This window comes from Erithacus rubecula (assembly GCF_903797595.1).
Source record: "Erithacus rubecula genome assembly, chromosome: 18".
Classification (NCBI taxonomy): Eukaryota; Metazoa; Chordata; class Aves; order Passeriformes; family Muscicapidae; genus Erithacus; species Erithacus rubecula.
This window is the reverse complement of record NC_136670.1, coordinates 4704495-4776583: the sequence shown is the minus strand read 5'-3', so window position 1 is coordinate 4776583 and position 72089 is coordinate 4704495.

Here is a 72089-nt window from a genome sequence, read left to right as displayed (position 1 = left end):
TTGTTCTTGCAGGTATCTGATTTGTATCATGGATGAGCTGGCTTGATTGCTGTTTTGCCATAGAGTAATAGTTCCCTGGTTCCCACTGACATGCTCAGTCTCCCTTGATCACTCAGGTGATCAGTCAACACACGAGTTAATTATGGGTGAAGGGGTGTCTGAAGCCCAAAGATCAAAAGATACACACAAGGTCTTCTCCAAGTCATTATTCACCTTCTTAAGCATCAGGCAGTCAGTTCAGATTCCTGCCTCCTGCACTGTCCTTAAATAAAGTGATATAACAGTAGGAAACCTGAATTAGAGCCTCTATAACACACAGAATGAAATATTCAATTTCTCTAAAAGAAGAGAAAAAAAAATCCACAAGACAGCCTAATGGGGGAAGTCAGGGGTACTCTCATTTAGTCACCCTTAAAAAAAAATCATTGAAGTGATCAGTGGTAGGTGTTTAGAGGTAGAAAATCCAAAAGTTTTTCAAAAGGTTCTCATCAGCATCCCCAGTAAAATTTCTGTTGTTTTTTTTTTTTTTTGCTGGAATTTCAAGGAGATGATCTCAGAAATTATCGTCATCTTTACATCCACGCACAAAGAATAGAACTATTGGCAGAAGTTAGGAGCTACTGGACAAAAACATTAGAAGCCCTGTTAAAATGTAAAGGAAAAACAGTTCTCAAAACTATTTTGTCTGTTTCAAAACTCAAATGCATGCATTAATGTTTCCAGAAGCTAGTTATAATTCTGGTGCTGGATCACCTCTGTGAGATTCACCCCTGAGGGCCATGTCCTGTATTTCTGTGGGGAATGGGCACCACAGCACTGCAATCTCCCTCTTGTTTTACCACCCTGAGAGCCAAATCCCCTTGTTGGACAAGTGTGCTGAGCAGATGAGAGCTGCAGCAGCAAAGAGCTCGTGGTGCTGTGCTGTACCACAGGGCTGTTTGTGTGGGTAGAAAGAACAATCTCCCCAATCTGCCCAATCTGGGTACCAGCTCAACACCTGCACCACTGAGCTACACCTGCACTTGTCCACCAAGACTGGTTTATCCACTTCTGGGGCTTTCATATTACTCTATTAAAGGGAAGGCAACTGAGCAGTACACCTCAAAAGGTTTATTTCTTAAAATAATATCATGATTCCTCCACAAAGTCACCCTGCCTTTATTTTTGAGGCAAAAGCAACCAAATTGCTGAGTTGCAGGTTTGAAGAGATATTTTGTAAGGTCAAACACTCCGAGGGCTTCAGTGCAAGTGTAACTCAGTGCACACAATCCCACATATGATTTATCCCATATGCAAATAAATGCTATGGATGCACAGCCCACTTGCACGTATCTGCACATGCCAAAGGGATTTACACATGTTCATACTTGGAAAGCAAAGTGAGAATGTATAGAAAATGGCATGCACAAAGTGCATCCATCCATGTGCAGATCCCTCTGGAGGCAGCACTACTTGGATGTGTTTCTGAGCAGAAAAACAGTTAAAAATTGATATGTCACCCTCTCTCCAAAATTTAATGACTACAGCCTGTTAATTACACTGCTGGAACTTCCAGCAAATAAATTGTGGACCTGATCTATTATTTATAATACCAACAGAAACTGCAAATAATGTTTTAAAGTCTCACATATGCAGAGCAGTAGCAGAAGCCAACTATGCCATGTTGTCCCTAACCTGTCACTTCCCCAAGCAGGTACCATATATTCTGACAAAGCTGCTATAATAACCTTTTCTAAATTTTACTTTCTGCAGATGGAGAGAAAGCAGTGGGAGAATGTAAAGACTCACATAAAGGAAAAGAACACTTAAAAACTGTTTAAAATATCATGTACAATTAGTCCCAGAGTAGCTCTGCAGTGCTGTAGCCACATCTTGCCATTGCTTTGAGCCAAGATTCTCACAGCCTGGGGTTCACTTGTTGCTTTTGGATGCCCAGGGGCTGCTGGGGAGAGTCACCTTAGCACAGCTATGCCTTGAGTTTAGGCTTTATTTGTGGAATCTCTTCTCCCAGTTCTCTCATGCTTTTTAAGGCACTTGAACACTGGTACAAATACAGAGGGGCTGATGTCCTCTGCCTTGCACAGAGCTCTGAACCACAGCCCCATTTCCCACCACCTCCTGCTCTCTGCAGCATTACCTGGCATTGCCACTGCTGTGCTTTCTCCAATGGAACAATTCAGCCTTGAAGAAAATAATTCATATTTTTTCTCCAACAGCTGGCCCAGCAAACAGTGTAAGGTTTGAAAGTCAGGCTGTATCCCCTCTTCCTTGGCTTCCTCAAACCAGTAACATCTCCCCAGAGCAAATGGCAATTGTCTGGTGTAAACTGGAGCAGAATTGTCACCTTCTGCTGTGTAACAGGAACAAGAGCTCTGCACTCATTATTATTTCTCTGAGACTTGGGCATTAGTTAGCTGGCCTTGTTATACAACTCTAGCCAGCCCACTTATCCACCAGAAAGAAAAGAACCACTCAGGCTGAAGTTTATGAAACTTCTGGGATTCACAAATGTGTTTCATGGATTTCTGGCAGTTGTCTGAATGTTCACAAATAATGTGATGCCAGTAATCACAGCAAGTCAAAGCTTGACACTTCTATTCATAAATCAGGAGATGTTTTATTTTTACTGCTTGAACATTTCTGTTCCCAAGCACGATTGGATTTGAACCATCAAGCTGGAGGTGAAAGGATCTCTATTTAATGTATTTGTTTAGGTTTATATGAAATATTAAAAAAGTGTCTATGCAGGACTCTAGCCACCTTTACCATATATTTAAAAAAAACCAGGCCAACTCACACAGATAAAAATAAACTTTGTAAGTTTAAAAAAAAAATTTAAAAGGCACAATAAAGTCTCTTGGGCAGAGACCTCAAATCTTTCTATATAAACCAAAAACTTTTTCAGACACTGTTTCTCTCATCTCCAGAGCCTGGGACATAAAGAGATGTGTCCCTCAGGTCAGCAGAATTGGGACTCTCCCAGGCCAGGGTGGAAAGAGCATTCAGTCCTGCTGCTGCTGAGCAGATCTATCCAGTATTCCTTCCTTTAAACCAGGAGGACTTCAGCCAAAATGCCTCTGTGGCTTGCAGCTGCAGCAGTATCACTAGGGAGACAGAGCAATCTATTAAGCAAAGAGGTTCCAAGATCCAAGACTTGATGCCAAGAATCTGTTTCAGCCTCCCCCACAAGCCTGCAGACACAGGGCAGGTCCTGCAGCACCAGTGGAGACTGCTGGGGGTGGAAACTCCCCCTCATCACCCCCTGGGCTCAGAGAGCATCCACCCTGCCCAGTGCTCACACTGCACCTGCCCCCAGCCCCACCTAGCACAGGGATTTCTCCCACTCACACCTTGTGAAGTCATTTCATCCAACCTGTTCCTCTTTTCATGGTCAGAAAATAGTAAAATTATCACTCAAAGAGTAGAATGTGGAAAAGAAAAGCAACCTATTGGCTTTGAAGCCTAAATTAAAATGAATCTATTAGGATTTTCTACTGCAAGGTAAATGGTCCCTGCAGAACAGGTTGTGTCCTTCTGCTGCTGGCATCAGCCAAGAGCATCATCCACTGTCCCACTCAGCATCCTCTTTCCTTTCAGTCTCCTCTTGGAGTGGGGACAGGTATGTGTGGGAAGGCAGGGACAGAGGAGTGAGACAAATCTTTGTGAAAATGGCTTTTCTCCTCATGCAGCCAGAATTCACAAATCTTTCAGTGACACCTTGACCTCTTCAGAGAAGTCCCAGTTCTCCTAGAGGAACATCCCTTCCAAAGTAAACACAGAAGTGACAGAGGATGAGCTCTTTGCTCTTTAGAATGCTGCAGAAAGGAAGTGCCCAAAAGGTTGCAAACAGCTGTCACTCTGACATGCTGTAGGTGATATTTTTCAAATCCTCTATGCAAAACCAAAACACCACATCCATGGTTTTCACACAAAACTGGCAACTTTTGGAAAGGTTTCTGTTCAGTACACTGAGCTGAGGTTTCTCTCAGACAGGAATTGCCAGTAGGGGATGGTTGAAGGAAGACCAACAAGCCTGTCCCTTCCATCCATCCTGCCTCTCAGCAAGAGCTGCATCCCATCAGCAACTGCCTGGGGTGAGGGGAGGCTGCATGCAGGAAAAAGAACTCTACCCCTGAGGCTCTGCTCTGGCCAGAGTAGATTTGGATAAAGATCAGGGTCAGGATCCAGTGCAGCAAGGCATGTAGAGCACAGTAAGACTTCCTCCCCTCCAAGCATCTAAAAACCCACCTGACCAGATTTTCTCCTGGACAGCTCAGCATTGGAATGGGCCAGTTAATCAAAAGTTCCTCCCAGCTGCAATGACATCCTGCTGCCTTCTGACACTGCCACTTCCATAGCACCATTTACAGTTCCACTGTTGTAACAGGAAGCCCTGAGGAGGAACTGGCTCCTACAACATGTTGCCATCACATTTTAGCCAAGATTGAATGTAGATGGAAACCTCTCTACAAAATACAGTGGAGATCTATTAAATGCATAATTTCCCTGGCACCAAAATGTTATTCTTTTAGCAGGTCTGCTTCTTCCCTGGGATTCTGATGAAGTATGCTGTATTATGAAATACATTATGTTTGGGTGTGATACACAGAAAATATCTTTGTTTAGCACAGTTTATCTTTTATCATGTCACTTTTCTATTGGATTTTTTTTCTGTGCACTGGAAACACGTTCTTGTGACAGTTGCACTCCTTTACTGGGAGGCTTTGCTGTGTGACCTGCAGTGCCACAGGCAAGACCAGATCCTACCCAAAAGCACAGGCTGGGCAGCTTGATACTACAGAAGGGAATATGGAACAAATAATGAACCAGGAAAAGAATACAACACTCCTATCCAAGTGGGCATTTTCCAGCCTAAAACACAGATCTGTAAAAAATCAAAAAACCAAAACAAACAACAACAAAAAACCCCCTAAACTGCTATTTCCTGTATGATGCTCATTATTCCCTTTCTACACACTTACCAGAGTTAGCATGAGAGCTCAAGAAATCCGGGAATACCACCAGCACATCCATTTTGCTAGGAAGAGGCAATGTGGTAACACAGCACAAACCAACCCTGCCAATCTGGAGTACATCCCTCTCACAACTGTCACTCTTGTAATTCCTTCCAGATCCTTCAGAAACTGCAAAGAGGAACACATGGTAAATAAAACTGCTTGGAGGAGGAGGATTCATTTTTCTGCTTCGTTGTGACCTTCTGCAAACACCTGGCAGGATGAAGTCCCACGAGATGTTTGCTCTGATAACTCCCCACTGCTGCACTGAGCGTGGTGAGCTGGCTCAGCAGAGCTCCACCAAGAGCTGGCTGCCACAGAGAGACTTCTCTCTTGGCAGGAGGGAACTGTCAGAGCAGCTCAGCCACTCTGCACAGCCTGCCCTGTGGCTGCCTGCATTGGAACAGGCAATGCTCCCAATCCCCAACCCTTTATGCTTCCTTGTTTCCATCAGCAGTGAGCAGCTCAGCATCTGGGCATGTCCCCACTTGAGCTGGGCTGCACACCAAGCTCAGCCCAGCTCTGCTTGGACTCCACAAAGCTCGTGTTCATCTCCCTCAGTGCTTTGCAGGAGATGCAGGTGAGCACCAAGCACTCCCAGGTGGGCTGTGCTGCTCCCAGAGCCCACTGCTGCAGCCCCTCTGAGGCCAAACCACAGAATTGCCACTGCTGCTTCACTGAATATACCAGCAGCTCCTGTACTCCCACAGAAATTCTACTTCTCAACCAGAGGGCTTCAAATTAATATTTCCCAAATCCCAGAATGATGGTGGAATTCCCTGCCTGCTCTTCACCTCTCCTCCTGCCAAAGCCTTGCTGTTTTCAAAGGAAAGGTTCAATTTTCAATGACTGAATGGTCAGTGGAATCACCATGATCTTCTTTCACCTCATGATGATGATGCACACTCAGGGATTCTTGCTACTGCCTTATTTTCTCTAAATAATATAATGTGAAAGATGGGATCCATTCATAAGGAAAAGAATGTCACAACTTATGTACCTTTCTGCTTGGAGAAAAGACAGGTTACCCTGAACTTCTTTGGCAACATCACAAACCTCCAAAAGCAAGGCTGGACTAAAGCTCCTTCTAGGTCAGCTTAGGAAAGCTGAACATTTTTTTTCCTGGATTTTTCCTCCAAGTTCTTTGTACTGAAATTGAGCAACCTGAGTTCCTGATTGAGGTCCCAAACCCTGGATAAAGTTAGGGCAAAGTATTGTTCACCCTTGACACTTTCAGTATCTGCTCGTGTTTTCTGGGCTAGTGGCTTAAACCAGTCATGTGTTTTCCCCATGTGGATGCTCAGGAGGGAACCAGCATCTGACAAGCACATTCACAGCCCAGAGGCCAAACCAACAATTTGATAGCACAAAAATTGGGTTCAAACCAAAATCAGAGCCCAGATTCATTCAACACTGGGTGAATTTTTTACTTCCCCCTGTACCTCACGCCCTCCTAAGCACAGAGTAGATCCTACTTTCAGAACTGCTTTATGGAAAAGTTCCATTAAAGGTAATTCAGGTGTTTCTGGTGAAGACCAGGCAAGCAGCTGAGGCAGGTGTGTTACAAACTTCCTTCCCACACCCCTCAGCACCAGGGACTTCCCTTGGATTGTTGGATTTCAGATTCATTAAAGCCAGGCAGGAAGAGATGGCTCATATGCACACAGTGCTTTTCCTGCTGATCAATAAGCTTCCTTCCTGCCTGATAACTAAACCACTCATAATATTAACAGTGTCATTTAAGACCTGTAGAAACTCTGATTCAAACAAACCAGAAATATCTTGACCTAGATACTGGGAACAAAACAATATTGAGCAAACTTCAGGATTGCCTGTTCATCTATCATTGCACTTGACATTTTATTGAGGAATTGGAGCAAAGCTATTTTACCTCAAATGTTCTTACACCAGTGTACTTATTCAGAGAGAAAAATCTTCTGGACACTTTTCCCCTCTCAATTTAGATTAAAAAGTGTGCATTTTAATAAGGGACACAAAGTGCCCTTTCAACAACTGCAGATTGCAAACACTATTATATCAGAAAACATAAATGAGGCTCAGCTCTGTGTCCTTCTGAGGATAAAAGGAGCATGAAGAAAGAAAGAACACAAAGAGTATTTCCACCAGGTAACAAGTACACAGGCTCAAGAAAGTGACCAGCACTGTAAGAGATGGTCACTGATGCACAATGGTTCAATAAATGTTTTCAGAAGCACCATCAGGCTGTTGTTTCTTTGGGCTTTAAGAAATGCTGGGCATATTTTGCAGCACCTTTGCAAATCAAACCTTGCTTTCCTCAGGGTCTGTACCAAAATTCATAGGTTCCCACAAGAAGGCACAGCTTGTCTAACTCTTCCACCTGCAAAGCTCAGGGTGACTTGAGCTCCCAACCTGCTGTCCAGAGCTGGAGACTCACTGGGCCTCACAGTCTAATCTATTTTATTTCTGCTTATTCCTCTTATCCATGCAAATTTTGGTGCTTACCTGTACATATTTTGGTAGATGGAGCATTTTAAGTGTTTACCTACCTGGAAGACAGTCTGCTTAAAAGGTAGCAGAGGAAAAGAAGGACTTTCAGAAAAGATCAAATACATCATAAGCTTGGCAGACACTGTAGCCCTGAAACAGCAGTTTGAAACTTGCACCATAACAAATCTTCTCCTATACATTATCTCACAGGAAACAACACATGATAAATTCTTAGCACAATGTGATTCCCCTCCTTCCTCCTCCTCCCCACTTCAGAAAGATTTAACATCTAATTCAGCTTTTGACGAGCTGCTTCATCACTGCGGGAATGCTGTTGATCTCTGTCGGAACCCTGCGGCCTTGGACAGAACAAACTGAAAGGGGAAAAAAAAAAAATTTGGCCGTCTGTAATGATAAATAAATACATTACAGGATACAACTCTGGGGAACGGAGGCTGACACTGACTGAGCACCATGACCTCCACACAACTGCCAAGTCTCCACCGCTTAACAAAAGTCAACTTTTGTTTGTCTTCTCCCCCCTCAATGACAATTTCTTAAAGAGCAAATGCAGGATGGAAAAGGAAAAATAAAAAACCAACAATAAAAGATAGAGAGCTCCAAACCCTCCTCATCTGCTGCCCAGAGGCACTTTGGTTTTGACAGAACAGTATTTTATTTCTTTGGTCTCCTGGAAATTGGGGGAAACCAGTCCATGCTGCATCAGCAGCAGCAGGACAAGGAAGCTGTGCCACAGGGAATGCTCAAATCCCTTTAAAATTTTTTTTACATTAGGATGTGCCTGCCCTCAGGCTAGTTCTTCGCTCCAATTTGATTTTCTGTCTACTTAAGTCCCACTCACAAAATCAAATATGTATTTCAGCTGTTGGGTCTTCACATTGATGGCAACAATAATTAAGTAGAGAGGAAGCAATTGGTTATCCCATCAGATAAGCCACCTCCTCATCCCTGGAAGCCTTACCCACTCGTGTCAACGTGTTTCCTAGACTCTCCTTTTCCATATCTCTCCAATCATGCAGAAAGGTGATACCTGCTGCCACCTCTCCTCATTTTGCAGATGCACAAAGCAATAAATAAAGTGTCACAACAAAGTCAGTCAAGTCAAAAGCCAGGTACAGACTGCAAGCATTAACTCTTGTGCCTATACTTAATATAAGGTATTATCCATTAACTCCACGTGCTTTATGGGAACCACACAGGACTCAGCCTGAGCACAGTTTATGGTCAAGCCCTCAAGACCCATCAACACCTTGCAGCAAAGGACAGCACAAAGCCCCTCACTACCTCTGCCAAAGCTCACTGCAGCCAGGAAGGAAGAGCCTCCCCAGCCTGTGCTAATCAGCCCCATGGCTCACTGGCCATCCATCCTGGCACAAAGCTGGTGTGGCTCCCCACTCCTGCAGCCCAGACCAGCACTGCTCCCCACAGCTCCACTGCACAGTGCAGGCCCCAGCTCACCCCAGCTGTCTCAGGGATACAGGCACAGCTTGTTCCAGGACTCTTTTCTGCTGCCCTCCCTCCCCTTGGAGATGTCTCCTGCCAGCTCACCTCATCTCACTGCTGCCCACACTGGTCTCTGTCTTTGCTGCTATGGGCTTGCAGATCATTTAACTCAGCTATTCACCAAAGCACCTATTCAATCCACTCTGCTCACAGTTGCTACTATTAAAATACTTCATATTTTCAAATGTCCTGTGACTACTTATGCTTCATAATGTCCTTCCTATTTCCCCCGTCGCCTGTGCTTTGTATACACAGCAAAGTGGATAAGGGAGAGATGATTACACTCACCCAAACAGTGGAAGACTCATGATTCAATCCCTTTATCTTTTGTCTCTGGTTGACATTTTTAATTTCTCAATCTATCCTGTTTCATCCTCCTTAGGTTTAGAGGATTTGAATGGTTCACTTTCAGCTAAGAGTAGGATCTTTCTAATGTGTCTTTGTATATTTGAATACTCTCCTGAACATTTTCCATTGCTTTGAAATTCCCTCTGAGAGTAACTAGAGAAAAGTAGTTTTCTTCAGCTTCATCAATTCCCTAAGACTGTTCTGCCAGAGAATACTTCTTTCACATTAATTATACCTTTGGTTGTCCTTGTAGTTGTTTCCTGCAAGTGTAAATTGAGTGCATTACAGTCTCTGTTAGCAAAGGGCTGCTTGGTGCTCAGCTCCACTTACCCAATAGATTTCCACAAAATCAGGCAGCAGATCTAAGTGCTGCACAAGCATTCCCCAAACCACCACTGAGCTCATGCCTTGACCTGCCCATCAGAACAAATTGACATTTTCTAGGAGAGAGTGGATAAGGAGAAAAAAATATCAGAAATACGTATGAAATCCATTTTCAAAGCTGTACATCCCAAACCTTTCACTTGAGTCAAGTACATGAAAAACCAAGAAGCAGGACAAAGCAGAAACCAACCCAAGCACAGAGAAGCTCTGCCTCTGATGCAGGTACAACAGAAACATTCCTGCATGTCTCAAGCAACAATTCTGAATGTGAATTCCTCCCTTCAGAAACCAAAGAAGCCTTTGCTGTACTCAACTCATCCACCACAGGCAGCAGCAGCAGAGGGGATTGCTGTGGCCTGAGTCTGTAGCTGAGGGGAAATGCAAAGCTTCTGCACAAGTCCAAGTGGGTGGAAATCAGCTGTGGACACCTGGGTGGACATTCTCTGCCAGGGCAGTCCTGCCTGCTGGCCTGGCTCTCCCTGGCTGCTGTGCACGCTCTGCCTGTGTGTTTAAACAAGAAGGCTGATAAGGAGTGCTTGTCTGTCAGCAGTATCTGAAGCCCACGGCTCTTCCAGAGCTTTTGGGTTTACTTGGCGGGTCATGCTGACTCCTTGTGAGCCATTTATCATGACAAAAAACTCCAGAGATTGGCACCACGCCAGTGTCTTCCCTTCTCTGCCTTCCCCCACCCCTTTCTCCCCTCCTGGGTATTGATGCTACATCAAAACAAACCTCCAGTTCACATAGCAACAGAACATTTTTATATAACTCCTGCATGGGAACGCTGCACAAACCATTGGACAATCCCTTGCAAGCACGTTAGGTAATTCCAGGATATTTTGCTGGTTTTTGTCAAAAACACCCCTGACTAAATGAACTATAAAAAGGGAAGAGGATATTTTGCACATGGGCCAGATTTGAAACACAACTTGGCACCAAAGACATCAGGGGATTAGGGCACCTATTGGTTCCATGTTCTACATTTTGCATTTTCTATCTCACTTGGAATCAAACTGGGGAGTCCAAAGCATTTAAGCCAGTTTGTGTATAATATAATTGAAAGCAAAGCAATGCTGAAGTGATCTGCTGAGTCAGGGCTTTAATAAAACAAAGACTGAAATTTAGATTTTGGTGGACACTGAAAACTCCCATTGCCATCCAAAGCAAGGCTATCTGTACAGACTGTGTACTTACACAGCTATAAACCAGCCAGGTCATCTTCACTTCTCTCATCCTATCACAAAAGGTCAATATTTTCAATCAGGACATAATAAATATGCTGCTTTAAATCTTTTTATAGCATGCCCACCTCATTTTAACTTTGGGTTAATCCCATCTTTCAAGTCTTCCACTGCTTGGCTGCGAAGATCACAAAGGAGAGAAAACTATGAGGATTTTTACTGTTTTCTCCTGATCCCTAGCTAGAACAGGACACCAAGACAGGCAAATCAGGACCTACAATAACATTAGAGCCACTGTTTACTCGTTCATATATTTTACCTGTGTGCACTGAGCTCAGTTTATCACAAGATCTTGGATTGAGGACAGAGCTTTCCTCCAAGCCCTACTGATAACAATCACTCAAGATATTTTACTTGCACTACCAGCATCCCATGATTTCCTGAGAATTTCAGCTGTTACTTGCAGTTCCCAGACTTTAGGACACTGCTGATGACTTTGACTTCTCCTGCTCTTTTCCTCAGTACAGCCTTTTGATCTTTTAAATCATATCTTAAGTAAGTCACTGGAAACATTTTGTGGTGAATAGGTGGTATGGGAAATACATTCTCTGGACCTTTCCAGACTAAACATCTACAGTCTGATTGCTTCAGTTGTGGTGTAATGCACCGGTCCAATGCTCCTGCACCATTTGGAAAAGATAATAGTTAAGGTGTATCTATCTATCTAGGTTATTATACAGTGCACATCATTAAAGGATAATTCATGCAGCAGCTAGAATACAGGTAATATATGACAGAAATTATGGACTAAATTTGGTAGCTCTAGAGAAACTCTTCTATGCACCATTTTCTTGACTGCAATGATAGAAGTGGAAAGATGTCTTAATTAAGACATTCTGTCCCCCATTGTCTCTTAATTCCTTTGGATCATTCCCATATTCACTGTACCCCTTCTTCTCTCTACATCAGGGAAAATGAGCAGGTCACTTCTCAGCAAAGCTCATACACAATGTGCTGGGCTTTCATGTACAAGATCCTTTAGAGATGTGTCTCAAAAAAAATTATCTGAAAGCCTCCAGGAACACTCATGACTTCCTATGGGCTTCAGCTTTCCCGAGTCCTTACTCTAACACCTTTCAGGTTCAGCAAAGCAGAGCCATGCAGGATTGTTAGGAAGTGTTAATGGGCTGCAGTGGCTCTGTAATCCAGCACTGGCTGGCAAATTACCACACCCCATTGTCACTTCATCAGCTGGCAGCTGATGGAACAACTGGAACAGCACAGGTGCCTCTGTGCTCAAGGCTGCTCACGTTGATGAAGAGCCCAGGAGGGCACCCAGGGCAGCTGCCCACCCTCAGGATAAACACTAGAGTCCTCAATATGCTCTGTAATCTTTGGCTTTCCAGAGAGGAGCTGTGATTTTTCCCCAGAAACTTGCTCAGTAGTAATCTCATCAACTACTCTGTCAAATTTGCCACCACGTGTATCTTGTCTCAAGCTTTCAAGAAATTCCTGTGACTTTGTTTCTGGGAACAAACTTGGGAGCCTTTTGGGGAACACTTGATTCCTTGTTTGATAGAGATAAAGCAGAGCACAGCCAGCATATCTAAAAGGCTCACCACATCATCTATTTTAGGTACATAACACAAGAGATATTCAGAGAGAAATATCCAGGAGGAAATTCAAGGCCCTAAGAACAGGTTCTGTGAATCAGCATGAACAGCTCTCTAAAATGTAAAAATAAAGGAAACCAAATGTATGCAGCCAACTTGGTGAAGCTCCATTGGCAACCAATTATGCCCCAAGCCTTATTTTCAGAAGTGTGTGCATGTAATGGTGTGTGCAAAAATGAACAATCAATAGTGTCCTTCATTTATATGACTTGCCATGATTGCATCCTGCAGCCATGGTAACTGTGCCCCCACCTGAGGGGCTGCAGGAACAGATATGCAGATTTCCTGGTGAGTTCCCATCCCAGCTGCTGACAGCACCTCATTTTAAGAAACCTCAAACCCCAAAGTCACATTTGACAGAAGAGCCTCCATGGCAGCAAAGGGGTTTGTGTGTGTTACATGGATATAAATGCACACATGAGAGTATTTACATGTAAACAAAACAATGGGATTGACTTCTTCTGTTCCATTAGTGACAGGAAGGAAGAAGCATCAGCTGAATATTTTGCACGTGCTGCTGTTGCTGCTCCCAGTCAGCAAGGACCCCTCTGTGCAAATTTACCTCTCCCCATGTGCAGAACTATGAGCAGGACAAAGGGGGGACTCCAGCTATGCTCCAGACAAGGGGACAAGCAAGGCAGTGCCTGACTTCACTGGGGAATTCAGGGAGTGCTGGCAAGGCCAAACAAGCAGGTGCACAACTCTTCCACAAAGCACTAGAACCCATCTGGTCCCATTAAATAGCGACTTTTAAAGAGTAAAGAAACCTCTTACTTCATCTTATGTTAAAACAAGTGTAAAAAACATCCAGAAACCAGATGCTTGGCCCTGTCTTTTTTTAGAAAAAGTCCTGCTCACATTCCCTACAAGGAGGAAAGGTTGTCCTGTCACAGCCAGTGCAGTTTTTGGAATCCCAAATTTCTAGCTAGAGGAGCCCAAGGTATGATGGTGAGGTGAAATTGCCAAGTGATGCAGACACAGCTGAGTTGACCTTTTCTTTCCTTTTCCTCTGGAACAGGCCAGGAAAAAAGCAAGAAGGAGAAGAAAAATATTTACTGAGTCTACAAATGCTCCCTTTCTCCATGCAATAGAAACCTTTCATGTCACAATCAGTGAAGAGAGAAGAGAAAACCCTGCAGAGCTATTTCAAGCCACAGCATCTCTGCTCTGGTGTCAACAGTTTTGGGGAGGAACCTGCACACTGGGGGAGTCCAAAGAGAGAGACAGGCACTGGGTGGGTGTCAGGAGCATCAGAAGTGGTGAAAATGGATTGGAAATTGCTGCTGCCTCCCTCACAGTGTAGATTTTGCAGCCTGCTCTACCCCAGAGTTTCTGTCCTGTGCCCTGCAAACACACACTTGGCTGGTCTTGACACTGCCCAGGTCACTCTGCTCCTCCTGGGTTTTGTTTATTGCTGGTATTTTTGAGGACAGTGAATGGCATCTTTTGTGAAAGAAGCCCTAACAAGGAAAACAAGGCTTGTTTATCCAGTTTAACCACTGGATAAAGTCTAAACACATTGGATAAAGCATTCTACAGCCTTTACATTCATTACCAATTAATTATTAAAAGGGTGTCTATTGAGTGTTTTTAATATGCATAAAAGTAAAGACAATTCCAGTTGCCATGCAACTGGCTGAGGATCATGTAAACAAAAATGCAGTACTTTCATTTTCATGAATAATCTTATGTATCTGGAGAGAAGGGCTCAGCAGAGCCACCACAGACCCCAGCAGAGGAGCAGCATTAAGGTGCAGGGGAATTAACCACTTGGTACCTGTGAGCCTCCCTTTCAGGTATTAATTTTACTATCAGTGCAGCAAAAAAGGCCAGGACCTTGTATCCATGGACTGAGGTACAATTGTTTGGCCCCTGGAATTGCATCCTGAGAGACTGACATGGAATATTTATACACCATGCAATCAAGACAGGTCTTACTGACAATCAGCCATAGCTCAGCATGCAGCTTGATAAGAGTTGTAATTATACAGATGAAAAAAGAAATGACAAAAGATGTATGTGAGGATTCCAGCTGATCTCTACTGCTTCACACAGACACCATCAATCTCTGCTTAGTTTGGTTTAAAGTACACATGGGTCCATAAGCAGCAGTGATTCCTGTACATATCCAGAATAACATTGCATAGTTTCTCTCTCCAAAAATGTACTAGAGGTGAACATTAGAAACAGAAATCTTAATGAATTCAGGCAAAATGTAGGTATTATTGTTGTAAATAAGAAAATTGTAAATTAAAAAGGGGTTTTTTTTATACGATACAAATAAACAATACATTTTTCTTTCAGAAAAACGAAATTTAAAGTTGACAATTCTACTTTTTTTTTTTTTACATTCTCTTTGCATTTTTCTTTCCATTTCCCCTGGGAAAAACTTTACTTCTTGACATGGTTACAATAAAGAAAAAAAAAATTATTTGCCAACTGTAAAGACTGAAAAAAAATAAAACCAGCAGAAACATCTCCCACATTTAGAAGCAGCAAGTAAACATATAGTTTCAATTCTATTCCATCTCTTTCTCCAAAACCCTTTCTCCTGCAGTCTAAACAATCTGATTTAGTCCTCAGTAAGCCCAAGTTCTGCTTTTAAAGTTAATTTACAAAGTCCTGAGGTTGTTTATTTTCCCTGCTCTACTCTAGCAAAGGCTGCAGGGTGCCTTATTCCCATGAAGACCTGCATCCTTCAGGTGATGTAGATGTTATTCTCTTCACCTGTTTCACAAAATTTTTTCTTCCACCTCTCTTTTCCCTTTGCTCCTGACACATCTGCTGTAATTTAAATTACAGGACTGAGAACCTGAACCACATTTGTGTAAGTGACTGATAGATTTAACTGACATAATTTTTTCTTAGGGTTTTGTTTGTTGCTGGGGTTTTTTTGGGATTTTTTGGGGTTTTTTTTTTTGTTGGTTTTTTTTTACCTGCATATAATTTATTAGAGCAGGCAGTATGGTCTTAAACACAGCTAATATTACTCCTTAATACACTCAAAAGAAATGTTTGGCATTTAACTTGATAATAAAAGGTATCAATTAGGAACTGTCAATGTTTTCAGTAGTGATATCTAATTACTGTAACTTGCTATAGGCTATCTTGTTAAATTCTAGTTGAATGACTAAGTATTCCTGACAAGTTTAATGCATTATTAAAGGTGTAATTACTTGGTTATTGCTCATGTAATTCTGAGTTAATTACATGACATCTAAATTCATCATTTTTATGTTTATTGAACTTTGGTAAATTCACTTTTAGCTATTGCTTGGTATTTACATCATGACTCTCTTCCACTCATTTTGGACTTAAATGAGATTGGAGCTGCATTTTCCCAGTTCAGCAGGAGAAACCAGGAAGGGGAAAGGATCTACAGACACAAGTCTAATTTTCCTATCAGTTTTTCATTTTCCTATGCTTTCCTTGCCTGCTGCCATTTAGCCACATTGTGATTTGCTCAGTTTTCAACAGAAGAAAATGAGACTACAAGTTTTCCAATGTTGTGAAATGCTGATCCTGCTGAAATCAGTGGCAAAGATCTCACCCAGAATAGTGACAGGAGTTTACCTTTGTGAGCCTTTGTTCTGGGGGCAGAGAATGAGCCACCCCAAGGGCACTGGGATGCAGGATTCCTCAGAGCTGGCATCAGCAGTCAGGAGCCAAAGGGGTGTCTCCAAGAGTCAGTCATTGTAACTTCCCACAGCATCTAGGGTAAATATATAAATAAATAATGCATTTGAAATCCCCTCCTACTGTTATGCTTCCTCCCTGCACAGTGCTTTATTTCCCACCCTGGATTTGCAAACACAGCCTCCTGCTTCACCCAGCTCATACCTCAGCCCTTTGCTCACAGGGTGCTCACTGTGCTGACCCACTGTAGGTGGAAAGGTAAATCCTGTCCATGCCACAGCCACCAAACAGAAACCTTGACAAGCTCAAGTGCCATCATTATACAGTCAGTGAATCCAAGGTTATAAATCTTGCTTCGTTCCCATTTGGAAGAAAGATCTTCAATTAAGCAGAAATTGATTTTCTAATGATATTTTTTTTTTCCTGCTCATGATTGGTAGATTGTTTGAAACTGTTCCAGCCCAACAACATAGAGACAGAACAATTATACATGTGTCGCAGCTGACAGCAGGACTGATTTTAAGTCAGTGAATTGAATTTAGACCTTTGATTTTTTGGCAAGAAGTGCACCTTGCAACAATTACAAAGGAAAAAAAAAAATATTATCCTAGCTAACCTTTGATACTCTCAAGGCAGTCAGAAAGCAAGGAGGAAATGCAATGGGGCTTGGGAAATTATTCCTGATCTTATGGAATCCCTCACTACTCTGCAGTGTGTGTAATACTGAAGTTAGTGCAGGTTCCAATTAAATAAATTACTTAAGTAGCTTGTGATGACTGAGACATAAGTGGAGCTCTGAATAAGTTATTTGGCAGATCAGATGCCACATTACCATTGTTGATAATGATACTTAGGAAATTAGGGACCCACAACCACAGTTTTCAAAGCATATCTGAATTTTAGTGTTGATGGAAAAGACTCAAAATGGATCAATTCAAAGCTCATTACACTTACTTGGAGTTTTCCCATTAATTTCAAAGCTTTCTACACCAAAATTTAAGGCACAGTCCTCCTATAAAATAATAGTTTCTGTGCACAATCAGAATAGGATTAAAATCCCATTAGATGTGAATTAAGCATATAATTTAAACCTTACTCTGTAATGATACGTTGACAGGCACTGGTTTACCTTCTAAACTCTCTAGATGTAGTTCTGATCCTACTAATTTTGTTAATAAGGTATAATTAAAAATGAGATCCTTCCATCCACAAGACAATACAGAATGCAATTATCCATGTTGTGTTAATAATTAGTGGAGCTCACCATCCCTGGAGGGATTTAGAGGTGGTGAGGATGTGCTGGTACCTGGGGCCACACTGCAGTGGTGACTTGGCACTGCTGGGTTGGACTTGGTGATCTCAAAGGTCTTTCCCAACCTGAACAATTCTATGATTTCATGACACAGGGAAGACACAACCACAAGACAAAAAGGAGAAGTTAAAATGTCACTGTCAAAGCAACAGACAGTAGACTCAGAAAAATGGAGAATGCAAAGAAGCTCAGAGGCAACACTATTTATCAAGAAAGACAAATCAGTAGCTCACCAGCAACTTAATCCTCGTTGTAACTTTGTGGGGCATCCCAGACTTGAGCAAAACCACAGAAACACAGAGCAGTGCCAAGCCAGTCTGTCCCACAATCACAGTCATTTCAAAGCTGGATCATGGTGTGTCTCCAGTTTAATCTTTTTCATCAGCAGGTGTTGTTGGCCAGGAGAATCTAAACCCTGCAAGAATGAGTCAATAAAAGTAGGTGCCACATTTCCTTGAGGCAATCAAAGTAAATCCCATTTTCTATCAGTCTAATAAGGAAAGTTTGAAGATTTTCAGCTTGCATTTCCTAGTATGTTAATTTCATCTTTGCCCACATATTATTCTGCTTGATCTGACCTGAATCTGACTTATTGCATTTCCCAAACTACTTTTCACTCAGCGGTTAATTAAAAGATTTGGTCCCTGACACAGTGCTTACAGCCCTTATTGGCACCCATTAGCCCAGCTAGACTAATTCTCCTGAAAAGCAAACCTCCTTATATTCCCAGGGTCAAAAGTTCACAGACAATTCCCTAAATCTTTAACATTCACTATTAGTTCATTATTTGAACCTACTCTGCTGTAAGAGGCTGTATTCAAATGTAGGCATAAAAAGTCATTCAAAAAAGACAGTTTCTCACACAAATTCATCACTTTCCAGTTCACTCCATCTCTGTCTGTACAACAATAGGATTGTACAGTGCAAGAAATATGAACCTCCTTAAACTTTCCTTTGAGTACTTTTGTGCCTAATATACAACCAACAAAGAAAATGCATGTTCTAATTTACACTAAGCAATTAGCACATGTATTGTGCCTCAAAATTACCCCAGCAGTTTGTTTTCCTGAGCATGGCAGTGTCTTCCAGGCACACACAGGACTAAAATCCACGTGTGCACACCAATATACACTGAAAGCAACAACACTTGTGCTCTGATAGTCCCATTCAAATGGAGTCAAAATTCAAGAGCAGATCTCAGCTGAGGCTGTGAATAAACACACACACACACACACAGAGAACACCACATTCTCTCACACACATATATGTGCACGCTTATAGACACATTGAAATTCATCTCATTTTAGAGATAAAAGATAAACCAGAAAATTGAGATTTGGATCTGGGTGGTGGAGCCCCCAAAGCCCTGAATCTCTGAGAAATCTGGCTCCTGGATTTTGGTTTGAGTCCATCCTTGCTGTACTGACATGAAGCTAGAAACAAAGTCACTTAGGCAGGTGTGTGGGAAGGGAAAAAGGCGAAGTTTAATAATTAAACTCTGTGGCTGTGCAAGCATCCTACTTAAGTTTAGAGGAGTTGTCATTAAACTCAACCTTTCCCCCTTGAACCTGGTGTCTGGAATAGCTCAGACACCAATGATGACCTTATGTATTTCTTTTAATTACTCTGAAGTAACCTCCTCCAGCTCACTACAAGCCCTCAGCTACTTCAAGCAAAGACATTCTAATGATTTCGATTAAATCTTGGCCTCTCCCCAGCAGAGCACAAATTAAAAGCATTACTAGGAGGATACAAGCTTCAGAGCTTGGAAGTGTTATATAAAGAATGGGGAAAGCTGCCAAGAGCTTGTTGTCATTTCATATGGAGAGGGGGATGATTAACCCTTTGGTGGCTTTTCATACCCTGCCAAGATCACACATCTCACTGCTGGGGGGGCTGCTCCTCGTGACTGTCCCCCACATTACACTTTACACCCTTTTCAGCCTGATACTTGGTAATTATTCTCCCAGTGAAGCACTGTAATATTTAGGCTATGAAATGAACTGTTATACTGACAGAATTTGGATTAGAGTTCTATCTGGGATCTAAAAATCCCATTCCAGAGGTCCTCTAATATTCCCCATCCATGGCTGAATTTCTACAAAAAAATTATCAAAGGTAAACCATAATGCATGCCTGAAATAAATGCACAAAAATTTTAAGTAAAACAATTGTCTCAAAGTAACTGTGAAGAATGGGTGCTGGGCAAATTTAGTTTAGTTTAGATCCTGCTTATAAGCAACAGGCTTATATGTTTATCCTCTTCCAACTTTCTTTCCCATTTCCTATATTGTTAAAATGCAAATAATGAATCTAAATGATTGAAAAGTACTATCAGAAAATTTTATTTAAAAAAATAAAAGATAATGCAAGATCAAACTGCTGCTAGAAGGGAATAATTGTTACATCACTAAAAGCTGCATTACCCAGGCTCCTATATGCAAAAACAACATCAGCCTACAAATTCTGAATCTTCTCCTTCACACGTGGCCACCATCACTCAGGCAAATGAAAAAAAAAAGCTAAGAAACAGTAACCATCCATCCATCCATCCATCCATCCATCCATCCATCCATCCATCCATCCATCCACCCACTTTGCACAGCACCATTTGAGCACTGTTTTGCCTTCTGAGATGCTAAAACCCCCAATATTCAGACATGCCACAGGCTCTCCTGTGCAATGCAAATCAGAATTACTTTCCAGTAAAGATATAGTGGGAGGAAAGATTGCTATGTTCAAGCTTTTGGTCCAGTATTAAACAATCAGAGAGCTAAAGCAGACCAGCACAAACTTATAGGATTAATTTAGAGAATATATTTTGAAAGGTGGGTGAGTGAGGCTGCTCAGGGAGGTGACGTGGGGGAGCTGACACAGCCTTGCAATGTCTCATCCTCCAGATTTATACAAACGAAATCAAGGAAGCACTAAACCAGCAGGGGATTATTATCTCTAGAGATAACTACAGACAGTTTCATTTTAAAAACAATCAGCGTCATCATCACTGTGTTTTCCATTTATTGAAACACAGGAATGTGATGGAATATCCAGCTCCTTCCAGAAGTCAGAGCAACATCCTCCCTAAAGAAAAAATTCCATGAAAAGAATTAACTCACTTCATTTGTTCTTTTTTTTTTTCCCCCCCTAAATGCTATGCTAAGCCTGTGCTTGCCCCCTGCCTGCAATCCTGACAGTTCTAGTCCTCATTGGTATTCCTGTTTCTACCCAACAGTAGAATACATTGGCTGCACCTTGGTGTGGTCCAGAGGATGCCATGAAGATGCTCCAAGGGCTGGAATGCCACATCTATGGAGACAGAGAGTTAGGGATGTTCAGCCTGGAGAAGAGAGAGCTTCAGGGAGCCTTAGAGCACTTTCCAGTGCCTAAAAGGGCTTCAAGAGACCAGGAGAGGAACTTTAAACAAAGGGCTGGAGTGACAGGAGAGGGGTGAACAGCTTAAAACTGACAGTCTCTAGACTAGATATTAGAAAGGAACTGTTCCCAGTGAGGGTGGGCAGGGCTGGCACAGGGTGCCCAGAGCAGCTGTGGCTGCCCCTGGATCCCTGGCAGTGCCCAAGGCCAGGCTGGACAGGACTGGGAGCACCTGGGACAGTGGAAGGTGTCCCTGCCCATGGCAGGGGTTGGAATGAAACATCCTCTGAGGTCCCTTCCAAACCAAATCAGTCCATGATTCCGTGATCTTAATTTCAAGGACAAGGATGTAATTGCCCAGATCACATAGTTTAAACCTGCAGTAATGCTACAACACCAGATTTCTCTCAGCTGAACTCAGGATCTTTCCTTCACTACCAAAGAGCTTCTCCAGTGTCCCTCCTCTCTCTTCCTTTATCAACCATTTGTTATTTGGCATTGAAAAGGGACAGGAAAATCTGAAATTCAAAACATTACTCCAGTTTTGTAGTGAAAACATGCAGATTGTCAACTTTTTACATGAATATGCTTCATATCTTTCAACTGTCACTACTTAAGAATCATTTTAAAAGTCCCACTATCTCTCAACAGAAGCTCTGAAGCCACTTCAGAAAGCAGAAGCACAAGGTTGAAGGTAACAAGAGGAGAGGACAAAAAGATTATTAACCATGTGTAATAATCACAGCACAGAAATTTATACTTACATATGTCTCCTTTCTGTTTGATCCTACATTTTTATCCTCCTGTTGCAATGCACCAATGCTGTTCCACCGAGCAATTCAGGATGAATACTCCTTAATATAATAAGAAATCCCCAATCAATTAGCATGTCAAATCAGGAAATAATTCCCTACACTACATCAAAAAGACCCACTCCTACCTATTGTCAGTCAGTGGATTGAAATAAAGAGATAGCTGCACACAAAGCAAGCTGTCATGTCAAACAATACATCCTTCACTCATTCAAGATATAAACACATTAAAACGTGGCAAGAGAAAAAGAGTCAGCTGAACTTGTTTGATGGAATTGGCTAATTGGATTAATTACACTTTGGTAATGATGATAATCATTGAGGAGACATCCTGTCCCATAGCTCTGCTGTTCAGAACTTTGCTTGTTACTTCCCCTTCTCACTTGATTCCTTGTGGTAGAAAATGCAGTGTAAAACACCCAAAGGACCCAGCTCTGCTTGACTGAAGGGTTCATGCACAGCCCTTTATGTAACCCAGGATTCTGGAGCTGTAAGAACTCAGTAATTTGGGATTGTAGTCTCAGTAAGCAAACACATGATGGGAAACTGAAAAATTACTTGATCTGAATACACATCATGCACACAAAATTCCTTCCATGAATTCATATTGGAGAACATGTAGGCTGGAATAAATAATATTAACCAGCCTGCCATTAGCATATGGCAGGCACACACTTTGAGAAAACTTGACACTAAGTAAATGTTTAATAATTAGTGTAACTATCCATTAATAGAATTGATATATACATTTAATAATCAGTGTAATTATCCATTTATGAAATTGAAATATTTGGTTCTAAAATAACATTTTTAATAAAGCATTTTTTACTAAATAATCTCTCTTCCTGATACAAGCCAAGTAGAAATTTAACAAATACATGATACAAACTCTATCTTTTTCAGCATTCTGCTAATTCACATTCATTAACACTGCACAGAAAGCAGTGCAGCATGAATGGGGTTGATTTCCAACTCAGAAAAGATTCTTGAGCCCCAAGTATGAAGAGCAAGAGCATTTGGAGGCATGATTCTCTCCATTTCACACTCCATTCCCCAGGGTGCAGTCAGCACAGGCAACACCCACCCTCTCCTGCCCAGCATCCCCTCACCCTGCACTGGTACACTGCCAGGCCAAGTTTAAAATAACAAAATTCCATGTATTTATTTGCTTTTTACAACAGAAGTCCAAGCAAAACAGCCACCAGGGGAAACATAAAATGAAACTGCAGCTTAGGGTCTGGAGGCAAGGAAAAATGCTGACCTGGTTGGAAATGAACAGATTCCACTGACTTTCTGCTCATATTCCTCATGCCCCAACCATCCAAAATGACTCTCAATCACAGCCTCATTCAGAACCAGACATCTCCAAATTGTACACAGAGTAAAATGTTATGAGGAGCAATGTGAATCCTGTCATGGGTCATTGGATTTTTTGTGATTATTAAGATAAACTCTGAGAGACAAAAGCCTTCTGCAGAAAAGAGAAAGGCCATGTGATAATTGATTTAAGATGAAAATTGATCAAGTAGTTTTTACAAGGCATAAAAAGATGGTATTTTCAAAGAGTAATAAAAATTAAAAATATTCATTTCTTATATCCCCTTAAGACACATGAGGAGTAGTCAGCCAAGATCTCCTTATCAGATGGTTGGCACCATCCAACAGAAGCAGGCTTCATTTGCAATTTGATTTGTACAGCACAGGGTTGAAATGAAGGCCAGGGAATTTCTGAACTACTACATTATATGCACCCAGCCTGGAAATCCATTTATCAGAATGTATTTTGTGGTCTAAAATATCTTTTAGTCACACAATATTTGACTAAAAAGTGAATGGTTTTAATGATGTTTACTGCTATTACTTGACAATAGTAAAGGGGAAGCTGGTTCATCGGTTAATTCAGCCAATTTTATTTTTCTTGTGATTTTGGAAACGTGTAGAAGCTCATGCTTGGCAAGTTTCATGGTCTGGCAGTTCTGCAAGATGCAATCTTTTAAAATCAGAACTTGGGAGCACAGAAGTTAATGTTTAGAGGGATCTATGTTATTTGGCTCCTCAAGATGCAACCAATATCTTGCCTTTCCTCTTCCAGCATCAAAAGAACCTTACACCAGTGTGTAAGAGCAGATGAACAAGATGAAGAACTTACACATAACACTGTGCTTTAAGGAGTGTTAATGAAAAAGCAGTTGAACAAACAAAGCCTAAATTAAAAACATGATGCTGTTCTAAAGTAAAGTGGTTTGTCTTCCTTTCCCTCCTTATTCACAGGTGATTTGCTGCTGCAGTGTCTGAGCAGCACCACTGAGAATAAACTATCAGAGCAAACTCTTGTTCCTTCCTCTGGCCAGAGGAGACTTTGCTCCTCTTCCAGCCAGGCTAAAGTGAAGTCTGTTCCTGTTTTCTCAGTTATTCCCCAAAAAACATCTCTCAAGTGACTCTTTTTTATTTTTTTTTTTTCTGCACTTGGGTATTTTTTTTTTTATTCCATCTTCAAAAAGGTAAAACAAATTAGTGATCAGGCAAGTCATACTTTGAAATGCCTAGAGGTGGAAGGAGGAAACAGGCAAGGGAAGAGTAGGAAAAGAGAAGGATTTAACTGAACAAAATAAACTCTTCTAAGAGGTTTGGGATTTCACTTCCATTGAAAGGGTTTTGCACATGTAAAAAATTCCTGGGATGATTTTCCTTTAGGTTCTCAGTGGACAAGTAATATTCCAAGGAAAGACAGGCTGCCTTACTGATATCCTCAGCCTCTCTCCCATCCCCTCCTGACAGGAGGTGTTTGCAGGGTGCTTTGGAGAAACATAAACACTAATCCAAAAAAACAGTTGGGGAGTGGGAGTGGAAAATTCCTAAATTCTTACCCGTGCAACATGCAGTGTATCAACAGCTTTTGAAAACATCAACAAGCCATGCAGCTCCCAGCACTTTGCAAAACAAATGTACTCAGATATTAGAGGCCACAGAGGTGACTTTGTCAAGCAGCAGAAAACATGACAACAGCAAAGCAGGGAATGTGGGGGGAAGTTGTTTGGAATTTTTATTATTGTCAACTACGGAGATGAAAACACAGACAGAGCGTGGCATCTACTCCCACAGGAAAATTGCATTCAGCCTGGAAGTCTACTTGAAAAGTAAAACAACAAATAACAGAAATGAGTAGGAATAAACAAAGGCTTTCCAGCCAATTTCTCCATTCCCTATTTGGCACAAGTCTGCAAGGAGGAAAGAAAAAGTGAAGTTTAAGGCATCTTTTCACCTTGTGTGCTCACCACCAGATCAGCTAAGAACAATTTAGCAACTTGAGCTAATCCTCCCCAGTGTGGTTTAACCCAGACCCCAAAAAGGGAGGTCCCACTTCCCTGTAAGTTGTGAGGGGATCTGAATGAACTGCAGAACCCCTTCAATCAGCACTTCAGGGAGCAAAATCAATATGAAAATAAGCTTAATAAAGTATTTTCCTGCCTGAATTGCCTCTACTCAGGATTCCAGTGGAGGAAGTGGGAGCTTCCCAAAGGAAGGGCAGCAAGCTGCTGTGTCTGCTGGGTGGCAATGCCATGGGTACCCTACTCCCTGTGACAGTGACACTTCCTGGGGGTGCCAGAGCTCCCTGCCATGCCCCCAGAGATACTCATCATCACCCAGGAACACACACACTGTTCAAACACCAGCCTGGTTAACAGCTGGTTTATGACTCCAAATAAGTCACAAAATACTGCAGCTGTAATTTGAGGGTTGATTCTGGTTCCAGCACCAGCACTGTTCACACTCACCTTCCCTCCCATCCACACTTGGATTGCTAAGAAATCACTACGAAATGATGTCACACATAAATAAACTTCATAAAATGTAAAGAGGTGAGTGGAATGCAGATATTGGACATGGTCATCTCAAATACCTAACTGAGGGATCAGATCCACCAATCACTGGCAGCTCAACCAGGGTGAGGAAAGAGAATTATTCAGGTGTTAGTGAGAATGAGGTCCTGGGGGACAAAACTTCCTAAACCATCTTCTCTAGGAGCACCAGAACAGCTACCCTGGAGCAGTTTAAGATGGGCCTTTTACACCTCCCAAAACCCTTCAGTGTCTGTGCCATTAAGAGGACTCATAAGCCAGTCTTTTCCTTAACCCCATTTTCCTCAGTGCTTAAAATGCAGGAAGGCCCAGGAATGAAACAAAGTGGAAACTCTTTACACACATACTGCTTTAAAGTGGTGGGGAGAAACCTAAAAGGAATTTCAGTTCTTTGGGGCTAATAATGTTCAAAGACAAGAGCAGCTTTTGGTATCAGGCTTCCATCTGGGCTGTACCCAGGATTCCCATCTTGAAGTCAATGAACCTTGCAATGTTTTATCTCATAGCCCTCAAAGGCAGTAGCACGTTGAGTATAATCCATTTTGTAAAAGTACAAAACAAAGGAATATATTTTCCATATGTTTGTCACATGTTTCATTCATGTCCCATTGCCAGCTCTTAGCACAGCTGATGTGCAGGGGATTTGTAGGGCCTGACCTTGAGAGAGTTTAGTCTTAGCTGTGCATTTCTGTTTAATTTAGGCACAGCCACTGCAATTGTTTGTAAGCACTGAGTAACTGTGCCTGAAAATATCTAATAAGTGAAATCCCATCATATAGGATATGCTGTACAACACAGCTATGAAAGTTTGTTAATTCTCTTTTATTCTTTTTAAAGAACACATGAACATTGAGTAAGGAGTACAGAAACTACCTACAGGGAAAGCAGTACAACATTAGATACACACACACTACTCATGAATGCAGCAACGTGGGTTTTATCACTGCAGGGTTTGAACTTTCTCCAATTAAACAGTTCCTTCCTTCTACAAATATAAAAGAAATAAATCTTATTAGTTTACATGGATTTATATAGTGCGTGGTAACAAATTCATGTTTTCACTTTTATATTACTGAGTTTTGTTGTCTTCTGGCTGTAAGTATCTTTTCTAAAACCAAAACTTGGTGCTTTTTACATAAATTATTTATCTGATGAATTACAGCATATTCAAACAAAAAGTAGAACCTTGTTCCATACAATTCTTTTTTTTTCTAGGAAAATTTAACAATTTTTTTTTACCTTCAGCCTAAGAAGAGAAATTAAAATTCATCTTGGGTGAAAGGCAAAGCAGAGACATTTTCTACTTGGTTTTCATGGTTACCTTCCCAATAAGAGCCTGCCCTGGTGTGAATGCCATTTCTAATGTGTCTCCACTGCACAAAGAGAACAAAACAACTCCCAGTCACCAGGAACCCATGTACAGAATTCTTCATTCTCAATCTGGAAAAAATAGAGCAGAACCAGTAGAGAAATCAATTGCACTCTTTTGGGGAAGGAACAGATTAATCCATTGCAATCTCTTTTGCACCAGGCTCCAGCACTCAGTTCTGGATCTGCCACCAATGCTCTCCAAGGTCTTAAGCAAGTCACATCAGCTGCCATTTCCCCAAACATATTCCAGTTTGGGGTTTGATTTTCTGTTTAGATTGGAGGTTTTCCAAGTCAGGAAGTGAATGTCATGACAAACCAGTTTACCACTGCCAAGGGGCAGCTCTCCACCATGGCTCCACTTGTTGGGACAAGGATGGCACCACACAAACATCCCACTGCCTTCTTACCTGGATACAGAGAGGCCAGACCCCCTTCTACCTTTCCAAATAATTACCTTTAACACGTGATGAGTGGGCACAGACCAAATCATTTAATGGTCCTGAAGATGGTTTAATGATCCTAAAAGGCCCATGGACATCTGAGAATGCAAAATTATCTTGGGCAGCCAAAGAAGCAAGTCACTGGGCTTTTCTCCATCTAAGAGTGATGGGGAACAGGAAATAAGTTTCTGATCATACACATTCATATACCTTCAGAACTAGGGGCATTTCAGTTTGGGTTACTTTGGGGAAAAATTACAAAAATTTATGGCAAAAAAATAAACCCCAAGCCCCCTTGTGCAGCCCAAGGCTCTCACTCACACGCAGCTGAGCTGGTTGCTCAGGGGTTAAAGGCAGTCATGCAGCAAACTCCTGGCTGCAGTGGGTGTTTTCAAGCCTGTGTCCCTTCACAACATCCAAAAACAAATGCCTTGCCACAATTCTCTGAAGACTCTTCCATTCACATCAACTTTCCTGTTACTTACTCCCTGTTCTTACTTTGAGTGTAAATTCCCTATACAATAGAAGAGTGCACAGCTACTAACCTCACTAAAATTCTCTTACTGGTGAAAATGGATATTGTCTTGCTGGTAAAAACCTGGATTCTGCCCCAATCAAACCAGAATACTCCATGAGCCAGGGAAGGATGAGTTGTTTCAGGCCCTGTTCCAAAGGGTTAAGAACTTTAAAGGCCCTACAGGCAACTGCTGCTGAAGCACATCCTGTCTCTACTGATGCACTTCTGGTAAAGTACCAGAATAACACAGCTCCCTTGTTAATCAGGCATTTCTCTTTCATTTCCATATGCTTCAAGCTGCTCTGGATGCCAGTGTCAGTACTACAGCTGCATACACAATCCTCCACTACACCTCTGCACCCAATTTTTGCAACAAATCCTCGTTATCCAGCACGAAAGTGGACACTCCACCTTGTACTACAAGATCCCTGTGCAAGTTATTAATGATTAAAAGCAATTTCCTACCTTTATGTTCACATTTCCATTGCCCATGCACTTTGAAAAACAGAATCTAATACAAATGACATGGCTTTCAAAAGTTTCTGCTTTACCCCTGGGCAAAAAAACAATAAACACCTTGATGGAGCTTTTATCAATCAATTTTCATTTAGTTTCTTTCTATTAAAAAGTCTTAAGATGCTATACTGAACACAGGGAGCAACAGCAATGTACTTCAAGGTAAAACAACAGTATTACTCAAAACAATGTGAATGGTATGTTCTGCAATTTGTGGAGGTAGATCCCATTGATCAACTTTATTGCAAAGCACAGCCTATCATGGGATTAATTTGTTTTTTCAAATATAAAGCAGAGGACATTACTCTGACTCGAAAGGATTTTATTTTGTATTAAATTGGTGAAGTAGCAAATGCTATTTGATATACATTTACCAAGTAAGAGCAGCTATAGATATTGGGCAGCACACAATGTCACAAAATTATGGTTTAATTTCCTGAGGGAGTAGCTATGAAGGTGCAGATGTCCTACTCCTAATAAAATTCCAATTATTACATAAATAGTCAGTGAAAATCAAAATCTGGTTCCTGAATTAATTTAAAAGCTTGACCTAGTCTGAGCCAGTGGTGTAAATCCAGAGAAGTTCCTATGAAGTTCCTCTGGTTTTACATCAATCTGTTTGAAATCAGAAACTTGGCCCAAAATGCTAAAAAGCACAGAACAGCTGCCTATTGATGTCTGCATAGATTTGAAAACTTGATGCAACAACATTAGCATATTGATTCTTTCCCCCCTAGGAATTTGTGAGGAAAAGAAATAAAAATTCAGTGTTTGATCCCAAATCGGAACAAAATTCAGAGCTTGCTTACAGTTTGGTACAGAAAAACAAAGCAAGGGAGATAAGAATGTTCAGATTTCAGCTTGCAGCAGGCAGTTACAAATGGGCTGCACTGACCACAAAGAAGACAAGAGGCTCTTTTAAGTTAAAAGAAGAAAAGAAACACGGGTTGGAAATTATTTTCTTAGAGTGAAACATCTTGCAATGAAGTAACTGAATACTGAGGAATCCAATTACTATTGTGGGGAAAGAAGCCTTTACAAATGGGCTGTTTAAACACAAAAGCAATCTTATGAAAGATTTCTTCATCAAACCTAAGGTCTCATTGGAATTACAGATCACTTAGGCACCAGTGTGACAGGCATCTAATATGGGGCTGACCCAACTTCTACCCAAGTAAACTGAAAAAGACCCACTAATCTCAAAAAGCAGGGCCTGAAACAATCAAATCTGGTTAAAAAAAAATTAATTTGATTTACAATTAATCCAGCTGCTGGTGTTGGGAATCCATTGGTTATAACTGAGGATGAATTCCAAACTGGAGCAATACAATGGAAACCAGTTTGCCTACCTCCCTTTGAGTAAAAACAAGTTTCTATTCAAACTCCAGGGATCTTCCAAAACTAACTAGCATGTTCACCTGCTCACTCAAAATCTTGGCCATTCTTTGGGCTAATCACCCAGAACTGAGGGGGCTGATTTCCCATATATCAGAACTGGCAGTGGGGTAATTCTCAGATTCTGCACTGAAAATGATGCCATGATGCAAGAACAATTTGGAATCCCAGTATTTTTCCTTCACCTTCTCCAGCTCAGCACATATTCAACTCTCCATAGAAGAATTCAAATTTGTCTTTTTTTGCTTTAGGCATTTATTCCTCCATCCTGCCTTTATCACCCCAGTAAATTGCTGATAATTGGTTATTTATTTGAATAAAAATTAGAACACTTAGCATCATGTCCTTAAAACCAAACCAGCCTGGTGTGTACCTGAATAAACACAAAGCTGGTACCATGTAATAACCACAACCATGTAATTTCAAAGCTTTCTCCCATCACATACCCTGACTCTGTGATGGGAAGATCACTTAAGCTCCATCACTGCCCATGGGAAGTGGACCAGCAGCTATTTGCTGACATGAACAGTGTGATTAAAAATATTTTCCTGCTCAGTACTTAAATCTTGGCTACTTCTTAAGTCTACCCATCAGTACATGGAGTGCCAGCTCTGAGCATGATCCACTATTTCCAGGCATGGCTGAGGTTTGCAGCTCAAGCAGCTCATTCTGGGAGCCCTTTACATGCTGATACAGGCTGTGGTGAGGAATCCTGTGAGGTTCAAGAGCAGGTTAAGCTGTGTATGTGGACACAGCAGAATGAAATCCTCATCTTCAGTGGGGAAATTAAGTATTTCCTCAATAAGTATAATAAATAACAGAGACAGCAACTGTGTGCCAGCTCCTCATTCTGGTACTGACACAGGTGTGGAACTGTGCTTGCACCTGAGTTTTCTGTGAGCTAGTCAATATTTCCACTGGACTTTTCATAAAAATAAAATCAAATCATCAGACAACTCTTCTAGCATAACTGCACTTTCCAGCCCAGCTTCCAAAGCTGGAAACATGGGTCAACACTGGAAATATTTCACATGGCACCTAACCAGTGTGGAAACAAATGCCAAGCATGATCTAGTGTCATCCAGATTAGCTCCTGCTGGTGCTTGGATTCAAATTAATGGGTTACCCTCCCAGCAAATGTCACAGGGAAACCTTGCCAGGAAACAGCTTACAAAAAAAAAAAAAAAAAAGTCCTATTTCATCTTGAATGAGGGATTCCATTTCACTGAAGGTTCCTTCCCATAGCCTCTCTCTGAGCACAGCTTGGGAAATACTTTGGGAAATGAGATCAAACAGCATAAACACCAACTTACACAAGGAACCAAAAAGGCACCTGAGAGTATCAAGAAAAGTCCTTCCCCCTGAGCTGATTCCTGCTCTTTAATATTTCTGATTACTTTCAAATATTGAAAGCCATTACACACCTTACAGAAAGGACAAAGTTACCACCAAGAACCTTTGAAAGACTTAGCCTTTTTCCTGTTCTGCAGGAGGTTTGAACTCTGACAAATATCTAGGATGGGAGGATACTTCACACAGTGTCTAAAAATGAAGAATTTCCTGAAAATCTTACTGATCAGAGGGAAAGGACTGTTAGTTTTTCTCACTAAAACAATGTTTTCACTTTCAAGCAGACAACATTTCCATTTTAATTAGTTTTGTATACCTTAAGGTAGATAAATTTCCTCTTTTGGATCCAAAGGGCTGAAATGGTAGGGAATTGGTGTTTTCCCTACAACATTCCTCAGCCAATTTACCTCCTTGGCTTGGTTTCTGTCTCTCAGAAATTCCACTGTACACCAAAAATGGGGCAAGGGAGGGCAGGTGGATAGGGATAGCAGGGCTGACTCCTTTGGTTGGAGCTGGGGATTAGAATATCACTCTCATAACCTGAGCTGACCCCACCTTGTTCCCTTACAGCCCAAACTCAGCTGGGTTTGAAGTAATTCTGGAGAAGTGATAACCTCAGCACAGTCATTTGTAGACTAGAGCTTTCCAAAGCTGCCACAGCAAGAAGCAATACTTGTCTGGTATAATTTCATGGACATGATGGAGCTCCTTTCTCCACCATAAAATAGGGGAACTTCAGCTTATTAATTTATTTTATTGGGAAGCCTGTACGATGAAATGTTCTGGGTTTCCTCTATAGACAGAAAAACTAGAAGCTCCCTTTCTCTTCTGAGTGAAATTTCTTGCAAAATGAAATTAAGTAAAAGGAAAATCATTAAATAATGCAGTACTCAATTAAATGGTATGAGCTCCAACAGTGGACCTTGACTAAACAGATTTGGATTACTTTAATAGAGTTCTGATTCTATGAAATCAAATGTACCACTAATCAAGCATAACTGAAATTTTTTAAAGACTTTTTGATGAAATGCTGAACCTTTCTAGATACTTTGAGATACTATTTCTCTGAAACAACACCAGGAATTCAAGCAAGTGGGTCTGTAACCCTTCTGCTAAACTCTCATCAGCAAAACCAGGAGAGAAACAAGTTTGGATAAATGTGATTTCCCTCCCTGTAGTGAAATTCTGTGCTTAGTGTTATGAAACAACACCAGTGAAATGCTGCAGGGTGACCAATGGACATTCTTCAGTAAAATTAGTATAACTTCTCCAACTAACCCCCAAAATTTGTGCCCAGAGCTGCCTGCACAAGTCCTTGGTATTCAGGGCTACCCAGCTGCATCAGCATCAGTTCAGAGGCCTGACAGTAACCATGGAAGGGCTGAGCTCACCCATTTCCTCACTGAGCTGGGAGAAAACATGTGCACAGCCTTCTGAACAAAAACAGGACTCTCCTTCCTGCAAGGTGGAAAAGTTAAATTTATGTTTCACTTAATATAAAATGTGATATAAAATTAATCTGTTTCAGGAATCGAAATTCCTTGGCTCTTCTAGTATTTAGACTGGTGGAAAAATAGTTAAAAAAACCAGTTTACTTTTTATCTTTTCTGCTGTTTGTTTACTCCTGTGTGCCAGATGGCTTGGACAGTGAAAACAGATCCATGAGATGACACATAATCCTGCAAATATTCAGTGCCTGGACCTCCAATGGAGCTCACTAGAAGTCCCATGCACGTGGTGCCTGAATGACTATTTCATTTCTGTTTATAATCAGCTTCACTTTCTCATTCTCACAAATTAACAAAGTATTGCCACATTCAGGCTGCAGATAAAGAATGAACATCCCACACATAGCTGTTCTATAAATTGTCTCAAATAGGATCAGAGATCTCTGCTTATGTTATGGGTCCCCACTGCCCACTTTGCCTATCAAGCCTCTGGATTTTTTCCTTTTTAATACTTGCCAAATTGTTTCTAGAGGTGACTTCCCCTTCCTGGTTTATCTGATTTTCTGCTGTGAATTAACAAGGATGTTGAACTTTTGGCATCACAGTGATTTTCATTGCATGGAATCATTTAGGTTGGAAATGATTGCTGCTTTTGATTGCTGTCAAAATAGGCAAAAAGATGGGAGCAGCAGATCCCCCAGACCTGCCAGACACCCCTTAGCACACCCCAGCACCAGCAATAAATGAGTCTCCCTCTTCCCCTGGCCATGGGCTCTTCCCACCTTCAGGCATCACCTCAGCAGGGCTCTCCTGCTGCTCTCAGTGTGTGTGCTCACACACAGCCACTGCCTCAGTGGGAGCTACTGCTCTGCCTTCCCTCCTTCAGCTGCCTCTTCCCAGAGCAGCACCTGGGCAGGTCCCTCCTGCCTGTCCTCCTGTGAAAGCCACACCTGCAGCAGGAGCAGCTGAGCTGGAACAGCATCCCTGACCTGTGAGGGGCTCAGAAACCCAAAGGTTGTGACATCCCTGCGCATGTGTTCTCCAGCTTCCCCTCCAGATGGGGTGAGGCTCTCCCAAACACCTGCAGCACTTCTCCACACCCCTGCTCTCCTGGATCCGCCCAAGTAAAGCTTTGAGACTCTCAGGCTACTTCAAAAAAAAAACATAAATAGTCTGTACATAAATTCATGCTCCCACAAAAGACTCAAGGAAAGGGGGATTTTCAAAGGGATGAGGTACAATTAAGCACCCAGAGCTCTGTGGTCTCTTAAGCCACAGTGGTATTTAATTAATCCTGTCTGTGCAAATGAACAAATACAGAAGTTTTCCTGGAAGCTGCCTTCCAGGATTTCCCTGTGGGGGAATCCCCTCTCCTTGTCTGCCCACCTGCCATTGGCACTAAACTGATTCCAGAAGTGTCAAACAGTGCCAGGACTAGTGCATGTTCAGTGCTGTATAGGCAGAGGCAGGCATCACCTCTGTCCATGGAATATTGCCTTCTTCATTTCCTGAAAAACATTGAATTGTCAGCTGAGGATGTTTGGTAACACCAAAAAGAGAGTGCATGTGTATCCATCATACACTCAGATTTCCTTGCAACTGCTGTGAAGGTCTACAACTGTCAAAAGCAAGAGAAAATAACAGGACAGGGAAAAGGAAAAAAACAACCAAAAAACTCAACTAGAGAGCAGGAAAAAGATGCTGAGAGTAATTCTATGATGTTTGGTAGGTGTAAATCTGTAAATCACACTTAATAACATATTAAAATGATATGCCAGCTGCATCTATCCAAATGTATCAATGTCTAATGAAGTCAAGGCAACTAGAGTAAAATAACACCATTTTGTAAGGTAAAACTTTTCCTTTCCATTACTTTATCTGCATTTAACCTCCTAGAGGCTTCACCCCAGCACAAGCCCACAGAATTAAATTCATTATTATTCATTATTCAAACACCATCCCTTTGTTTTCTGGAATAGCTTTGTAGCCTGGAGTCAAATGAGCTAAAGTAAAATTATGTGACTTGGCATTGAAAATATATTACCTCAGCTGCCAGAACGGATTTAGCAGAATATGTGTGCAGTTCGTCACTTCTTCCACAACTGCCTTCATGCACACAAAGGGGTATGACAGCCCCTGAGTTATGAGAGGCCATTCTAGGGGCTGTGATGGATTAGATTGTTTCATGCACTGACTTAAGATCTCATTTCCTGCAACATTCACAAGTGCTTTCTCCACGGCTGAATAGAAACCTGTTCTGTCCTATGTATATTGCCTTCCCTTGTTAGCCAGGGAAACTGTGTGGGGAATTCACACCAGAAGAGCTCCCACTTGCTCAGGGATTCAGGCACAGCCTCCAAACAGGCTGAGACATTTAAGAAGTGACAAGCAGGTTCTGCCCGTGCTTTTTATTGAGTCCTCATCGATTTACTCTAGAATAAGGGGAACAGTGAGCTGCTTGCAGTGAGAACAGAGTGGAAAGAAAATTCTAATCACAGCTTTGACAGGTCTCACTTTGCAAATCTTAAACTACAGAACTCCAGCTATTAACAGGGGGACAAGGGGATGAACTCTTCATCTGGGGCTTTCTGCATACTGCTAAACCCACTCTCAACACATGCTGCAGTCTGAGGAGGTGTAAATGTAGTTTTAGGACCAAATCAGGAGTGCCCAGACACAAAACTAACTTAGCTGGGCATCTGTATGGCATAGAATCAGGGGGCTGGAATGGTTTGTGTTGGAAAGCTCCTTCAAGATAACCTAGTTCCAGACTGAGCTGTGGGCAGGGACACCATGGCCAGGTTACCAGTGTGATGTGGCCTCACTGTACAGGTCCAAAATCACACAGTCCCTCCTGGAGCCTGCAGGATGGGAGGAAAAGAGGAGCTTCCACCCCTCAGTCTGATGAACTTGTCAAGGGGAAGAGCACTCCCTCTGCATATCACACTGCAGTCTGTGCCCTGGGTGATGGGCAGTGTGTGACTGATGGGGCAGTGCCAGAGCTGAGCCACACTGCACAGAGCCATGTGAAACACAGCTAACAGCTGCCCTCATCCCACCACCGAGATCCATTTCACCCACTAAAGCATGAGCAATTGAAACACTACTAACCTGACAAATATTGCCACCAATATTTGTTTAAGTCCTAGAAACTCCCCAACTGCATCAAAATAAATACAGATGGGAAAGTGTAACCACTCAGAAGTTCTTGCATCACACAATGACAACCAACCAAAGACCACAAGCACAGGCTAACACATAATCACAGGCTAATCAGCTGGATTTTCCCCCTGCTCCCTTTGCTTGAGCTATATCATAATAGAATCTATGAACTGCAAGGTACATGGTAATTAATCTTTGAACTACTTGTTAACTAAGAGTGTGAGTGGAATATTAAGTCAAATATGTTTGCAATCACTGTTTTTAATAAAGATGTGTGGAAAAATTACCAACAGAATGGGGAAAGAAAAAAAAAGAACCAAAATAAAACACAGGGCATCATCCTCTCCCAGCCTAAATAGGGGGTAAGGGGAGTTATGTAAAGTCAGCAGTAAACATAGTCTCTTGAGAAGTTCTAGGCTTAATTTAACCCAGTGCATTGTTAGCTAGAGGTGCCCTCCAGTAATACAGTTACAAGAAGGCCCCAAAATAAGCTTTCCCTCAGGAGGATTCACTGCCTGCTCACTGCAAACCTGGCACATGAAGGAAGGAAGTTTTTAAAAGTGTCTTCTTCCCCCAGCTCTGAGTTAGCTGAGGAAAGGAGGAAGGGTGAACACAAACACATAGACACTTCTCTCTCCTTCATGCATTTTCTAGTGCAGAGATGGCAACAACAATATTAACAAAAATTAATGCAGGCAGGCATGGGGAAAATATAATACACTGGTAAAGAGATGCTCAGGGAAGCCAGGCTAGTTTTTAAAGAGGAATCTGGAAGGCTGAGCAAAAAGAGACCTTGATAACTATTTTCATGGAACATGAAAAGTTTGAAGACTTTTTTTATTTCCCCCAGTTCTGAGCAATGCTGCAAACCAGAATGCCAAGCTAGTGTTTACTATCATCAATATGTCTTTCATATGTTTCTAGTCCATCACTGCACTGTGCATGTGCCACAAGACAGACTCTGAAACATGTTTGTAATTTGCATTAACAAGAGCTCCATTCCATACATATTCAATAGCCCAAAAGACACCACATAATCCAGGCTAATTTTAACCCACCTGTTTCCCACCCTCCCTCTTTGCCTTTCCATCACATTTTTAGTGTTTAGCTCAGGGCTCATTGGATTCAATGGAAAGTTTTCTACACAGTTCAATGAAGAGTAGGTCCAACCATAAGACAAAAGTTAATCAGCTTATTTCTAGTTAGCATGCACTTAATAGTGAACACATGTGCGACAGATTTGCTGAAAAGATAGATTTAAGCATGGGCTTAAAGGCCTCCTCAAACTACAGCCTAAGAAAAATAAAATCCAAAAATACTGCACAACTACCAAAATATTCAACTGTATCAACAGGCTATTTGACACATACTTACTTGCTAATTTTGAAAAATACATTGTGGAGTTATTCGGTTTTATAATTAAACATTCATCAGTATACAGTTATGGTACAGAATCATGACAAAAATATATTATCCAAACACATTTTATACATCTTGGCAGCAGAATATAAAGTTCTGGAGTTGGGACTATCAGATCAAATTTGTGGAACAATCAGATATTCTGTGGGACCTGTTAATGAAATGACTCATTTATTGGTCACAACCAAAAATCAGAGACTGGAGTGCACAAATGCAGAAATATTGTGTTTACACACAGCTAGAAGCACAGTTCCAATAAGGATTGATGGGGTTGGCTGACTCTTTTTCCAACAAGTGTTCCCACATTTCTGTTCTAATTGTTCCCCTCATTTTCCATAGTCCTCTTTCTTTCTATAGAGTCTGACAAAAGTGTCCCACCACTCACTAAATACATGAACAGAAGGTAGAGCTTTGCTCTGTGACACCTCTGCTTTGGATTTTACTTGGGGTGATGACCTGGGGACACTGGGTATCACAGGACACACAGAGTGCAAAGTGCCAGTACAAATTGTTTCCTCTGCAAAAGGATAACATCTGGGGGGGGGTTGGAGTTTTTTGGTTCTCTTCCTTCAGGAAAATGAGAGCTGAGCTAAAGCCTCCTCATTTTTCAGATGATTTATATATATATATATACATATATATATAGCATGTATTATACAAACTTTGGTATATTGCCATGAATATGTTATTTATAATATCCTATATTACTATAATTACATTACTATAGTATCTTATTAAATGCAAAGAGATATGCCTAGTTGCAATGTAGTTATTAGATGTTCAATTCCAATTGATTGTCAAGAACACAGTCATTAAGATTAAACATCTGTTTAATAGGTATATCTTATTACATAGTTGTACTTAAGTCCACAGGCAAAATCTGATTTAACATGAGACATAGTTTAAATAAACTAATTATGCGAGCATGATCTAAAACCAAGCTAAACATGGACCTTTGAAAATGACACATGAATTTAATCAAAGCCAGGGACTCAAAGTGAGCAGAACTTAACCACTGGCCTGACTCATGCATGTGTTTTGATTTCACAGCTGAAACCAGTAAAGCCAGCACCCTCTGGGGGCTTCCTGACTCAACAGTGCCTCCCCCACCCACGGATTACAAAGCAGCGAGTTGTCTCTTTGGTTCGAATTACAGGAAACATCTCTGGGCTTTGTTTGGGAAAGTGCAAGCCATCACCTCTCCAGCAGCACTGCAGTCTCCAGAGGTTTGCTCTGAAGGCTCAGGGTTGGCTCAGTTTGGGGCTTGCCCCAAGCACAGACAGGTGTTCTCACAAAGCAGCCCCCAGCCCAAGAGCCCACCCAACAGGAGATACCAGACCCATCCCAGACCCTGTCCTGTGCAGATTTATCATCTGTCCAAACTAAACCCACCCAACAGGAGATACCAGACCCATCCCAGACCTTGTCCTGTGCAGCTTTATCATCTGTCCAAACTAAACCCACCCAACAGGAGATACCAGACCCATCCCAGACCCTGTCCTGTGCAGCTTTATCATCTGTCCAGAACACCAACTTAATGCTCCCACCTGAGAGAAGAAGCCCTGCTGACAGAGGGTGGGCAAACCTGGCTTTCTGCAAAGGCATGGCAAGGAAGATGCAATCTGGGTGATCAACAAACCAATCCCTGTCCCTACAGCCCAAAATCAAGTCCAGCAACATAACATACAGGAGTTCCTCACCCAAGTGAGGGAAGCCCAGTTTGGTTCATTCTCTGCTAAATTTAGGATTTAAGGGGAATAAATCACATATTTGGATCCAAGAAAACTAGGAAGTGTTTCCACAAACTCAAAGCAGGTCTTGGACAAACCTCACTAATATTTTTTCCTGTTTTATTAATGGCCACACTGTCAGAAGGCTCGATTCTGAGTCTCCAGGGAAATAATCCTACATGCCTTATTGACAGTGGGAGACTGGCTGAGCCTTTTGATACACCCAGTCCTCAGTTCTTTCAATCCTTGATGATTTTCTCAAGAACTCTAGCTTATTGCCACAGGAGAAATAGAGCTGGTCAGGAAACCAGATATCAATTATTTAAGTTTCAGAAATTTTTCCATCTGGATTCAGAAATCAGCTTCATGTCATGGAAGTGAAATTCAACTTTAATATTGAAATATGTCATTTCCAGAATGAATTACAACCCCTCAGATGTCCAAATACCTTCCTAGAGGATTACAGCAAGTCAAACAGCCTTGGTCTCTACAATCCAAGCCTGACCAAAATTTTTGTTGGCTTCAGCATCTCCCATCCCTGCCAAGCAAGGGTGAAATAGCATCTCAGTAATTTTGCCATTACCACTCCATGTTGAAGAGTGTCACACTCATTTTCAAATCTGTCCCAGCCATTTGGCAATTAAAGACCCCTGAGATCCAAAGGCCTGTGAGAACCAGGGCGCTGGCAACAGGTTAAAATCCTGGATATTGTGGAATGGTTTGGGTTGGAAGAGACCTCAAAAACCAACTGATTCCAACCCCCTTCCATGGCAGGGATACCTTCCACTAGACCAGGTTGATCTCATCCTCATCCAACCTGGCTTTGAGCATTTCCAGGGATAGAGAATGCAGAACCTGCTGGTTCCTTTCCACCCTTATACTAAAGAGTTTTTTCCTAATATCTAATAAACATTCCCTCCTTCCTCCTTCAGACCTTTTCCCATCACTACATGCCTGGGTCTCCAGAGGAAATGGGAGCCCAGAAACAGCATTCCCCAGCCCCAGGGCCTTACTTCAGTGTGATATTCCCAAATTCACTTGTTCCTCTCCAGTCCACCAGAACTGGCCAGGCTCAGGGATGAAGTGGCTATGGGCAACTGTGACTACTGGATTGCACCAACTCTTTGCTCAGGTTCACAAACAATTGAAGCAAAATTTGATGGAACCTCAGAAAAACAAACTTTCTACCAAGACTTGTTTGTTTCCCATGGGAAGTCCTCAAAATTTAATAATTTCTATAAAATCTTAATGTGTATCAAGTCAGTGACTTCTAATGGATGAAATTAAGAGTTTCCATGATTTTTTTTTTCATTTGACTTCAATTTTTTTCCCAAGAAGCTTCATCTCTTTCAGGAATGTACATCCAGTACTATGGCAATGCTGAAAACCTCAAAAACAAAAGCGGGTGCACCCTCCTGATACAAAGGCCAGAAAAATGTCAAATTTTTGTTCTGATGGTTTTTATTTGCTTAGAGATGGCAGTGCTGGCAACTGATGCTATGGAATGCTACTTCTTTTCCCACATCTCAGTAATTGTTCTAATGATCTCCTTGCAACATATTGGTGGAAATGTCAGGAGATTTCATGACAGATATAAAATTCATGTGATTGCCAGTAAAGCAGTATAAAGACTCCAAAAAATATCCCACAAATATTTCCCCACATTTTTTAATACAGCCATGTCAGGACTATTCATAAGCTTTTGTATTTGTTGCATGAATTGGGTGCCCACATCCCATCAAAAGACATTTCAAAGGGTTTCCAGAAGTCAATAGATACTTTTGTATAGCTTTATGAAACAACTATGAAGCTCTCATTTGCCAAAACTCTGCCTTTTAGAGTGTAACATATAATAAACACTGAAAGAAAACATATTATCAGAACTAATAATATAAATAATACCTGTGTCTCCAAAAAAGTTTCCAGTGTTATCTACCTAAACCATTAAACTCACTAAAGATACCTCTTCTTACTGCATTCTGAGCTGCTACACCAACAGGGTGAGCAGAAATCATGATTAACAGATCCAAACTGCACCCCATGATGTTCCCTCAGCTGTGCAGGGGGGATATCTATGCATTTCTTAGTTGCAAGTGAAATAAGCTATTCATAACAGGTACACTGCAGAGATCAATTGCTAAATTAATGCTTATGTGGCTCCATACACTATAAAACTACCTCAGGCTCAAGCCTGACAATGTGGTTGAAATCACACGTTTTCTAGCTGGTTTAGGGTTTTGTTCTATTTTGATTCTCCTCATCAGATACTGAAATAAAGAGCCAATAATTCTCCTCAGACTGGTTCAGAACTCTTTTTATCCAAGACTCCATCTCTCTACTACCCTTTCTCTTCCCAGGCATCTCTACTCTAAAATAATTACTAAAAAATAGAAATCAAATCCCTCTCTACATCACAAATCGACTGTTTCCTGCAGTAGAAAAGCCTGTGTTCCCTGTGCCATCCCACTTCAGTGCCAGAAGTGCTGTGCATTACCTGCTGCACTTCTCTGCTCCAGCTCCAGCTCTAAGGAACTTTAGGCACAGCTGCACAAAACACCCCAGCTCAGTCACTGCATCTCCTGACTGATTCCAGCAGCAAGCAGTGAGTTTTGGCAGCCCCTCAGATAAATAAAGATGGGTTATATCCAAAGGTTGAAGCAGTAATTTATTTAAATTGGTGCTTCTTGCATCGCATTCTTTGGAATTTTTCAGAGATGGTAGAACCATGCAAGCTCTCCCCAGGAGTAACTGAAAATTACACTGAAAATAAGTGCAATGTCCAGATAAACATTGAAGAACAAGATTAACCTGAGTCCCTCAACTGGTTCCACTCAGGCCCTGTCCCTGTGCAGAACTGCCAAAGCCAATTGAATTTATATAAATTAATAAGAATTCTAATCCAATATAAGGAAAAATCCAAACCAAACAAACCCCCAAACCAGTATGGTTTTTCCAACATTTTATAAACATTATTTTACCTTCTTCCCAGTATAAGTGGAATTAGCAGCAAAGTCCAAATCTGAAAGTGTTTGAAAGCCCATCCCAGTCCTGGGCCATTTCTTACTTGCTTCTTTCATGCTCTGGGCCAAAGTCTATATTATGCCAGCACGATTTTCCCAGATTTGAAGTTCCTCTGACCTTCAGAGGAGAGCTTTCCACACCTGCATCTGGATCTGATTGCTGAGAACCTGGCTCACCTCTGTTAAAGATGTACTAAGGTCTTGGATTCACATCCTGCATTCCTCTGCAACCCAGAGAGCCTGCCATGATTAATGTGCTCTGAATGAAAACCATAAGAACCAAAAATTATTTGCAACTGATTCATTAAAATAGCATTCATCATGATAATTGTTGGCTAATTAATTATGGCCGTAATGCAGACGTCATCTCTATTTCCATAGGAATTCTTTGGTAGTTTCTGAATTCATTCATTAAAGCCTGGCTAGTTCATAGTGCTACATCTTCTCCTGAGAAAGTGAATCCAAAGAACTCTGCTCTCTAAAAAAGACAGTATCTTCTAGTGTTGTGACAGAATTCCTTCAGCACACCACCTCAACCTCTTCTCATGACTAATGCTGGATCCAGGCTGATCCAGGGCAGCACAGGAGCCACAGCCTCCTCTCACCCTACACCTGCTCTGTCCACACAGCACTCACAGAGTATCTCTGGAAATCCAGCTAGTAAGGAGGGTGACAGCACCCACAGCACTGCAGCACACAGGAAATGGAAAGAAATCTTCCTGTGAAAAATGCCAAGGGATTTTTCTGGCAATGTGCATCAAACCTCAGCACATTTTTGGGCTCCCATTTGAAAGAGGTGTGCACAGGCAAAGTGCAAAGCTAATTGACACAGGATTTTCAAGTTTCAAAGTGCTTGCTGTCCAGATGTCCATTAGCCTGGCAGACAGAGCTGTTTGTCAGTTACTTGGAATCTCCACCTTTAGTGTGGTTACTCTCTAGCATAGATTTAGAAAGCTGGACTCAGCACAGCACAGATTTGATGTCTGAACTCACCTGAAAGTGTTACAGCTCAGACAGGCCAAAGGCAAGGATTTTCTTCCAGCTATGATCTGATATAGCAGATTTTGAGTTATGGGGATTCATTTCTTGACTCTTCATAGGCTTTTCTGCATGGCCATGAGCAAAACCTTCTTTCCTCTGTTGCTCCAGTTTTCATCTCTAACACAGAAATGATGGCAACTCTCTCTCCAAAGGCTATGGAGAAGATGCACTCACCATATTAATGACTAGGAAGTGCTTAGATATTACAGCTTCAGGGGACACAGACATTGCCCTAGAAGTAATCCACAAAAAGCAGGACAGAAAGAAGAAGTTGCTGAGGCTGTGCTCTCCTTAGTTCTTCCTCCTAACCCCTTTTTAACTTTTTTCCAATCTCCTGGTGCCATAAGCACTACTGGAGTACTTGCACACTGCTGCTAGGCAGGTGATCCCTCAGGCTGAATCTTCAGCTGTAGAAAAACAATGTCAGCCCATTGACTTCAAACACACCCTCATCTATTTTCACCCCTGCAGATCCAGCTCACCACATTCTCCTCCTGCTCAGGACTGATGGACATCTCCCCCCAGCTCTGAAAAGAGATGTCCCTGCACAGGAGAAAGCTGCAAGTGCAGGATGGGGAGGGGGCCACTGTATGGACCCTCCTGGCACAGCATCACCTGCTCTCAGCCAAGCAAGGCACTGGCAGGTATTTGAGGAGCACCATGGCCATAAACCCACCAAAGCTCTGCAGAGGGCCTACTGCAATTTGATGGAGCTGCTGTTGTTTGAATTCAGTTTTAAAAGGGGCAGAAGTCAGTAGAAATGCATGTGTGCTTTCCCCTTCCTTACCCTCCCCCTGAATCTCTGATCTTACTGGGATAAAAACCAAGTCAGGAGCAAGAAAAGCTCTTTCTGCACTGGTAGCCTAAAAGCACGGGAGGGCTGTTAGAGCTTTCCAGTGCCAGATGAGAGATGGGGGGATCTCTGTGATTTACCATTCCCCATCTCTTCCTTTGTTCTATCTCCACCTCGACTGTCAGCTGTTTTGCAAAGGGGCTGGCAGTCAGGGGGAGAGGAGAGAGGCTGGTGTGTGTGTGTGTGTGTGTATCCAGTTCAGGCTGGTTCCTGGCTCAGGGAAGCATTTTATTGGATTTGTTACTCTTTGATGCTGATTAAGCCCATGGGGTAGAAAAAAGCAAAAGAGAGGGGGAGTTTTGGGGGAGGGGAGAGATGCAGTTTCCCTGTGGCTGCGATGTTTTTAATTTATTATTAACCATCTCTCATGTGTTATCTGACAGCTCTGTTGAATTCTGGATGCAAAGGAAAGCTGTGCTTGCCTTTACAGTTTTCTGGGGTGTACGTCCCCAGTCTCCCCAAATCAAAGTCCAGGCTGCTCACAGAGTTATCTTTGTAGATGCTAATTTTAAACAAATAGATTAGTAGGAAGTTAGTTACCTAGGAGTTGGAAGGCTGAGCCATTTCAAGGCCAGGATCACACAATGGAGAGCTCAGAGACAATCCAGGAGTGCAGGGAGAGACAGAGGAGAGGAACATTCAAAAGGAATTCAGCAAGGTGACCTCAGAACAGCCCAGACTGTGCTTCCAGTTTCTGCCTCAGGTGTTTTTGAACATGCCCCCAAAAATGGCCTGGACATCCCCAGTTTTGGGACTCTTATGTCACAGGCATTTCAGTCTCTGGACACAACATGACTACAGGCATGACTCAGATTTTAGGTAAGTTGTGGCAGGTTTACCCTTTCAGATGGCCTTCCAGGAGGAAGTTTCCTCCAGGTTCACAAGTCCTGGTGCCCTCCTTCTACCTGGACACCCACAAAAGCTGCTCATTTTCCAAGCTCTGACATAAATGCTAGGAGTCAGAACCAGCTCAATCCTGTACCTGAAAAGCTGGAAACTGGAAGTCTTGTTCTCTGTTCTCTTACACAGTCATGTATAAAGTTGAAAAGCTCAAAGCACACCAGCAGAGCACCTGTGTGCTCATTAGGTGCATATTGCATAGTCACAAATGACTGTGCCACCTGTGATGCTGGAGAACCCAACCTATAGCTTCAATTTCCAAAGCCACCAGTTGGTGACCACAGCAGGTAGGGATCACTTCTGGCTGGTGTTTCTACACAGCCAGTGAGAACAGGAAACTTTCCCTGACATCTCTTTGAATAGGCTTGGAAAGAGAAGGCCTGAACCTCAGTGGTTAGTGGACAAGCACATGTTGTCCTTGATGCTGACTGTATTTTATGCTGTGCTGGTTACCAGGGCTCCTGTAGAAATGGATTTCTTAGTTTTGTGAAAAATCATGGCTGATATGAAATAATATTCATTATGAGAGAAAGCCAGTGAGAGGGTTTTCCTAGTACAGTACACACAGCTGCAGGCTGGGATCTGGCAACTGCAAGGTCAACATCTTTGAACATCTTGCTACACACAAGCCCAAACCAATAATTCAAGTCAAAGACCACCACAACTGGCATAAAGAGGTTCTGCTGCAACTCAGCCCTCTCTCCATCCTTGGATCAACCCATTTTTCTTCTCCCATCAGGCTACCACCAGGATATTTGTGAATTCCTGGTGGATGAGGACCAGGTTTGGTGCAAGGACAGGAGTTCCTGACATGCAGATGCTCTGCTCTGCTCTTAAACACTGCCATCTCCTGGGGCAGGGGAGGCAGCACAGCCCCTCCTCTTCATCAGCTAGCTCTTAATTACAAACTAGGGTTTGTATCTCCTCTGTGGGCATCAGCAGCTCCAGCACTCAGCAGGGCCACACAGAGCCAGCCACTCAACCAGACAACACCTGGAAAGGACACTCTATTTGTGTCTCTCAAAAAGATCTACCTGCCACCACAATGTTTGCTGAGAGGATATTCCTCAAGGCCATCTGAAGCATGGTGCCATGCAATTCCATGCAGTTTTAGCAAAATCTGTGTATTCAGTGCACTGTGAAAATGGGTGCAAGAGGAGGCTCCTTAAAGTTCACACCTCAGGGAAAAATGGAAAAATAATTTTCACTTGATCCCAGGCTCCTCCACAAGTATTACTCCCAAACCGTCTATATCTCTGTTGGTAAAACCCTTCACACCATGTTTTATCTCATTGCTAAAAATAAATCACTTGTAAATTGTTTTATAAATTATGTATAAGAAGAGACCTCATAGTCTAAGATGTGCTACCAGTGTATTCTACATGATAAAAAAAAAAAAGTAAAAGGATCTCCAAGGGTGGAAGGGGGAGGGGCAGGGAGCACTTTTATAAATAATATATTCAGTGGTCAAAGAAAGTTATCACCTTTTATGAAGTGTTTGGGATTCATTATGCATAAAAAGTGCAGCACTGCTTCCAGTGTGCATGATATCAGGATGTGATTATTAAGCATTACAGCCGCCAACTAAGTGATTATTGGTGTCATCATTTGTTTATCTAACCAAAACCTAGACTGCCACCTCTCATCAGTGGAAACAAACAGCTGATGTGTTTGACTGGAGCCAAAGGAGCACTGTGGATTATTCCCAGAGAGATGATGTCCCCATCATTGTGGGTTTCATTTGGTATTCATTGTAATAGCACTGATCCTAATGAATTCATTTGGTATTCATGTGGATGTCACATGTATTTCCAGAGATGTTCTGCTGTAATTTAGCATGGGTTAATGGACACCTCTGTTAAAGTGTTATTGAAAGTCTGACATTCAAATAACCCGGTTTAAAAATCAGACAAACCTAGATATTAAAGCTGAAGAGAGGGGGAGGGGATGGAGTAAGAGGCAAGGCTGAAATGCCAGGCTGAGACAGAAACCCTCATCTACCTGCTGGGAAGGGAACACTCTCCTGTCCCTTGCTCTTCCCTCCTGCTCCCAGCTGGCCACATCAGAGCTTTGGCTATTTTCACACTTTGTGACAGGGCCTCTTTCATTCCTGACCCTCCTCTCCTGTCAGGGTTATCCTGGCCAGTTCCTCACCTGCCCAGTGCTGCACAGGGGAGGGAAGAACCTTTGGGGGCACAGGCAGGAAAATTAGGCACAAAAGCTCTGACCCAGCAACTCCAAATGCATCACCAGGATCCAGGGGTGAGGCTGAAATGAGCAGTGCTTCTATTTCCCACATCTTGAAACACTGAAGCTGAATTTCTGCTATGTAAATTCAGAAAACAGATGATAAGGATGGCTGGACTAACCCAGAAACTGGTAACAAGTACAGTGTGCTGTGAACTAAACGTGCTGTGGAACAGTGCAATTCCCTGGGCACTTTCAGGGAGCTCAAACCACTTATCCCTGCATTGCCAAAAATCTTGAGATGCCACAGAGAATCACATTATAACATCCAGAGAGTCTTAAAAAAAGGCATTTTTCTTTTTTTCTAACAGTTTATCCCATGGGATTTTGACAATGAAGAAGCCAACCCTTCCAGGTAGAGTCCCACAGGTGCTTCTAAGGACTCATCAGACACTGAATTTACAAAATTCAGGATATGCCAACAGTGGAATACATGATGAGAAACTGGCAGTGTAAAGGTTTTGCTCACATCCACTTGGGATGACCTGCACAGATAGTAAGAATTTGACTGAAGGGAAAGTTTGAATTGGTGAGGAATGTGACAAGCCCAGACCTGATAAAATCTCAGTACCACACCACCACATTATAACCACACATGCAACCCATATACAGTAACTGTTTATATTAAACACAGAGCCAGTGTACCACATGCTTGGGGAACATAATCATCACTTAAACTGATATTTCTCCAACCATGAAATAAATTGTAAGCCACAGAATAAATTGATTCATTTTTTTTCCTGCATTGTAGTAACACCACTTGGCTCCACCCCTGCTAATGCAGCCCCATTGTTTCCATGACAAGTTGGAGCATTTGGAATACTGGAAACCTAAGTACAATATCCATCCTGCAAAATCTGTGAGCCTGTGGTAAAGCCAGAGGTTTGAAATGCCACTTGTTGCTCAGCCTTCTGGCTTTTGTTGAGTACTTCCATTATAAAACACTCACAGCAACACAAACTTCATCCTATCATGGATTTTATATGTTCCTGCCTGCAGATTAAATTGCCAGCTATAACACAGCATGTGCTGTTTGTGGCCATTTTCCTAAATGCTACTTTGGGAACAAAATACACAGATGCCTAATGTAAGCTAACCTCCTCCTGTTTTCCCTGCTAAGGTTGAAATTCAACCCTGTGCAGAGGTTCTCCACAAGCCTATTTATTAAATCCCACTGAAAGGCCCCAAACTGGAGTTAATTAGGATTTAAGTGGTACATAACTTTATGAAGGTCCATTAAACAGCATTGACCTTTATTATCTCTGTGGTTTTATTTGCTTGTTTTTATGATAAAATACCTTGTTTTGTTTTCCACCATGTGCCAGCAATATCTCTTTGAGAACATCGGGGCTGAAATCCTGATCCTAACAAGTCAGTGACAAAATTCCCATTGACCAGAGGAAGGGAGAGGCTTTTTCCTGGTCAGGTCAGGTACCTGCCACTCCCTACTGCAGCTCCCAGACATCCAGGGGATGAGGTCTGGTTGGCTGAGAATTGCACAGACAACAAACTCCCTCACAGCTACATCCACAAAAAAAGGAATTATCTCTCCAAAGGAAAAGGAAAGCAAGCTGAATAGGTAGATTCTGAGAAAAAAAGTGAAGCTTTTTTAAGCAGATCTGAGGTTTGCATGAATTGGAGATAACTTGCTCTGTGGCCAGCCCCAGACTGGCAAAGCTTTCTTGGGAAAAAATAAAGACTGTCGGAAACTTCATTAACTTCTACTCTTAATTGCAAAGGATACATTGCACATTAGGTAAGACCTAACTATTTTGGAACTTAATGCTAAATTCTTGGCCTTTACCCCATTTCTGCTTTTCTTTGCTTTGTAAGAAGGAACTGTACAGCTTGATGCGGCAATAAATAATTTTCATAAGTTTTATTGCAACGCTGTGTGCCACTAACAGACAATTTAGGCTGTTCTCAAGCAAGGGCAGCAGGCTGAATCCTGAAGCAGCTGTTAGTGTTTCATTAGAAGCAAAAGTCCCTTCTCTACTTCATTTCAAACACCAGTCAGTTTTCTTTGATCATTTCTCATCTCTCACCAAACGATGGGGAGATCCAGCTCCTCTTATCCAACAGTAATGGTCTCAGAGTCTCCAGCCCTTATGAGAGGCTGTGTAATTGGGCATTACTCTGCTGAGGTGTTTTAATCCAGCCATGGCTCCTGACCTCCAGCCAGCAGGAGGAAAGCAAAGCCCTTGCCCAGATTCATCTGGAGAGGCTGCACACACTGGCTGAACCTCTCTCATCTGCATTCTTCCTTGAGATTAATGAGCAACAGGGAAGGTCCCTAAATTTAAATGAGCTGGAATGAAACTCTGAAATAAGCCTTGCCTATTAGAGATGGTGTTGGAAAGAGGTTTTCAGGGAAAGTCTTTCTCTGGGAGCAACCATCACCAGGGAGGCAGCTCTGCTCAGGAGCAGAGCTGAGATCCAGTGGGTGCAGTTCCACATCCATCCCTGCTTTTCCTGCTTGGCACACGCCCTCTTTATCCCTGTGCACCTCTGCTGTGGATTCTCATAGACACTGGCTGCACTCTAACACTTCAAAATGCCAAAATTTGGCATCCTAACTTTTTACAGAGCATGAGGTAGCTGCAAAGACCTCAAGATAATAAAAACAAACCCAAAAATCATACAGCCTGTTTTCTATTGCCTTCCAATCATGAAAGCTTGATGGTACAATCAAACCAACCTTTTCAGTGTAAATCTGAATTGAAAAAGTTCTTCTGTACTTATAGATTTCAATTAGTAAAATCTAATTTCTGATTCCAGAAGCACGAGATGTAGAAAACTCACAAACAAATAATTTTAAAAATTTGCATAAAAGATTTTCAAATTCCTTCAATGAAAGCAGAAGCATGAAGTAGGAAAAAGGAGGAAAGAGGCTTATTACAAATATATGTGGTTTAGATACAGCTCATAGGAATTCTGCTATTAGCACTAAACATATCCAGTTCTAAAGTAAAGAAATTCACTTCCACTGTTTTTTGGAAGACCTAGCATGTTGTGAGTCTCTGTTGAACTCTAGGTTGTAAGGTTGCAGAAAAACTAGAATTCATGCTCAAAGTGCAGTTTTAAAAACACAAAACAAGGAAGTGCATGACCAAATCAAACAATTTATCACTCATGCAAGTACTGTAGCTGTGTTTTAGACCTAAATCTACACTCCTGTTACAGGATTTACTTTTTAAAATACAAATAGCCCAAATCAATTGAAGGAATACTGGCAGATTTTCTAAATTAACCAGAGATAATGCACCATGTCATCATCCCACATTGCACTGCACTGAGTTACCTTGTGCAAGGCATCCTGAAGATGTTCAGGGAGAGATTTATTGATACAAACACAGCCCTAATCAGTGCCCCTGTCTGTGCTATATTTAGCACAAATGCAAAACCAGCATAGATGGAGAGCAGATGCAAACAGAGATCAATGGAAACACCATGACCTAGACATGACAGCTCTGAATTACAGTGAGCACCTGCCTGTTCCACCTCCCTGGGGATTTAATGTGCTCCCACACATACTGAGGGTATTGGGTTGGAGGGCCACTTTTAGGGATGGCACAGAATCATAAAAATCAGCTCAGCTGGGCAGCCCCTCATCACACCAGCACCAGACAGAAAAGTATTTTTTGTACCAACAAGAGAGATCTGCCATGGACAAACTTCATTCTCTCACTAGCAGAGCAGCCCCTCCTTTCCCCCTCATCTGAAGAGAAGAGCCTCAGCATCATCTTCATTTTCATATCATCTCTTCTTATCAGGGGTTTCACATCAGCTGGAGGATTTTCTTATTGTGCAAAGTTTGAAACTGAAAACAGCAATAAACTACAACAGTGACCAGCAACACACCTGTTCCAACTCAATAACATATTTTAAGTTCTAAAAAATAACACTTGGCTTTGTTATGAAATAACCCAGTGACAGTACTGGGAACATGACACAGTAACTGCAAAAGGCACTTGGTTTGCAGAAATTAGATTTCCCAGATGCACTGTCAGGTGGGTTACCTGCACTTTCTGCTCTGGGGGTCTGCAGGGCTGTGTCCCACCTGAGCTGCTGCTGCAGGGGGACAGGGCTGCAGAGATGTGGCACAGCTGATTTAGGGAACCAGCTGCAGGTCTGTGCACTCAGAGGAGCTGATCTGTACCCAGTTAAAAACAGATTATTGAGCTATACTCCACAAACCATAATGAGACTTGGAGCAAGTCAACTGACACACTTCTCTCAGTGTAGCTTTTTTAGCCATGAAATACAAGAGCTAGGCCATCTGAATTCATGTTCACATACTTTAAAAGTTTGGAACAGTTTGGCCCCCAGCTTGTTTGATGCATGTTTTTGGCAGCAGACCTCTTCCATCCCATTCATTTTAAATTTAGATCATGCATGTTAACCTTGTTTGATACCTTTGAAATAATTATATCAATAAGTACGTCTGTTTTTCTATGTCTCACATGCAAAAACATTCATTATTTTTGGTTCCCTTTGGGCCAGATCCAGAGGTCTTCAAATCAACAGGAGCCTTTTATTTATGTCCAAGGACTTTGGATCAAGCCTTTAATTATAATTACATTACCCCTTTAAGATGCAGGACCCTCTCATTTCCCCTGCAGGTTTCTGCTAGCAACTCTAGGATCCAACACAAGGCTCTCTTAACACCTGATTAAATATTAATCCAGAGGTGGGGGACTCACTCTTTTATGATCCTTTCCCTGGAAGCTCCTATTAGTAAATCACAGTCCAGCACAAGAGGAAATGTGGCCATTCCATTATCCTCGTTCACGAAGGGGCATTAATTCTTAATAAACTGGCCTGATTATAATGATACTCAAAGGATGCAAAATAAGGAATAGACAGGTTTACATCTGTGCCTAAGATTAAACACATGTATGGTGCTGGGAGAAGAGGTGGGGAGGGAAGGGAGGGATGTAAACTGTAGCTTGAGTTCTTAGCACAAGAGGTTACAGTGACAGTGGGCTGCTAAGTTCTTCTGTGCCACATTCACAATATTTGCTTCTAAAAGAAAAGTAAAATAAAGCTTTTGTCTTTTAATTTTGGAGCAGGGCAGCCCTCCTCCCAAGAAGATATGGCATTGCAGACTTCAAGGGAGGCACTTTTCAAAGATTTGAGATAAAACCTTGTTGACTGAGCATCCTCTCAAATGCTGGGTAATGTGCAGACCTGTGTTATAATATAAGGACCAATTCAAAAAGAGAGACAAGGCTACATGAATATTCTTACAGCAGCATTCCAGCCCTTTTGCTGGTTTGCAGGCAGTGATCCTGAGCAAGGGCTGAGCTGCAGGGCTCACACTGGTTTGTTCTTGCTGCCAGCCTGGCTGCTGTGATAGCAGCCTCTTTCAAGTGCAATTTCCCATGGCTGCAAGCAATGCTGGGAAGTCTCTGGGGCAAGCCACTGCAACAAGTTATGGCATAGCAATCACTGCACCCTCTTCTGAGGTCTTGCAAAAGCCTCTCTAAACACTACTGAGCAACAGGGATTTGCATGAAGTGTGCCACATCCCACAAGTCCCTTCACATCCCTGCCAAGCTCAATGAAATCCTGTAAGACTACACAAACACCATTGTAAGATGCTACTGAAATACAGGAGTCACATCAATACTGTCATGTGGATTATGAGAGCTTAAAGCACTCCTGGAAGAGCAGCCCAGAGCACCCTGGGGGCTGCCCCTGCCACTCAGGGTGTTAATGCAGTTCATCTGCCTCCAGCCCCTTCTTTTAGGAAGGGAACGAGATAACCAGTCTGCTCTGGCAGTGTGACACCATTCTTGGCATTATAGATAGTAAAAGAGGTGGCTTGGTGAAGAAAATGGCTTTATACCCATGCCTGTAATACAGCTTGAAGGCATGAAAAGAGGAAATGAGAATCCAAGCTTTCCCCATCCTGTGCCAGATCCCAGCCAGTTCTTCTCTCGTGGTGGCCTTCCCTTCAAATTATTTCAATATGCAACAAGTTTGGACTTGAATGTGTTCTCATGCTTGGAAAATGATATATAGGCAGGGCCTTCAATGAGAACAGCCCTCAGATGTTATCATAGAAAAGAGCCATTCCTCTGACATGAGTGGTAGTGATGGTCCTGGATGATTAGAGCAGTTAAAACTTTATAGCACACCGTAGAGAGAGGCTGTTACAGCCTCCAAGGATGGACATGCAGCTTCTCATATGCAATTTCCACATTCAGCTGCTCCCCAGATCATTATTATCTTTTTACTGTAGTGACCAAACCATGCAATTCCTCAAATCCTTTCCAAATGTTAATGAAATCAAATAAACCATCATACACTTCAGGGAATTGTACAGAAATAGCAAGCATTTAAAAGGAACCAAACACTGGCAAACCTCTCTGGAATCAACTCTTTAAATACTGGAAAGGCAGGATCCACTTCTTATATGGGGAAAGCCTGAGGCTGTTTTAAATTTTGAAAGAAATTTTGATAGGTATGTAAGAGATCAATTATAATGTAAAGGTATTTGAAGCCTTTGATGCCTAGTCATTATCTAGTTGTACCAGACCTAAATTCAGATTTTAAGCCAGAGGTTTTCAGTGTTTCCACTGAAGCAATGGCTGTGGTTTAACTGGGCAGACAGCTGCTCACTCCCTCATTCCCAGTGGGATGGAGGAGAAAATCCAAAAAATAAGGTGGGGTGAGATAAAGACAGTTTAATAGGAGAGGAAAGGAAGGAAAAATAATGATAGAATGACAAAAGAATATACAAAAGAAGTGATGCACAGTGCAATTGCTCTCCACTCCCTGACCAATGCCCTGCCAGCCCCTGGGCAGTGGCCACCTCTCCCTGTTTACAGATTAGCCATGAAGTCTGGGACAGCCCTTTAGTCAGCTGGGGTCACTTGTCCCAACAGTGTCCCCTCCCAGCTGGTTGTGTCCCCCACCCCCTCTCTGTCATCTCCTCTCTTCACCATGAGAAGCTGAAAAGTTCTTGACTTTGTACAAGCACAACTCAGCAACCCCTAAACACCAACCCCTTTCTCATCCCAAATCCAAACCCCAGCTGCTGGCAAGAAAATAAACTTCCCCAGCTGAAACCAGGAAAACATCACAGGCACACAAATTAAATATAGATATAGCCTCCTGGTCACCAAAGTGAGAAATCTAAAAATCCCTAAGGTGTACATTGAGTATATTACTTAATTTCAAGGCATCTGTAATGCTGAAAAATGCCTGACATTTAAATAATACGACTGTAAAATGACAGTTTTAAAACCTGATTTTTTTTCTATTATTTTTATTTGCAGCTGGAATAACTAGTATGTGTAGGCTCCTTTGCTATTCTTGATGGGTATCTCTAGGAAATATACTCCCACTTAAGTCAAAGCTGACGTGAAGGAACAAAGGAAGCAGCTGGACCAAGATTATACAAGATAGATAAATGCAGCACCTCATTTAGCAGTGGTACCAGCCACCAAACCACTCTTGTTTCTCAGGATGTTCAGTTCACACCAAAGTTGAGCCATTTCAGAGCTTCAGCTGCTCTGTGGAGCAGTGGCAGCAGTGTGACAGTCACAGATCTATTTGAGCCCTCTGGAGATGGGTGCCAAAGGCATTGGCTACCTGTATTTTAGTTTAAACTCCCCCACTGCAGTGGTGCTCCAGTGCTGTGCAGACTTATCTGCTTTCCCAAGGGAAGATACACAGCCAACACACACACAACACAAAGACCAGAACAACCACGGGCCTTGAACAACCACCAAGAAAAAAAGACTGATTTTTTTCTATTTTTTTATTTCTTTCCCAAACTGGGGCCAGTAACCATCTGTAATTCTTGCTGACTAAAACAATGCAATTTTGAGGTACTAAGGGACCTGCTGTTTGCCAGCACAGAAAAAGATGCTGTGAGCTACCTGAGCAAAGCCCAGAACCCAGTAAAGTCACCAAAACTTAGCTCTGAAGGCATCTTCTCACTCATGTCAGTGGATTCTGACAGAACCTGTGAAAGCTCCATGTAACCCACACCACCCTTGGAGCAGAAAAAGCAGTTTGGTGGTGTTTGTTGCCCTGTTCTGGGTAGTTTTACATAACTTAAGTGGTCCCTTTGAAAGGTCACATCTGTTACACCACCAGCACCAAGACTATTGCTGAATTCCACATCCCTGGTCAGAAGGATTAAAACAGAAGCTACTGCTGTTCTGCAGGGAGCTTTCCTCTTCCTTATCTCACAGGCTGTTCCAGGTCTCATAAATAGCATTGAAAGGATTTTACAGAAATTAAAAATATAAATAAACTGAGATTTTGCTCCACTCCAAAAAGATAACTGTTCTATCACCAGCACTCCACACTTACAGAGGAAAAACTGGGAACACACCACACCTGGGTTCAGTGGAGGACTAGTGCCCTCTTTTGATGTCAGCTTTACCCAAAGTCTAATTAGGATTTTGCTTTATTGCTGTACCTGCAAGACATTTTTCATTTCCCCATATGCTACACTTGGAATAACAATAATTAACACCTGAGTTTGTTTTACCTGACAGGACCAGGAAAATTGCTAAACATTTGAGATAAAACAACACTAAAGTATTTGTAAATCAGCTTCAAAGCCATTAAGGTATAGCAGCTCTGACAGGTGCAGAGCTGCTAATGGCTTTGTCTGAAAAATTACAGAATCCATGGGGAGCTTTGCCTCCACTTCCAAGGGGCTGAATCAGGCCACCAGGGATGAATGTCAATCACTTGGTGTCAGGAATGGAGAACACCTGACCTCTAGAAGGAAGTAAAAGAGCAAATGGAGCCAAGATATTCATGTTCTGCACGTGCCTGAGAAGTCACACAAGCACTCAAGCTAAGCCTTGAACAACTCCCAGCACATTTCACATAAACCCCAAGCAGCTGAATTATTTTGTATGGTTTATATGTACTGGGAAACAAATTCAGCTTCTAGTTGAAGTCTCTTTCTATAACCAGCATTAATATGATTGCCTCTTATGTCCTTAGTGAGGGCTCAGATGTTCACTCTGCCTGGTTATCCTTGATTAACTTAAAAATGAACTTTCTGCTATACTTTGGGGGTTGTGAAGTATTTTAACACAGAAGGATGAACTAAAAGATTACAATGGATTACAAATTTATGTTTCTCTGTACTCTGAGTCTCAACAGACTTTTCAGGAAGTGATTTTGGAAAAATAATTTTATTTAAAATGCTACTAAAATAACTCCCAACTAAAACAAAAAATCATTAAAGAGGAAAACCATGCTTAAACCACAACAACTCCACATCTCTGCTCTCTGGCAGTGAACTGAGTTGGGCAGGTTCTACTAAGATATCTTCTGTCAACACAATTTCATACCAATTTTAATGGTCTCAAAATGTTATGGATAATACATTGGTAGAGCTGAAGGTACCAGGACCTGCTTATTTTATTATGGTTATTTGTGCTAAAATTAAACACTAACTCAAGACAATCCTGAAAACATGAAAGACAATGTCAAGTGACGTGACACAAGTCAAAACAAAATAAAAACTGGGGATGTGAAAAGTTAAGCTTTAGCTATAAAAATATGAATTATGTAAACATGTTGGCTTTTCTTGGCATTCTGTATGGCAGGGTACAGTGTATCACACTCAGTAGGCTGCAGACTACTCAGTAAATATATCAAATAAATTACCCAAGATCATATGGCTTGATTCCAGCCTATTTCTACATCATGGACTTGCTTTGTTCATCAACCTTTCACTGGTGAAAACAAGAAGAAATTTTTTTAAAAGGGAAAGAGAAGAGTTAATCAAAGCCATAGCATTCTCTGTTTCTTTCCTGATCACGTAGGCAGTGACCAAAAATAGAGCAAGCGCGTTAGCATCACTCGTGTCTTCTTGCTAATTGGCATGTTTTAGATGCAGATGTTCTTTACTTCCAGAAGCTGATTTTTTTCTTTTTTTTTTTGAGGAATACAAAATGTGCTGGTTTAGCACTTCTGAACCCAGTGAAACTTTGAATTTCTGTACTGAAATAAGTATCAAACACCAGCAAGGAGCAGCAGGTTTGTTTTCTGTCATCTCTTACTCTGGGGATCTCAACTCTCCCAAATTCTAAACACTGGTGTGAGATACCAGACACTGAGATAAGCACATTGGAAACCTAAATGCTCATAACACAAACAAGCAAACCAAGATTTCTCTTTCACCCTGTGAAAACCAGTGCTTTTAAAACTGATAATCAAAAGTGTATAGGATCTCACATCCACAACCTGCTCACACTACATGACATGGGACAGCTGTGACAGATTTTGAAAGACCAGGTTTGCTTTTCACAAGTCACCCCCATGATCATCTCACCTCTCTGAAACTTTAATCTGTATTAATCAGTATTTCCAGCCAGAGTTGGCAGAGTGTAAATCAGGTGTTTTAACATACTATATACAAACATCAATGAATCAAATAGAAACCTGTGAACACTTTGTTCTAGCAAGAGATGAACTGAGGGCCAAACAAGCCACACTTTCATCCAATTCAGTTTTCACATCACCCTGAAATTTACAGACATCACTGCAATACAGTAATACTGTAAGAGAGAATAAACTCCTTTCTTTTCTGTAGACATTTTATGCACTAGCACTTAGGCTCACACTTCTGCCTGACAGTAGCATTCTCAAAGTGACTTAAAACAGACCATTAAAGTGTGGACACAGCTACTTAAATATGCAGATGAGCTGACTTTTCACATCTAGATAGAATTTGTGCTTGTAGGTCAGTTATTCAGTGCAAGTAGGTACAAGGCAGACAAATGTCCATTTGCAGGTGAAAATGGTCACTGATCATTCTTGAAGTCTGACTCAGGTAAAATGCTGAGAAGCCACTTCAGCTGCACCCTGTAAAGCTAAACTACTCCTATACAATGCAAAGAGTAATGTTATGTACAAGTGTGGACAGTCATTAAGGCAAAATAGGAGAGGGTATTTACAATTAAAGTAGAACACCAGAAGTCTTTCAGTTTCACTCTAAGATGAAAGAAAAAGAGTTGAAGATCAATAAGCAAGTTGATATTTCATTAAAAAGCTAATATCAAGTTGTATGCATTCTGAAATTCATACGAAACATTAATTACAATTGCTACTGGCAACAGATCATTCGGAAAAACACACAGTTCATATGGAATACAAATACAGCTTCTAATCTTCAGATTGACACAGAGGGAAGACTTTAATCATATGACTTGAAAGTACAATCAGAACCTCCTGATTTCTATGCTTTTAAACCCAGAGGGAGAGCTGGATGCTTAGGTAACCAACTGCCTGCAGAAAGCACTCAATACATTTATGCACCCACCAAATTAGACATGGAAATTATACCCAAATTGCACAAAAAGCTGTAATCCAGATTCAGATCTCCTCTTTGGAAATGCCAGCGAGGATTTCACTTTCCAAAGCATCTCACAGCTCCCATTCAGTTCAATTGTAATCAGTTATGCTCAGGACTTTGCAAAACAACGTGATGGCCACTGAAAATGCTTTCAAAACTCTGTCCTTTGTGCTACATTTATTCTATATGTTGAATTATATGCCATAAAGTGGCTCTGTCAGGCATTCAGAGCACAGCTGTGATGAGCAAGAGCCCATGATTAATTCTGTTCTTGCTCTTCATAAACTATTTGTCTTGTCTAATTAGAAAAAAACACAATAGAAGTTACAAACATTTTCACCATTTCCAATTGGCTGTCAAAAACACAAGAGAAGCCAAGTCGCCTTTCATGAGCTGTGATGAATAATGTATAGAAAGACAAAGTCTCAAAGTTTACCCCATTTTGTATTACACTGTTCCTATTGCCTTCCTCCACACCATTTCTATTTTTCAAAAACTCCTCTAAAAGCCACTTCAGCACCACTACATGGACCTCTATCAAACTTACAGAAACCAGTTTTCAGCTTTTTTTCCCTAATTTTTCAAGCTATTTTTCTCCTGTCACAGACATCAGCTCAGCCCCCAAAGTCCAGTTTTGCAGAATGCATTGAAAAATCAATATAAGCAAATTGTCAGAGAACCAAATTCTCTTAAATGCAAAAGAAACACGACGTGCAAACATAGCAATGTCTTTACAAGTGCAAGCAATCACCAGAATTCAGCACAGGGGCAATTTTGTCACTTTTGGAATAACCAGGAACAGCTCAGCAAGACAAGGATACAGCAAACCCTGGCTGGAAACAACCCTGGCCACTTCACATTTCTGGGGTGCACTAGAGAACACTTAGCATGCCCAGGCTCTCTGAGGAATCCCAGTCACTTCCTCCAGTATCTGATGCCAGAGAGAACATGAATATCTTGCATTGTCCACATCTTTATCTCCAGTCATAGTGAATAACTGGAATAAAACAAGCATATTTTCAATGATAAACATTTTTCCAGATACTATCAAAAGAAATCAAGGAAAAGCATTAAATCTGTAAGTCCTGAGACATACTCAGCTTTCTGTAAGTACTTTGTAATGTATATAGAAGTCTGAGACATTGTCCTTTGTCATTAAGCTGCCTGAACACAGCAATCTTTGCTGTAAAAAGGAGTCCAAAGTGTTCCCAGAATTTCAGCTGGTTGGACCTGGGACATTTGCTCAGCTCCTTAAGGAAGTCAGGACAAAGCTGCCAAGTCTGGATCCTGACCTGCGCTTTCAAAACAAACAAACAAAAACGTTCAGGATGTTTCAAATAATGTGCATCCTTTGTTAAGGGAGAAAAAAGGAGACTTGAAAATCCGATTTCACTTTCAGAGCTCGGGACGGCTAAGGCTCAGCTGATTTACCACAGTCCCAGCAGCATCACAGCTTCTACCCCTGAGCCTTGCAGAATCTTCCAAGCAGATTGTGTCACTCATTTGGGCTTGCAGAGCAGAGATTTGGAGGCAGAGCTGTCAGGGATTAGAGGAGCAGAGAGCTTTGCAGTGACTTTGTGCGGGGCTCGCTTCCATCAGCGAGCGGCAGCCATCTGCTGGCAGGAGGGCAGGCACAGGGCTTCCCCAAAACCCAGAAAGAGCCACCCCTGCTCCCAGGACAGCCCACTCCCCTTTATAAAGATGAAATCCTTGAAACAGGCACCAGAGATAAATGCAACTGGGAACACGCTTTCCTAAATATTAGGAAAATATTGTGAGCATCATCAAACAGCCCTGGAGATGGGATCTTAAGTCACATGTAATTTTTTTTTTTAAATTCTCAGTCTTATCTAAAGAAAGAAAGATTGTGGTGTCTTTAATCTACAGACGAAAAGGAGCCAGCTGTACATCTGAAAATCAGCTGCTATTGATCCCGCTGCTGTTAATATTCATGAAGGTGTATCGTAAGACTGGAGATTTTAACACAGTGCCCCCGGACTCTAAATCAATCCCCATTGATTTCAATTGGCTTCTCCCATCCGTGCATCGACCTCACCCCTCCCTTGGAAACATGCTCTCAAGGTCCTTTGAAACACACTTGCTGTGCAATGAGCTCTGAAGGATTGCATGTGCTCACTGTTCTTTCCTTCTCCACCCGTGGAGCTTTGGAGGGGGTGGACACCACTATCTGATTTGATGTGAACATTTAAAAATTTGAACCTACGCCCCACAGGGCTCCCATCAGTTCCTAGAAGCCAGGATAAGCTCCTCCTCTTAATTTAGATTTGTCTGAGAAGTTCAAGGCTAATGCAGTCATCTAACAAAACTGCATTTCTTGACACTGCCTGCTCTGGCAGAAATACACACTGAAGTGCTTCTGCTTGCTGTTTGTCAGAGTTTTGGGGACTACAGCTAAAGTGGGTTTACAGGAGTGGCAGATTCTCAGAAGAGAAGGTTGAAGGGTGAACTTAATCTGTTGTTGTCTCTGAAAGTGCTGGGCTCTTGAGTCTGACCTTGCTCCCTGCTGAACTTTCTAACATCTGACATTGGAGTCTATTCAGGGTGAGTTATGAGAGTTCAGGAAACTCAGCAAATAACCTGATATACACCAAAACTGCTGCCTCCATTAGGAGTTTATATCTAATGTGATCATTATTTCACTTCAACACACGAAGCTGGGCTGGCTATCTGTGCTTCCAGTTGTATCTCAGGTGAAAAATGAACAAAATATTTTTAAATCAGACATGTTTCTATCAAAACAGTTTTCTGAGCTTTTACTTCCTCAATTGATTAAAATAAAAAAAGTGGAAATACTAGCAGTGCTTAACCATATGTATCTTCTGGAAGGTTTAGCTGATGTTTCAATAGACCCTTTGTGAGCACAGGGCTGGCCCTCAGCTTCATTTACCAGAGCAATTTTGTTTTACAACACTGGGCAACATCACAGCCAAGAGGACAATCCTGCAAATCCAACTGGTTAAAAATTCAGTTGGAAACATGCAGGATGTTCTTCCTGCCTTCAACCATCCTCCCTTCCCTGATAGCAATTAGCTCGGTCTTCATCTTATTTGTTCCTCATGCAGAATTTGAGCATGATGCATTTAGCAGCTATTCAAAAAAAAACTTTTTTTGGTTGAGGATACTACGATGATCAAATAGCTTTTAAAATTTAAATATATTACTTTTACCATAGATGTTGAAGTCTAAAGGTCTGAACTTAATATAACATTGGTTTCTAGCTGCCCTCAAAAGTCTTTCACATATGACTGATTGAGTTACACTTTGTCAGTTCCAATCAAACAGCAGGATTTTACTTGCATCTTTGAAACAACATGAATCAATAATATGCAGGTCTGCAGTGGAAGAGAGATATCTGAGATTCTCCAAATTTTACAGCCCCAGCAGGGCTGCCATCCAGCTCCAACCAGCAAAACACATCACCATCATCCCAATATCATATCTAAAATGAGGCTGAATAGCATGGAAATTTAGAATAGCCAACACTAATCAGGGTTGTAAAAATAAACACAAAAAGGAAAAACTTGGTTTTCTTCTACAAATAATTTTCCTTCCCAGTCTTGACACTCTACACCAAGGCAATGTAGATGCCAACCCTTTCACGAAGCTTTGATGTCATTCTCACTTCTTTCCATAGTGATATTCCATTTATCACTACACAAAAACCCCATGTCCCCTGAGAAAAGGCAGCTGAGCCCAAGCCCTGCTCTGCCTCCCTGAGAGCACAAAGTCCTACAGACACAGTCAGAGAAAAGCCCTGACTGAAGAGGACAAACTACAAACGCAGTGAGCTGTGTGGGGAAAAGCAGCAACACGGGCTTGACTTTTTAACTCCCCTAAGATTCAGGGAGTGGCTCTAAGCTTGAAGAAAATATTTGGATCAGCTCTTAGCTCATCAGCCAGCTCTCTCCCCAGTACAGATTGGGGAATATGACACAAACCATCAAATGTATGACCAAATATCACCAAATGTATGACTCCTTAGGCCAAAAGTGTTGGTGCTAAAACCCTGGTTACCCCAATACTGTGGGAATTCAGCTCTGGAACCCCAACAGTGTGGGAATTCAGCTCTGGAATCCCAACACAGTGGGAATTCAGCTCTGGAACCCCAACCAGTGAAAATTCAACCCTGGTTACCCCAACAGAGTGGGAAATCAGCTCTGGAACCCCAACACCATGAGAACTCAGCTCTGGAACCCCAACACAGTGGGAATTCAGCTCTGGAACCCCAACACTGTGGGAACTCAGCTCTGGAACCCCAACACAGTGGGAATTCAGCTCTGGAACCCCAACACAGTGGGAACTCAGCTCTGGAACCCCAGATCTGCCTCCCACAGCTCCCAAAGAGCAGGGTGCAAGATGCTGCCTGTGCCCCTGCTCCCTTCCACTTTTCCTCAGTGCAGAGCAGGCTCCCACCGCCCTCCCTCCCTCCCTCCCAGAGTTTTCCCTCTCTGCAAGCTCCTTCCTGTCTCCCAGTGGCTTCTCCTATCTCCCTGGCCATCAGAGCAGGCCGGACATCTCCCTGCTGAATGGGAGGAAGGCTCTGTAATTAAGGGGCCCTTTGGTGTTTACACAAACACCAGCATGCACAGACAGCTGAGAGCTCAGCAGATTGAATGTAACACGAGGTGATCATTGCAGAGAGACTTTTAACTAAGGAGGTGCTGCTCCTTTGGGGAAAATAGTCGAGTTTTTCCTTGGATACTATTGATATTCCAAATTTAAATATAAGAAACCAACCTCCAAGAAACACACAAACCAACGCAGCACACAGCTGGTTTCTGAGCAGGACTCAGCTGGGAGAGAAGAGGAAAAGTTAAAGGATTATTTGCACACTTTGAGTGGATTTCACTCAGCTATTAATTGTTTTGCTGTTATCTCCAAACAGGAATTTTCTTGTTATTAACAGGTTCATTTGATGAAAAATATTATGCTTAGAGCTACTGTGAAAAGAAGCTTATAATCTTTATTTAAAAGTAGGTGAAACAGAAAGTGGTTGGAAAATTATGCACAGACAACCAAGAATCAGAAGTGCACCTTGTATATTTTGTTATCAAATTACCATAAGGCTTATCTCAAAATAGCCCAAACATTCATGACAGTATCTCAAAAATCATTGTTTGAGAATATTTACAAAACCAGAAATTTAACAGTGATTTGTTCTGTATAAAATAACAAATTAGAGTTTAATTGCCATTAACTAGAATCTGGAAAAACCATCTGTTCTTATTTATACATCAACCACAGCAAGCCACATTCATGCCATCCATCTTCAGAACACTGAAGCATATACTCCAGTTTTAAGGAGATATTTAAGCACCTCTCAAGACTACAGGGTATAAGCACATATAAAAACTTGCTCCAAGTCAGGCCCTCATCAAATGATCCCGACATTTATGACTCAAAGAGCTGCAACAACATTAATAGCTCACAGTCTCTACTTGTGCCTGCAGCAGAGTCCAGACACGACCAGCCTTCAGCTCAGTGTTAGTGAAATTCACTGAGTCAGAGTTTCAACAGAGGACAGGCACTGAAATCCAAATTAAAAGCATTAAAATGCATTAATTGGAATATAGTTCAAAATTAATAATGAAACCATTTAAACACCTTGAAGCCCTCATGCTGTTTTCTCTGTTAAGCAGCCAAATTCACCAGCGGAATAGCTCATAGAAAAGAAATAATTAAGCTCATTCAACTGAATATTATGTAACATTTTAAGTTATTTTGAAAATATTATTTTAAAAGAAAAGTCATGAGAAAACCTGTGTTTCTCTGTATCATACAGAGACACAAAGTAGAACAGAATCTTGCCTACCTACCCACTTAATATGTTAAAATTAGAGATGAGGAGGCAGTGTGAACATCTGAGCTAGGTTTGATGGAGGATATTGGAGCTCATGATCAAGCACTGGGTAGAGACACAACTGGGATTTAGAGGCTTGAAACTGCCAAAGGAAAAATATTTACTTGCTGATTTCCCTCAAGTCAGGTGTTCTAATGTCCCTTTGCAGGTGACAATTTTAAAAAGAAAACACTTTGCAAAGTCAAGCTGTACCTAAGCACTGCAAACATTTCTTGTTTTTATTCTTCTCTTCAATGGAGAGACCTGCAGGAATAAGGACACAGGTGGCAATGCCATCCCTCCCACCTCATTTTCTCCTGACATAAAACAGAAAACAACCTTCCTGTATTGGACCCCTCCCTGCTGTTTGTCTGATCCAGGTGGGACATGCAGATTCCTGCCTCTGACAGATGCTCCTGGGCTTTGCAGCTCTGCCACTGTGCCATGACAGATTTTAAATTTTGATAATCCCTTTTTAGCCCTTTCAGACTAAGGCCATAACATGCCACAGCTCAAACAAAACCAGGCCCTGTCGGCCCATGTTCATACAAATAGCCCAAACCAAGATGATTTATTTACAACAGTTAATACAATTGGTAGTAACGACTTTATAGGCAACCTCTAAGTGCAGGCGAGATGAAAAATTTACTAAATTGGAGTATAAAAATTCATAAGAAAATGTACAGAATCAATATTTCATGGGGCTTGCTTTACCTTGCCTTACACAAATCTACTCCAGAGCTCACATTAAAATTTAAACCAGCTTCGTGCGACAAGTTCAAATGCTGGGGCTGTTTCATATTAGTTTAACTTCGGAAGGAATTTTTTTTTGTTTTGTTTGTTTCATAAATTGGAAAAAAGCACTTAGGGAGCTGCACAGTTTGAGTGCTTGTGTGTTGCTTTTTCTATTTTCCTCCTTTTAAGAATAAACTAATTGCTGACATAAATAGGGAGGACAATGCTCAAAGAAGAGACTCTGCAAATACCTTTGTATTCTCTTTAATACAGCACAGGAGATGAAATCCCTTTGCATTCTCTTTAATACAATGCACAGAGACACTGCTTAGAAACAATACCTGCAGAATACTCCTAAGAGCCCCTAATGTGGGAACAAAGCACAAAAACCACAAGGCAGCTTTGGTAACAGCTCTGCTGTAGGAAGGGAAAGCCGTGGGCAAGGCTGCAAGGCACAGCTCCCAGCACAGCCCAGGAGATTCAGGCACCCTCCAAAAACCCAGTGCCAGCCACAGCACCCCATCCTGCTGGAGCCTGAGCCTGCCCTGGGCTCTGAATGACTGCAGGAGGAGTCATTCTGGCTTTACATTGCTAATTTAATCACACTCACTTCATCAGAAGGATCAAACCTCAGAAGAGTGAAAGGTCTCTCACTGCAGCAGGACCAGAACCCAACACCACTGTCATTGCTCCAGGTTTCATTGCAGGGGTTGCTCACAGGCTTGGGGAGCTCCTGTCCTTTCCCTCACCCCTGTCTGCATGGTTTTGCAGCTTTATGCACCTCTTACCTTGATATAACCCAGCTTGTCCCAAAGAATGAGATTTCTTTCTCTTTGAGGATAGCAAAGGATTGATTAAAAATCACCTCCTTGATGTTTGCATATGGTTCTCAAATAATAGAAAGGAAGGATGGAGCCCAAATATAAGTGGGGGGGAAATCACCTCCAAGTATTTTGTTTGTACCTGTGTACTCATATATATTCTGTTGTGGTTCATGCAAATAACAAAAAGAAAAAAAAAGAAATTAAAAAGTCACAGATGTTTTTGGAGGACACCAAATACACTCAGAAAAATATACTTGTGCTGCTACAATCTGAAATTCCACAGTAATATTTGCATCAGTTTTAAAATGTGGGGCCAGATTTTCAGTTTAGCTGTGCAACTGCATGTGAAAATGGGGTTAATTACATCACCAACTAATTGGAAAAAAAACTAAGTATTTGCAAAATTTAGGAGAAAAAATAAGTTTAAAAACTTTTTCAAACATATGACCTTTAAAGGGCAATCTCAACTTTTTCTTTTTGACATTATCTAACAGACCAAAAAAAAAAAAAAGAAAAAAAAGACTGCAGTCTAACAGTTATATTACTTTAAAATTACAGTGTTATTAATTTTTTTCACTGGCACAAACAACTGTCCTAAGAAAATGTAATGTTCACTTCCTCAAGTTAACAGCAGACTTCAGCATGTTAGCAAAAACTAGTGATCATTAATAACTTATTATATTGTAATTCATTAAGGTTGTAAGAAATATTTAGATACTTAATTGGCATTTAACAAGATAACTGTAGAGAGCAAATGAGACATTAAATCCTTTTCTAAAATGCCCATTAGGTTTGGGTTGGAAATTAATTGATCTAATTCACTTGCTGTAAACCACTGTGGTCTGTGCCAGTTTAGAGCTCTGAGATATTAATGACCCACAATCCCAGAGCTGGTGGATGCCCTGACACAGGATAACACTCTGGTCACCTGTATTTATGATCCAGTGAGCAGACCAAGAGCAAGCATTAGTCTGAAATGGCTACTGCTCATCCCCTGGCTCTCCATCACAGCCAGGATTCTCCTGGGCACCATCCACCCTCTCAGAAGGGCTCTCTGAAGGCTGCAGAGCTGCTTTTGCCAGCCCAAATTGCAGCTTCCAGCTCTCTGCACACCTGATCTCATCCTGCAGCCCCAAAACAAACCTCTGAACTTAAGGGATTTCTACTCTGAGAAGCTCTCATCTAGCCTTCATGCATCCTCACATTTTTCTGAATGCCTTTTTTCATAAAACTCCATATTTTCAGAGTCCATTTCCTTTTCAATAAACCTGTTGTTTCTTAAATGAATATATACAGCAGGTGAGAAAACCTGCAAGAGCCTTTACAACTTGCTGTTAACTTCTTCTCCCCAGTCTGAAGCAATGTGATAAATCCCCAGGAGAGCCCTAACTCTTCTCCTGAAGCCCCCATTAGTATTTCACATCTGTACATGCAGACACTCATATCAATCACAACACTACATGGGAGCCTTGTTCCTTGTTAATAAAGTGCCTTGAGGTCCATCAGCTTCTGCCTAATAGGTATTAAATAATTTTTACATTCTCAGCCACTGTTTCTAGACAATTTATTGCTCATTTTTAGGACTAAAACAATCTCAGTATTTATCCACTGTTAAATATCTATTTTGATCCTCAGAAAATGTCAGGCACACTTTGATTAATTCCCAAGAAACAGGGGAAGGCACAGGGGGCTCTAATGCTGCCATAACACCACAAGAAACACAAGACTTGCACAAAATTTACATTTGATTTCCAAAGACTATTTCCAAACTGAGGCCAGTAGCTATCATGAGAGAAAACTCAAAATCTTTGCCTTAGCCTATATTTTTATGAGACCTAAAAATAATATTTCAAAGACATATGATAATCTTATGACCAGAATGCAAGTGTTTTTTTGTTGGTTTGTTTTGTTTTTTTTTTTTTTTTCCCCACAGCTCTAGAAACACTGGCATGCCTTGGGAATAAAGCTAAATTCACTGAGACAGTCAATTACTTCCAGTGGTGGAGTTATTACAGACATCAAGCCATACCTACAATGCACAATTTTGCTAAGAATCCAGACACTGGGAAGCACAGAGACACAGTTTGCAGTGGACATCAGCCATGAATGCAATCACACAGCAGAACCCACTTTGGGTCAGATGGGGCTCTTGAGGTTTCTCACTGCAGTAAATGTTGGAATATGAGGCCAGGAGGGACAGGATTTTGCTGGCTCTGCTAGAGGAAGTTTGCCAGGACATTTACCAGCAGACCAACACTGACAAAACCTCTGAGAGCTGACAAGGCCACAGGTACATACTTCTGCCAAGGACTACTTGCAATTTATGAAGGTCAGCTCTTCCTCTGGTGTAAATAACTCTTGCTCCAGTGACAGCAGCAGAGACCCACCAGTACACACCAGTTCCATTCCAGGAGTCACTGCTGACACTACACAAGAACAGAAACTCAAGCACAAGGAAATCCAAACACAGGCAACTGATCCCCCTTTACTACCAGGGCAATTGTTCTTTTGTGTTCTTTATTTTCCTTCAGGGAGACATTAAGGAGCTGCTGTTGAATTTTTAAGGTGGCTCATTAGTATCTGGTGGCACCAGAGCAGCACCAAGGGCCAGCTGTGATGGATTTGTCCAGTTGGGACAAAAGCAAGAGGGTGTGCTGGTGCTACCTCAAGTCCTGGGGGCAGTTTTGGGCACCACAGTATAAGAATGGTATAAATTTAGTAAAGAGTGCCCTAAGGAGGAACACTAAGATGGGGAGAGGCTAGAGGGGAAGCCATATGAGGAGTAGCTGAGGTCAGACCTCAGCAGGGTCTGCAGCTCCTCCCAAGGAGCAGCACTGATCTCTGCTCTGTGTGACCAGGGACAAGACTCAGGAGAATAGCACAGGTGCTGTGGGAGGTTTGGCTGGATGATAGGAAAAGATTCCTCCCCCAGAGGGTGGAGGTCCCTGCCCCAAGGCTGCCAGAGCTCCAGCAGTGTTTGGACAATGCCCTCGGGGACAGGGTGAGAATTTTGGTGTTGTCCTGTGGAGAGCCAGGACCTGGACTTGGTGATCCTTGTGAGTCCCTTCCAGCTCAGCATATTTTTAGGATTCTATGTTTGGGATCTTCCAACATATTTCCTGAAAAACATTACCCAGCCTGTAACTTCCATGAAGCACTCCATGGTGGCTTTTCCCATAGAAAATACATCCTAAAAACCCCCTACCACCCCAAGGAAACACCAGGGAGAGCCAACAGCATTACCTGCATCCCCTCCCCCAGTTCCAAAGTTGTCACTTTGGAAGAAGTGATTTGCATTTAGCTGAGTCCTGCAGGTTTCTCCACCTGCCATGTCCTGTGTGTGGGCCTCTTTTCAAGTGCCATGCCCTTTGCCTCCCAGGCCATTCGAGGGTTAATCTTGCCATCTCAAGATTTTTCTGAGATGCCAGTCAAGCTCATCATCAATTTGACACAGATGTCTTTTGGGGAATCTGTGGGTTTTTTGTTTTTTTTTTCTGGGAGCACTGTCCATTTGACAGACAGGAGGCTGTGCAGCAGCAGCCCCATCAGAACCCTTAGCTATGTCTGCTCTGAAATCTCTGAATTAAACATTTAGAGCTGCAATTAAGTCTCAAAAAAAAAAAAAAAAAAGCAGCAAACATGTTTACAGAACTTCATAGGTAATTTATAAACTTTTCTATTCAAGCTCCCATTTTGCTTAACTACTTTAATTTGTAGAACAAACACATCTCTGAATGTGCAGGGTGGTGGATCAGAATTTGCCCAGGGACAGGTAGTGAAAAATGCAAAAGGCTGAGCTGACATCACTAAGGTAATTTTTGACATGTATCTAGTTTTAAACAGCTGCTCAGAAAATTAGGGACATGTATTTTTTAAAAGTTTGTCACTGTGTGTGTCTGTCACAAGTGTGCTCTTTCAAAAGTGTTTATCCTTTCTTGCAACTAGAAACTCAGATTGAAACAAAATGTTCACAGGGTACAAAGATTTATTTCCTACTTCACACAGACATGATGATAAAATCATATCCCTGACCACACTCATGTTTTAGTTTCTTTCTCATGCTGGATACACAGTATGTACTTTGCAGCTCAGGTGGCAAATAAATCCTCACTACACACCTATGCCCATGGCTGGATTTTCAGAGACGCCAAAAATAAACATCCACAATTGTTTTACAGCAAATGCTCTCTCTCTGCTGGAGTCAGTGCAGTTCAGGGCTGAACACCACTTTGTGAGAGTTTTGCTGAGAATAAATGGCTTCAGTTCACTGTGGTTCATGGAAAGTCTGTTTACTTTTATCTGAGCTTGCAGCCCTTGAATTTCAGTCTGAAAGAACTTCAGTAAAAAGCAGCCATCAAGTCCTGTAGAGCCCATGCACAGGTTGTGGGTTTCAATGTAGGTTGGCATAAATTTTTAGTGCAGGTTTTCCACCAAAAACCAGAACAATGTTTAACTTCATGCACACAAAAAGAGCTCAAGAATTACCTGAGATTTGTGTTTTAAGAACAGAAGTCTCTGTGTTTGCTGGCATACACACTTTCAAAACAACATCCTGCAATAAAGACTGAGATTCCAGGAAGCATCAGTGGGACTGTGAGAGATCTGGGGATGCATGGGAACATGAGCTACAGCATAAGGAACAGACTTGCAGCAGGACTAAGCCACAATGAACACAAACCCCTTCAGCAACACACCAAAAATACAAAATAAAGCACGTTCCTGTGATGGTTTTGTGTCATTTTTCTTATTGCCTTTAAACTGCACAGCATCATTTGAGCCACCTTGGCTCTCTAAAGTTTCTCCAGGTGAACAAGTCCCTTGTTTGCAGTTTTTGGCTTCTGCAACTTTCAGTCAGGATCAAACAGCCCAGCCCTACCTGTAGGCACAGCTGGGGAACCAGTCACAGCAACCAGGAGTCACAGAGAAAATTAAAAGCTTCACCTTTATTTGCCAAGCAGAGGCAAAGAGATATTTCTACATACTTCTACATTTCTCTGTACTTCAGAAAGTTGCCCCTGGTGTTCATCCCTTTCACACATCACTGTTCCCTCCCTCCACAGCAGTGCTGTTTGAATTTCTTTTTCAGGACCTTGTGGATTCAGAGTCTCTCCTGGCAACTCAGCAAGCTTGGTCTGACAAGAAAACTGAAGTATTTTCCCAGCAGCTCTTATCAGGAAACAATGTGTCAAACAAGATGAAACCAGCTCTCCATTCTTGGAAGATTTACTACAATTCCCCCAATGCTCGCAGAGGCAATGTTAACACTAACCAGCTACACAGCCCCGCAGAGTAAATCTGGGCTGCTCTCCCAAGGAACAGCTCCTAGAAAATCCTGGGCAGGTTTTCCACCCTGCACTCTGATAAACATCCCCACAGGGCTCTGTACACTGTGTTCCTCCAAATGTGCCTGGGGAAAAGGGACACTGATGCTTTTGGATTTTAGTTTTTGTATTCTTCATATATTTGTAATCTTGCAATAGTGTATAACTCTAAACTCCACACAGAGTGTTAGCCACTGCTTTTCCATTTTGGTCAGACACAACAATTCCTCTCCAGGCTGGGAATCAAGGACACCTCACTGTCTCAGGCCTTGAGAAATGTAAATAAAAGTGAGTTGGGGGAGCAAACTTGGGGTAAATTACTTCATTACTTGAAGCTGTAATTGGAAGATTAACCCCCAACATGCAAATGGACCAAACTTATAGAAGTGTGAAAACCCATGACCCACTGTCCATTTTTGGGTGTAGCCCTGGGGGGGCTTTGTCTGCCCAAAATGTATCTGAAGTCTCTTCAATAAATATAACTGCTTTTTATTCTCCTGATTTTGTCCGGCCTCTGTTTTTAGGTAGGCCAAAAAGGCACCAATACAAATGGAGTTTCCCTGGGGACATCCTTGCCTTGTCCTGCTCCAAGCCAGCAGCACCACAGGAGGTTTGGATTCTCCAACATGGAGCAGAGACCAAGGTGAGAGCTTGGGATATTCATGCAGGGAACAGCCAAGGTGGGATGGATAAAGATTGACCACTCCATAAGTGACCACAGAAGCAGAGGGGAGGATGGGGACAGATTTGTTTTCTGGGATCCTGGAGCACCACCAGCACAAAGGGAGGTAAATGGAAAAAATATGCAGATGCTCACCTGGCACCAAGTCTATTACACTATTTATGACTGGTGTTCTTCCTGCTTGGAAGCAAGGATGTGAGTGATTATTGACTCCTTTAAAAATAGATGTCTGTTGCTAAATAAATAAAATAAATGCAAGTGTGTTCTATTCTATGAGATGTCCCCAGATTTGGGTTTGCTTTTTTAATCCCATTTTCAACAGTAAAGCACA